Source organism: Propithecus coquereli, unplaced genomic scaffold (assembly GCF_000956105.1).
Source record: "Propithecus coquereli isolate 6110/MARCELLA unplaced genomic scaffold, Pcoq_1.0 Scaffold239, whole genome shotgun sequence".
Classification (NCBI taxonomy): Eukaryota; Metazoa; Chordata; class Mammalia; order Primates; family Indriidae; genus Propithecus; species Propithecus coquereli.
Window position 1 is genome coordinate 1,946,576 of NW_012147941.1, and position 66,583 is coordinate 2,013,158.

Consider the following 66,583-nt stretch of genomic DNA (forward strand, 5'->3'; position numbering starts at 1 on the left):
CATGGAGCAGGTTACTTGAAGAGAGAATGAAAGAGTGTCAAGGGGAGGGAAGGTGTTGATGTGCTCGAGGACTAGAGAGGAGGCTAGTGTGTCTGGTGCCACATCAGCAAAGGGGAAAGAGAGGGGTTGAGCTCAGCGAGGTGGGCAGGGGCAAGAGCAAGTGGTCGCAGAAAGCAGTGAGGCAGAAGCTACTGGTGGGTTTAAGGAGGGGAGTGATACGGTCTGACATGTTTTCGAAGGATTGCTCTGCTGAGTGGAGAACAGACTGGAGCAGGAGGCCACTGCAGGCATTCAGGCAGGAGAAGGTGAGGGCTCCGGTTTGGAAAAGCGGATGGATCAGATCTACCAGCTGGGACAAGTGCTATAGCAGCTCAGCCTGGTTCTGAGACAGTCACAGAGAGCTTCCTGCAGGAGGTGGCCTTTTAGTGGTGTCTTGAAGGGTTAGTTAGTTGGAGTCAGGGTGGACGAGGACCCTCTAGGAGACAGAGCAGCTAGGATAAAGGCAAGGAGGCATGAAGGGGGAGGGGGAGGTGCTGTTCTGTCTTCTTGGAGTGTGGGGAGGTGTTGGGGAGAGCCCAAGACAGGCTGGAGAGACTTCTAGAGCCAGGAATCAAAGGGCTGTGGAGGCCACGGCATTGTTGAAAAGTGAACTGGAAGAGACATGGTCAAATCCACGGTTTCAGGCGAGCCCTGCACTGTGAGTGCCAGTGTGGGGAGACGTCGGAAGGCTGAGAGGCCCCAGAAGGAGGGCGAGAGGGCAGAGAGGAGTGAAGATGAGACTTGGTTCCCAACCAAGCAGATGGGGGAAGGAAGACGGAGAAGAGGGGGAGGAGGTGCTCCCTAAGGAGCCTGAGAAGTGGCTGTGGAGAGAGGGGACAACCGAAAGAAGCTGCTGCCAGAGCAAGAGAGGTGGCCGTGGGGGAGGCTGCAGAAAGGCCCAGCTGACCTAGGAATGGCGTGACCCATGAGTGGGCCAGAGGGTGTGGCGGGTTGAGGCAGACACAGGGGGGCTGAAGGGCACAGGGAGGAGGGTGCAAGGGCTGAAGCGAGGTGGAGAGGGGACACCAAAGCTGGGCCTGGGCAGCCAGAGGCGACGGGTCAACTGAAGCCCGTCCGGCGGACATGGGGCCTGGTTGGAGGGTGCACCCGGCAAGGCCTGGCCTGTGCTGAGCCCTGAAGGAAGGAAAGTGACCTCACTTCAAATCCAGATTTTGCCACTAACTCTGTGAACTCGGACTAGTCACTCACCTTTTCTGAGCCTCAGTTTTCTCACTTGTGAAGCAGGGGAAAAAACAGTCGCTTCTTAACAAAGTTTACACGAAGCGGCCCTTGGGGGTACCCAGTAACCACGTTTGCAGCTAGTCATGGACCCCGCCCCCTTTGTCCAAGCCCCGCCCAGACTGTTGGACCCAGCCCACCTAACCGCGCCCACCAGCCACGCCCCTATCTGGCCCCGCCTTTCCCTGGCTCAGTCCCGGACCAGCGAGCCCAGTCCCACCGGGCCGCTCCCCCACTGGCCACGCCCCCACCTGGCCACGCCCCGGTCGTCCAGGTCTCGTTCCCCACAAGCTCAGCAGAGCCCCATCCAGAAGAGACACGCCACGCCAGCTGTCCGCCGACCCCCAGCCCCCGCCCCCGCGACCATGGCCGCGCCGGGACCCCGCGCCTTGTGGGCTGCGCTCTGTGGCGGCTGCTGCTGCCTCCTCCTGTGTGCCCAGTTTGCTGTGGCTGGTAACGCGTGCAGAGTCTGGTCAGGGGCCCAGACAGGGGCAGGTGGAGCATGGCCCTCACCCAGCGGCCATCCCAGGAGCAGTCTGGACTGGGGAGTGGGGAACTTTCCAGACGTGTGCAGAGCTCCGGGGGTGGGAGAACGGGGCTCTAGCTGTGTGTGGGGCCCTGTGTGATATACAGGCTCCAGATGTGGGGGATTAGGGACCTTTCAGGTGTGTCTGGGGGTGGTGGCTGCAAATATATCTGGGAAGCTAAGGTGTGTGCAAAGGGAGGGCCTCTGGGTGAATGAATGTGGGGGAGGTTCTAGGTGAGGGTAACCATGCTCTTGTGGAAGCTCCAGGTGTGTGCAGGGAGTGTGAGCCCCAGTCGCCGCAGGGTGGAGGTGGGCGGGCGATGCTGCTTGGCTTTGAGGAGCTGCTCCCTTCCCACCCCCATTGCACTCCCAGGTAAAGGAGCTCGAGGCTTTGGGCGGGGAGCCCTGATCCGCCTGAACATCTGGCCAGCTGTTCAAGGAGGCTGCAAACAACTGGAGTTCTGTGAGCGTTGTGTGGAGGGAGACAGAGCACACAACCTCTCAGGCTGCGTGTGGGAGCAGTGTCAGCCAGAGGAGCCAGGTAGGCAGTTGGGACCGTCCCAAATTGAGTGCCTCCAGCTCTGAACCCCAGGGCCTTGGCCCCTCTCCCCAAAACCTCTCCCCTGCACCTTCTCCCACCAGGACACTGTGTGGCTCCAGCTGAGGTGGCCAAGGAAGGTTGCTCTGTCTACAACCGTTCAGAGTCGTGTCCAGGTAAGGCAGCTCCCACTGGCCAAAGCCAAGTGGGAGGGAGGGGGCTGAAGTCTCCCCAGCCATGGCCTGCCCACCAGGAGGAACCAGCCTCTCTCGGGGAGGGGACTACACCCACCAATACTTGGGTCCAGTTTCAATTGTCTTTAGCGCACTAAGCCCCTTTCCCCCTCTGGCCTGTTTCCTCATCTGAAAATTGGTGCAGGTGTATAGAAGGGACGGGGCATTAGCTCTTCTAATTTAAGGCCTGGTAAGGGCTTGGGACATTCAGAAGGCTATGGAGGGGGCTTCCTGGAGGAAGTGACATCAGTGATGAGCCCTGAAGGTAGAGCTGGAGAGAGGGCACATCTGTCAGAGGGAGGGAACTGTGTGACTAAAGCTTGCACGTACGTATGTCAGGTGTCTGGAGCAGGGACAGGGGCTTGATCTGAATCGGAAGTCCAGCTGTGGGTGGGACTGGGGTTTGCGGGAGTGGGGGTGGGCAGGCTGTTTGGTCATGCATTCCCCTTCTCCCCAGCTGCCCACCACCACCCCACCGATGAACCGAAGACGATCACAACAGGTAGGCACTACCAGGGGGTGGGGCAGCGGGAGGATCACAGGTTCAGGGAAAGATCTGGGCTCAGGCACTGACTTGCCCTGTGACCTCAGCCTGTGACTTCTCCCTCTGAACCGGTTTCCACATCTGTGAAATGGGCTGGATTATACCTACCTCGTGTCATTGCTGTGTGGATTTTATGAGAGGTGGCATAGTGCCACCTGGGTATCTGACTCACTGAAAGCGAAGAGATGACAGCACCCATCCCTCCCCCTGTCACCAGTTCTGGGAACTCAGGGTGACCCCTGAAGACTTGTCCTTGGAGCTGAGGGTGTGTGGCTCAGCTTGCTGATAAGATGTCCTCTGTGACTACTGCAACCTCCAGGCCCAGAGAGGGTCACAAAGCAGGTTCCTGGCAGAACAGAGGCAAGAACCCTGCCCCACTAGGTTCCCACCGCCCCTCGGAGCCTGGAGGTCACCAGACTTGGCAGGCATGGCTGGAGAGGCTCTTGGTTAATTAAAGCCGGAAACCGATCTCAGCAGCTGCATTATTGATGGCTCGGCTCCCTCAGTGCGAGCCCCAGATCGGCCTCGTGCGGCTCATTTCTCCCCTCTCTGCTCCTCTTCCTCCCCGCTGTTGCCTCTGGGGCTTCCTGAGCGGCAGCTGGGACAAGCCTTTGCCCTTCTTATTCTCAGACCCCCTTACACCACCTACAGCCTCCGGGAGGTGGACCCAGCTCATGGCTAGGCCCCTGCCTGCTGTCCCAGAACAATCTTCCACCCACCAGCCTGCCCTGTCCTGGGCACCTGGCCCAGGACCTGAAATCGAATCTCTGGTAGAAGTTGATGGGTAACATGGCACAGTCAGGAGCCACCCAGGCATAGCCTGGCAACCATGGCCCTAAGGCTCTGGCCTCTAAGGGGCAGAGGAAAGGGTCAGGGGACCCTGTGAGTATGGCTCTAAGTGTGAGGTGACTGGCCAAGCCTGGCCCTCAGCTGGGCCCCTCCCTCTGACATGCACTCAGCAGGGTGCCGGCTCTGGGCCTCCACTTCCTCCTCTGCCCCTTTCCTCTCTAAGTAAGGGCTCTGACATTGGGTGACGCTGGGGTCCCACGCTTAGGAGTCCTGAGAAAGGACCACATCATATGTACGTGGGCTCTGAACCCTGAAACCCAAGGTTGAAAGGGACTCTGGGATGGGGGGTCTGGATGCCCAAGTTCTGGATCTATCCTCACCCTGACGGGCTAGCGAGGGACAGGGAGGCTGGAGGGGAGCTCAGCCACCATCTGGTCCATGTGAATAGGAGACCCAGAGAGGGTGTGCGTGGGGTAAAGCCACAGAGCAAAGCCACAGAGCAACTTGGGCAGGGCCAGGGCTGAAAAAGCCCCCACCTGCCCCCCGCTCCGCCCCAGCCTCTGTCCCTCCTACCAGGCAGTTCCCAACTGTCTGCAGGATCTGGGGGGAACTTCGGAGCCCAGTGTTCAAGGACCACGTAGTGGCGACTGGGGCCTCAAGGTGCACGAGTTATGGGGATCGAGCTATGACTTCTACCCTGCCTCACCCCTGCAGGGAGCCCCTCAGTCCCTGAGGCCCACAGCCCTGGCTTTGATGGGGCCAGCTTTATCGGGGGCGTTGTGCTAGTGCTGAGCCTGCAGGCAGTGGCCTTCTTCGTGCTGCGCTTCCTCAAAGCCAAGGACAGCACCTACCAGACACTGTGAGTACCTGGCCAGCGCAGAGTCCCAGCTTACTTCCCCCTCCTGCCCTGCAGTTCCCCTTCAGTGTCTTCATGGGGCAGCCCTAAGGACAATGACTCCCTCCCAACGTCCCCCATGTGAGCCTCACCCCTTTCCTCTCCTTCATTTGGGGGGCTTTCTCTGCCAGATGTTGGCTGGGACCAGGACTCAGCCTGGGCCAGGTGTCTGGGAGCCCAGCTGAGACCAGCTGTGTCTTTGTCCCCTCATGCTGCCAGCAGGGAGGAGAACCAGTAGGTGACAGCCCAGGCGAGTCCGTGGCCTGCAGTTCTGTGGCCGTGGGCAGGAGCTGGGGCCGTGTGTCTAGTTCGGTTTTCCTCTGAGAAGGGGAGCTGTGCCTGGGCCCCCGTGTGCCGTGTGTGCAGTGGGACAGGTCGCTGCAGCCTGCATTGAAGTGTTTGCTCTTCCAGCCGCTGCTTGCTCTCTGGGGGTGGGGTCCTCAGCCAGCTGAGTCAGGGTCACCTCCCTGAGTGTCCTCTCTAGCCTCTGCAGAATCTGACCCCCTTGTGCCTGGACTCCACACTGAGAGGAAGAGGGACGCACAGGCTGCCCTCTTGATCCCTGTGGCACTGTGGGTGGGAAAAATTTTAGCCACCAATTTTTGGCCCCTGTGGGCACGGAACAGGCCCAGAACCCGATGCCTCATGTGCCTTCCTGTTTCGGGCCTGGTACCTGCAGCTGAGAGTCTCCTTCAACCACCTCGTGTCTCGTCCATCGCCCCTGCTGGGCCCTCCAGCCTGTCACCTGAGTTTTGTGCCTGCCTCTTCCCACCAACCTGGCCTAGGCGCTGTCCCCAAATAAAGGAACTCCTTCCAGTACTGTGCTTCATGTCCTGTGTCTTGGGCTCTGTGTGGGTTGGATGGGGTGAGGGAATGGCCACTGTTCTCTTGTTTTTTTTTTTTTTTTAAATGGAATCTTGCCCTGTCACCTGGGCTAGAGTGCCATGGCATCAGCCTAGCTCACATCAGCCTCAAACTCCTGGGCTCAAGTGATCCTCCTGCCTCAGCCTCCTGAATAGCTGGGACTATAGGCACGAGCCACAATGACTGGCTAATTTTTCTATTTTTAGTAGAGATGGGGCAGGGGGGAGGGGGTCTCACTCTTGCTCAGGCTGGTCTCGAACCCCTGAGCTCAAGTGATCCTCTCACCTCAGCCCACTGTTCTCTGCTTAATGGGCATTCTGCCTAGGATTGTTGCTATCACCTTTTAAAATATTTTCACCTTTGACACCTGCCTAACCCTCTCTGCCTGCTCTTGTAGTACAGGTGAGGGTTCAAAGACTCAGAAAGGTAAATGCACCTGCCTGGGATCACATGACTGGATGGGGCAGGGCTGGGCTCTCAGTCCAGGCTTTTCTGACCCCAGAGTGAGCAGAACTTCATCCCCGAGGCACCTCCAGGGTCTCTCAGCCCCCTAAAGGTAGGTCTTTGCCCCAGTGCCAAGGTGAAGCACCCCAGGGCTCCTAGGCAGCTGTGTCTGGCGTTCCTCACTCAGGCTCTCCTGGAAAGCGCTGGCCCCCGTGCCCCATCCCTGGGCACAGAAGTGCCCCAACTAATACCATCTCCCACTGATCGCGCACTTTCTGGGACCAGGCTAGCTACGAGTTTGGCATCCTCATCTCATTTAACCCCACAACTGCGCTGGGAAGTTGAGAGGAACAGGGTGAGGGTTGAGAGCTCAGCCCATGGAACCCGATTGCTCTGTGTGAACCCAAGCAAGTTGTGTAACAGCTCTGGGCCTCAGTTTCCCCATCTGTAAAGTGGGGGTAGCACATTCCAGTGGGATGTGGAGAAGGTTCAGAGCAAGCGTGTGTGCTGTTTGCTTCATTCCGGGGCTCCCTGTTGGCCCTTCCAGCTGTACAGCCCGTGGTTGGGCCCTCTCACCTCTTCCTCCTGCAGGGCAGCCACCCTCTGGGGGCTTCGGCTGCAGAAGGAGTGGCTCTGCAGGTACTTCCGCCTCCTCGGCTCACAGAGGGCTCACCTGCCCACACGCCGCACCACCCACAATGCCAACCACGGTCCGCCCTTGCTCACTTGTGCTGAATCTCCAGCCTCTCGGGCATCAGCCCCGCTTTGAGCTCCCCTCCAGCCTCTTGGTCCCCATCCTGTTCCCAGCCCGCCTTGCCTCCTCTACCCTCCCAGCCTTTGCACGTGCCTGTTTCTCCTGCCCGGATCACTCTTCCCTGGCTTCTCCCTCAGCACAATTTCTCTTTGTCACCTTGTTTTATTTATTTATTTATTTTTAGAGACAAGGTCTCACTCTGTTGCCTAGGCTGGAGCACCGTGGTGCAGTCAGAGCTCACTGCAGCCTCGAACTCCTGGGCTCAAGAGATCCTGCAGCCTCTCGAGTAGCTGGCACTGCAGGCGTGTGCCACCACACCTGGTTAATTTGGGTTTTTTTTTCTTTTTTTTTTTTTTAGAGATGGGGTCTCTCTATGTTGCCCAGTCTGGTCCAAAACTCCTGGGCTGAAGCAATCCTCCTGCCTCAGGCTCCTGAGTGTGTTTCAGACCTTTTTCTGGGAATTTACAACATATATACACCCATGTAATGTTTTTAAAATACAAAGCAGGCTCATGCCGTACATATCGTTCTGTGCTTTAGCCCCTCTCGGCACAGATCAGATTCACCCTGATTTGTCCAGATGGTCACAGTTTATTTGCCTGAGTCCTATCAATGGCTGGCTGGGTCATTTCCACGTTGACTCTTGCAAGCAACACTGTGATGAACAGGCGTGTTCGGAGATCTTGGCACACCCATGGGAGAGTTTGGGGAGGACAGATTCCTAGAACTGAAATTGCAGTTTCAGGGCATCCCTCTCACGGACGCATCCTGCCAGGCAAAGTCAGCCTGCACTTCCCCGATACTACCCGTGCCTCAGCCCGCTGGCACTGGGCCCAGCACAGAGGAGGCCCTCAGGGAGGGCTGATGAATGAGTGAATGAATGAGGCCTCCCTCTCCTCCCCTACCACCTGAGGTCCCTCTCTGACTCAGGCCTCATCCTTCACATCTGGACCACGGCTGCTGGGTCCTCACTGGCCTCAGTCCCCAGGTACCCCCTGCACAGTCTGCCCTTTCAATTGGCCTCTATTAGCAGCTGTCTCCCAGGCCTCAAGGGACTCGAGGTTGGGCATGAAGTCATTTCCCTTAGGGGGCTTCTGCCTGGTGGGGGCATGGGACTTTGGCAAAAGCTCTGTAGCTCTGGGCAGATAAGTGCCAGAAAGAGCAGAACCGCGTCCCATCTCTGGGCCTCAGTTTCTCCCTCTTTCTTCATTCAACAAGCGTTTATTGAGCACCTGCCTCGTAGCAGGCCTGTAACCCAGGGCCGATGATAAGGGCTGAGAACGAGGCTGGGAGGGTGGGAGGTGATGTGCAAACCGCACTTAGCGTGACACTGGAGTGTAGAAGGTGCCTAGTAAATAGTAGCAGTGGTCACTGTTAATAGTGGGGACGAGGATCAGGAGAGGATTCCTAGTGGAGATGGCCTTCGAGCTGGGCCTTCCTGGACAGGTGGAGCTTCACAGGTAGAGATGAACGTGAGTGTAGAGGGCTGGAGAGGAGGCTGAGGGGCCTCGGCAGCCAGGGTCAGAAGTTGGACTCCATCCTGGTTGGACAGGGCAGAGGGAGGAAACGCCGCCACCCCCTGCTGGCTCCAGCCTAGGCGGGGTGTCCCTGGGGGACAATGAGAGGAAGTCTTCTTCCTTCACATCCTTCCACCAGCCTGGCCTCTTATAAGCTGGCATCCTCCCTCTGGCAACCCCAGAAAGATGAGCCTCCTGTGGACCCCTCTGTCCCTGCTGCTGCTCCTAACTGGGGGGCCTGCGTGCCTGAGGGCCAAGGACCACCCCAGCTGCCCAGGTAGGGGCCTAGGGTGCCCTCCCCACCAACCCACCTCTCATTCCCTCCCTGGGTATCCCCCTACTCAGGCTCACCAGTCCCAAGGAGCAGGGTGGGAGCTAGATCATCTGGGCTCTACATGTAAATACATGCAAATAGGATGCAAATCACACAAACCCTTGCCAGCTCAGGAGACGAGAATCCTGACAGCTAGAATCTGGGAGAGGGAAAGAGAACTGCAGAGGGGTCTGGGAGAGACAGGCCCACCCTGTGCCCATCCGCCTGTGTCTCGCTGCAGGACCCACAGAACTGGAAGCCAGCAAAGTTGTCCTCCTGCCCAGTTGTCCTGGAGCCCCAGGAAGTCCTGGGGAGAAGGGGGCTCCAGGTCCTCAAGGTGAGAGAGGTGGCAGATGCTGGGGAGCCGGCAGAGCCCTTGGGGGAAACCAGGGCGCTGGGGAGGCAGCAGTCACTCTATGCCTAGGGGCCGCGGCAAAGGGCGAGGAGCCTGCTCTGTGCCAGGCTCCAGGCTGGGTGCCCAGCATCCAACAATCCACTGTGCCAGGTGGGCAGTATCAGCTCCGCCTCCCGAGGAGGAAAGTGAGGCCAGGAGGGGGTGAGTTTTTGCCCACAGTCACAGAGCTAACGAAGGATGAAACTGGGATTTGAACCTTCTTGCTCCAAATCCCTTGGGGTTTTTTGTTTGCTTGTTTGTTTTGTCATGGGTATGGGGCAGGACTCAGGGCATCTCTGCCTCTGGGATTTCAGGGCCACCTGGACCACCAGGCAAGATGGGCCCCAAGGGCGAGCCAGGTGAGTGTGTGGGCTGGTGGCCTCCCCTCCTTTCTCTGCTTGTGTCCCTGAAATGGGTGGGGGGAGGGCGCTGCTCAGCGATGGGCTAGACTGCCCCCCACAGGGGGGACGGGAGGCTGGGAGGAGTTGGGGGGATTAGAAGGGCCTGAGCACCTGCTCCACGTTGGTTCATGGGCCTTCCCCTGGGGGTGCCCAGACCTCAAGCCAACACTCAGTCTTCTCCGGGCAGGAGATCCAGCCAACCCGCTCCGGTGCCGGGAGGGTGAGCAGCCTTCGCAGGTGCCAGGCGCCAGGCGCCAGGAACTCGGAATCAGGCGATACCGGGGTGTTGGGGGACCTCCAGGCGCGGCCAAGCCCCTCCCCTCAGCCCTCCTTAGGACTCTTCCTCAGGGGCCTAAATGAGCCAAGAGGGCTCCTGGGCTCCCACACTTGATCCAGTGCCCGGGTGTGGGGTTGGGGAGTAACTTGGGGCCCCCTCTCAGTTTCTCTCCCCTTTCCAGGCCCCAGGAGCTGCCGGGAACTGCTAAGCCAGGGCGCCACCTTGAGCGGCTGGTACCATCTGTGCCTACCTGAGGGCAGGGCCCTCCCGGTCTTTTGTGACATGGACGCCGCAGGGGGTGGCTGGCTGGTGCGTGTCTGAGAAACCGACTGGTAGGCCAGGCCCAGTGGTCACTTCTGCCCCTGGCCCCTAGGGGGAGCCAGAGCCCACCGGAGCAAGGCATTCCTTAGCGATTCACTATCGTGTCTACTGAGCTCCCAACCCGGCCTGAAGAACTATGAGAAGGCTTCACAGAGGAGGTGTCATTTGAAAGAAATATGAAGGCTCCGTAGAAGTTCTCTAGACAGATGTGGCGTGGGGGGCGTTCCAGGTAGAGGTAAGACAAACTCAGGGAGGCAGAGAGTCCAAGAGAGTTTTTGGGGACCATGTGGGTAGGCTGAGATCTGCTGAGGTGGGCCAGGCATGGACTCAGGACCTCTGCAGAGGCCAGGTCACGGAGGGCGCCAAATGACCGGCTGAGGAGTGTGCAGGGGACTGGGGAGCCACGGGAGAGTGTTAGCAGGGGAGGGACAAGGTCAGATTCTGTTATAGAAAGATGGCTCAGGCCACACGGTACACGATGCACTGCAGTGGGGGACAAGCAGGGAGACAGGGACACAGCTTAGGACGACTGCAGGGGGCTGGGCAGGAGAAGACAGTGGACAGTGGAGCAATGGAAATCAAGGCGCTTAGGTCGAAAGACATTTAGGAGGGAACTTCACAGGGCCTGGGCGCTGCTTGGCTTGGCTTGGAGGGACATCTGGGTAAGGCCAGGGTCCAGCTTGGGCCTGTGGGGGTAAACTCTCTCCTTTCAATATCCTGGTTAAATTAAAGCAGGTTATTTTGAGTCTGACTCCCAGCAGGACTGACCATCCCCTGAGGGCAGAGACACTGTTTCTGTCATTTCAGTCCTCCCCAGGGCTTGCAAGGCTGAGGTGTGAAGTTGAAGTGTCAGTGTCAGTAAAAGTTAATAAGGGAATGTGGGGTTCATCAATATATCAATATATTCACAGGCAAAGCTCACTTGAAGGAATCACTTTATTTTTTTTTAGAGACAGGGTCTCATTCTATCTCTTGGAGTGCAGTGGTGCAATCATAGCTCACTGCAGCTTTGAACTCCTGGGCTCAAGCGATCCTCCTGCCTCAGCTTCCCAAAGTGCTGGGATGACAGGAGCGAGCCACTGCACCCGGTCAGAAATTGCATTCTATCAACAATCCAAAGAGAGAGGAAGTGTCTACCCACCTCTAAGAGTTCGTGAATGCTCAGATGCCATTTCCCCGTGCTTCCCCGCAGCCTATGCCCAGCCGTGAGTAATAGCTGGTGTGCCACCCTCTCCTCCCTAGGTGTTCCAGAGGCGCCAGGATGGCTCTGTGGACTTCTTTCGCCCTTGGTCCTCCTACAAAGCAGGTTTTGGGAGCCAGGAGTCTGAATTCTGGCTGGGGAATGAGAATTTGCACCAGCTTACTCTCCAGGGTGAGTTCCCTGCAGGGTCCAGGGGCCCTGAGGGGTACTGTCTGCTGTCCTGAATGCCCCCCACCCTGGGATCTGAGGGTTCCTCCGTACCTGCCTCCCCTTCCTTCCAGGTACCTGGGAGCTGCGGGTAGAGCTGGAAGACTTTAAGGGCAACCTTACCTTTGCCCACTATGCGACCTTCCGCCTCCTGGGGGAGGCTGAGCACTACCAGCTGGTGCTGGGCAAGTTCTCAGAGGGCACTGCAGGTGGGTGACCTCAGGTGGGGCCCTGGGGAGGGAGGCTGGATCCTTTCCCAGCACTGGCACTGCCTCTGTGAATGACCAAGGGCAATTCTTTCCCCTGTGGGCCTCGGTTTCCTCATCTGAGAAAGGGCATTTGTGAGACACGATGGTGCAAGAGTGAAGAATTTGGGCTCTGGAGGCAAACAGACCTGAGTCTGAGTCCAGCTCTTCCACTTACTAACTAGGTGACCCTGGGCAAGTCCCTTCCTGGTCAGAGCCTGATTCTGTCTCTATAAACTGGGTGGCAGAGGGAGGGGTTGTGGGTGCCATGTGAGGCTGTGTCGAGTGTTAGCCTTCTCTGCTTCGGAAGGGGAACCAGGGAAGACTTCTTTCAGAGCAGCAGTGACTGTTGGGGAGAGATTTGAAAGACGGAAGTGGTTATGGGGAGGTGCCATGGGGGAAGCCCCTTTCCTGCGCAGGTGTCCCTGGCAGAGTTGCTCAGGCTGCTGCTGGGAGCCCAGAGGGGACAAGAGGAGACAAGGAGCTAGAGGAAGGGTGGAGATGGGGGCGGGGGGATGAGGCAAGGCAAGGAGAAGAGCTGTTGGCTTTGGAGCCAGAGAGTCCTGAGTTCAAGCCCCACTGCTGCTGTGATTAGCTGAGTGACACTGGGCAAACAACCTGGCCCCTTGGTGCTGCTGTTTTCTCACAGAGCCTGATAAAATTCACTGCCATGTTGCTTTGAGGTTCCTATGACATAATATCTCCAAAGGTGCCAGACATGGTGCTGGGAACCAAGGTGCCCCCCATCCCCTCCCTGCCAGGGGACTCTCTGAGCTTCCACAGCAAGAAGCCCTTTACCACCTATGACGCGGACCACGACTCGAGTGGGAGCAACTGCGCGGTGGTTGTCCACGGTGCCTGGTGGTACGGATCCTGCTATCAATCCAATCTCAACGGGCGCTACGCAATGTCCGAGGCCACCGCCCACAAGTACGGCATTGACTGGGCCTCAGGCCGCGGTGTGGGCCACCCCTACCGCAGGGTTCGGATGATGCTTCGCTAGGGCACCCTGGCAGCCAGCACCCTTATCTCTCCCATACAGCTTCCTACCAGGCCAACCGCCTCTGCTTCCCTGTCCGTATTTAAAAATAAAATCATTTTAACCCTTTCTTGGATTTCAGGACTCTTCCAGTCACTGGGAAAAACCCTAGAGGGCAGAGCAGGGACACAAGTTTCAGCTCCACTCAGGGAAGAACTTCCTTCCAGTCAGGAGGATGGAAGGGAAAGCCTCATAAGGTAGTGAGGCTTCTGTCTCTGGAAGCATGCAAGACAAGGCCAGAGGAGCATATAGTGGAAGGATTGGAGGGGATTCAGGCATCCACGGACAATCTCCCTGGGCCCTTCAGGTCCTACAAGTGGTTGGTTTTGTGGTGGGAATTGTGCAGCTTTTCCCAGCATCCTCTGCGTTGCTCAGGCCTGCCCCTTGTAAGTTGTCTGTTTCCCACTGTGGCCTCTGTCGTAGGCCAAGTCCTCACCCTCTACTACGTCTCGCCTTGTTCCATTCGGGGCCGATTTGAATCCAGGGTCAAACTAAGGAGGGTACATTTTTCTTCCATGAGGCAACAGGGCAACGAAACGGCAGCCACTGGACTAGCATTTATTGGGCAGTTTATTTGTCCAATGTCGCATTCTAGTAAGTGACAGAAATAAATTGTTAGGAGTCTGACAGGTAGTCCTGGGGTTGCACTCTGCTCTATCATGTAGTGATCTTGGACAAGTTACTCAGCCTAAGTCCCCAGTTCCTGGTTTCTGGGTCCACTGAGGTTTACACCAGGTTGTTGCTTCAGCCACTAATTCACAAAATGAAGTTAGGGATCCTTGGGGATTTGAAGCTGGGAAGCTGTTGCAGCCCAAAAAGCTAGAGTTTGTAGGGTTCTCCTTCAAAGGGTGGCTAGAGAGATGTTTACAGCAGGAAGGGCTTCGTAGGTCCCGCGGTCATGTTCTGGGTAGAAGGCAGCAGGGCTCCACAGCAGGTTGGGTTCTGGGGAAAGCAGCCCTCCGGCAAGAGGGTAAAGGCTGTGGCTCAGATGCCCAGTCCCACTCTGGGGCTGAAGACTTCTGGGCAGGCTGGCTTTCCACATTCCGGTCCCTGCCTGTGTTCGCTGCACCCTGAAGAGCTGTTCTGCATTGTGTTCTGCACACCGTGATATCTCTGGAGAGCCCTTCATTCAACAGATCACGCCTCTTCCTTAGCCCTGGTCTGGGCATACATCTCATGATCCCAGTCCACAGTGGTTGGCATGCACAGAGGCATGGGCTGTTCTGGAAGCGGCCAGTCTCAGAGGTTCTGGCGGGAGAGTGTAACCAGCTCCATGAGCCCCTATGTTTTTTATAATCTTCTCCCTTAACTACTTGACCCTTTGAGTTGTTTCCCGAAAATGATGGACTCCTGGCCTCAAGTGATCCTCCAGCCTGGGCCTCCCGAAGTGCTGGTATTATAGGTCTGAGCCACCACACCGGCCTGAAATGATGGATTTTGTACAAGACAAAGGAGTTGAGATTCTGAAAGCCCCAGGGCAGACTTCCCGACGGCAAGATTCACTATTCCCGCCCCCACAACCTGCCTCATACAGGTAGCCCCTCGTGAGATACATCTCAACATGCCCCCAGCTACCGTGGCCCCTCCTTTAAATGTCCATGACATCCCTTAGTCAAGAGACGATGGATTTGAGACAGCTTCTCCCGTCCTCCTGGCAGGACGTGTGTCCTATTAAAAATTCCTTTCTTCCTTGGTCTCAATAATTGGATTTTTGTGCCACCAGCAATTGGACCTACACGGAAACCCCTTGCGGTTTCGACAAGAGGAGGTAGGGGAGAGGCCGAGTCCCAAGCTGCTAGGGAGTGGCGCTGCCCTAGGGCCGAGGGTGGAGCTTTCCTCGTCGACCGGGAATGGGCTGGGCCCAGCCTACATGTGAAGGCAGGACTGAGCGTGGGCGGGCGGTCCCTTGAGGAGTCCGGGAGGCAGACACCGCCGGACCGAATCCCGGGAGCCCCCACGTGACTCTGAGCCGCCGATCACCGGATGCCCCAGATTCCTGGGACCCAATCCCCGGTTTCAGATCCTCAGCAACTTGCAAGTCCGAGCTCGGATTTCTTCTTAAACTTGATTCCTGGAACGGGACGTCCGGCCGGATGCCGAATCCCCAGATCCCGTGGGAGACTGTCTGATCCCGACCGGATTCCCGAGCCCGAGATTCCTGGATCCGCCGGCCCAGGCTCCCGCCCCGCCGCGGGTTCCCAGCGCCCCGCGCCCAAGCGCCTCGCATGGCGGGGCCGTGCGCCCGGTCCGGCGCGCAGCGCGCCGGGAGCTGCTGGCAGGACCCGCTGGCCGAGGCGCTGAGCAGGGGTCGGCCGCTAGCTGGGTCCCCGGGCCGGGGCTGCGCGCGGAGCCGGCCGCTCAGCGTGGTCTACGTGCTGACCCGGGAGCCGCGGCCCGGGGTGGAGCCCGGGGAGGGAACCGAGACCGAGCCGCTGCCCCTGCGCTGCCTGCGCGAGGCTTGCGCGCAGCTCCCCGGGCCGCGGCTGCCGCCGCAGCTGCGCAGCCTGCCCTTTGGGACGCTGGCGCTGGGCGACACCGCGGCGCTGGACTCCTTCTACAACGCGGGTGAGCGCGCGCCGGGGGCGCGGCCACTCGGGGCGGGGCCGTGGTGGGTACCGGGTCTGGGGGCCTTAAGGTGAGGCAAAGCTGCAGGACTTGAGGCGGAGACCTGACAAAAGTGGAATTTAGGGGATCTGGAGCGCTGCCGGGCTCGGGATGGAACTTTGGGATCCAGGCCCGGTTTCGGGGTTCCCAGTTGGGGCTTAAACACCCTCCAGTCGCGGCTGTGCCCCGCGAGCGCGGCAAGGACCGGGCGGAGCTTAGGAGCCCTGGGCGGGGCTGTGGCGTCCCACGGCTGGGGTTGGAGAAGTCAGCTTGGGACGGTCTCGCGGGGCCCTCCTGAGGACAGATCCCGGGAGGGAAGCCTGGAGTGGGGAAAGGAGCTGCACCTGGGGGGCCGGGGTTCAGGGGTCCTAGCATACTACTTCCGAGGATCGGGCTAGAGAGGCAGAAAGGGAAGCGAAGGGACGCAGCGGGACCCGATTCTGGGAAAGGGAGTTTAGGTGAAGAGGCCCAGGCAGCCCAGAGGGAGTGGGCGGGGTAGGGGCGGAGCTGGAGGAGGGCCGCGGCCGACCGGGGGCGGGGCCAGGGGCGGCTGTTCCAGCGCGGGTCACCGCTCCCTCCCGCCAACCCTGGAGCCCCGCCCCCGGTACTTGTTCATCCTAGAGTCCGGGATCTGTGCTTCCTGGATGTCCGTGAAATCGCAACCTAAAAATGAAGGCTGACCCGACCTCGAGGACACAAAGACACACATAGTCATCCACAGACTCACAAATCGCATACATGTTGACTTACCCAGGCTCTTGCAGACCCTGTCACACACAGAGATACAGTGGGACACAGTAAGCTATACACACACGGACAGACACAGCGTTGTCTACACACATTGGTGGTGTCGGCCCCTTTAAAGGGACTGGGTTGGAGATCCAGGGGAGGGGACTTCTGTGTGTACACAGCTGCCTCCCAAATGGCCTGGAACAGGGTCTGAGCTGGGGCACAGCCTTCCCTCCCCGTGGCCCCGTGCTCACAGGATCTGAACAGTGGGACCAACGTCCCAGCCCAGTAAGCCCAACTCTGCTCCTGCAACACCACAGATAACAGTTCTGTGAAAGAGCCAGAGGGACCCTAAAAGGGGGAAACTGAAGTCCAGAGCAGAACCGGACCCTGCTGATGTCCCACAGCAATGCAGGCTGAGCCAGGATGGATCCCCAGCCTCCTTCCCTGTTGAGCTGGGCCTCGGGCTCAGCGCCTGCACCTCTGTGCCCGCAGATGTGGTGGTTCTGGAGGTGAGCAGCTCTCTGGCACAACCCTCCCTGTTCTACCACCTCGGTGTGCGTGAGAGCTTCAGCATGACCAACAACGTGCTCCTCTGCTCCCAGGCAGACCTCCCCGACCTGCAGGCCCTGCGGGTAGGTGGCCAGGGGGCTGGCGGAGGCAGGCGTGGGGTTGGGGTGGCATCTACCCAGAACACCAGTTTCTGACTGTCTGCCTCCTGCAGGAGGATGTTTTCCAGAGGAACTCGGTGAGCAGAATCCACCCCTCACTCCAAGTGTCCTTTGACCTCCACTGTGACTTCTGACCTCTACTAATCTTCCTGGCCTCTTCAGTTACCTCTGACCCCCTAATGCCCCCTGACATCCATATGACCCTCTGTTTGGTTTCCTATTGCCACCTTTCATGAAGTGTGCCCTTTCCTGCTGTCCCAGTCCCCACTGGTGCTGACCTCTGACCCCATCACTGCCCCTCTCTAGCCCTGTGCTGACCTCTGATCTCCACTGATTCCTGCCTCCTTCCCACCAGGATAGTGTTGGCAGCTACACACTGATCCCCTATGTGGTGACAGCCACTGGTCGGGTGCTGTGTGGTGACGTAGGCCTTCTCAGAGGCCTGGCTGATGGCCTCGTACAGGCTGGAGTGGGCACTGAGGCCCTGCTCACCCCTCTGGTGGGCCGGCTTGCCCGCCTGCTGGAGGCCACACCCACGGACTCTTGGTAATGGGGCCCCCAGGGAGAGCACGCCGGGAGGAGGCTGGTGAGGGTTCCGTGGGCCGGGGCTGGAACACAGGCCCCACCATCCTCTCTCCCTGCCTCCCCTGTCCTGGGCGTCAGTGGCTATTTCCGGGAGACCATTCGGCAGGATATCCGGCGGGCACGGGAGCGGTTCAGTGGGCAGCAGCTACGACAGGAGCTGGCCCGCCTGCAGCGGAGACTGGACAGCGTGGAGCTGCTGAGCCCCGACATCATCATGAACTTGCTGCTGTCCTACCGCGACGTTCAGGTGAGTGGTGTTCAGAGAGGCAGTTAGTTAGGCATTGTGCATTTGAGGTCAGAAAAATCCAAGTTCAGCTCTCAGCTGTGCCACTTGCTCACTGGTGGCTTTAAGCAAATTATCAAACCTCTCTGAGCCTCGGTTTCCTTATTTGTAATAGGGGGTGATCATGTCACTGACTCCCAGGGCAGTTGTAAGGTTGGGAACAGCCAGCATGGGGCACACAGTAGGTGCTCCCTGTAAGGTGTGGTGTTGCTGTACCTCTGGGTCTGAGGGAAGGTGGGATGTCAGGGGTGGGACAGGACACTGGCTCAAGGTATTCCTCAGGGTCTGGGGCCAATCGTGGCAGAGCTTGCTGTCCCTCATGCAGGACTACTCGGCCATGATCGAGCTGGTGGAGACGCTGCAGGCCTTGCCCACTTGTGATGTGGCCGAGCAGCACAATGTCTGCTTCCACTACACGTTCGCCCTCAACCGGTGAGTGGCAGAGCAAGGCTTGAGTCATAGCCACGTGGAGGTCTCTGTGGCCTGGGTCTCTGCCGTGCGAAGTCATTGCTGTCTGGGATCACTGCTGTTCAGGGCGGCTGTGGTCAATGTGTCCCTGTTGTTTTGGGTTACTGTTGCCTGGGTGGAGGTAGGGGAGGTGGTGCTGCCCTTAGTGTGGTCACAGCTGTCCAAGGTCACTGCGCCTTAGAGTCATTGCATCTAGGAATCACTTCCATCTGAGGTCACTACCCTAGAGAGGTCAGTGCTGGCCAGGGTCACTGTCATTTTGGGGTCATTATTGTCAGGCTCCTGGAAAGGTCCCTGATGTTTGGGGTCTAGCGGTCCCTGGACAGAGTGGGTTCAAGGCCACCAGACAGGTCCTGAGCCCTTCTTCCCCCTTACCTAGGAGGAACAGGCCTGGGGACCGGGAGAAGGCACTGGCTGTCCTGCTGCCACTGGTACAGTTTGAGGGCTCTGTGGCACCCGATCTATACTGCATGTGTGGCCGTGTGTACAAGGACATGTTCTTCAGCTCTGGCTTCCAGGACGCTAGACACCGGGAGCAGGCCTATCACTGGTAAGGAGCACAGTGAGTGGCGGCGGGCTGAGCCAGTGGTCTGAGAGGTGGTGTGGTGGCATCAGTCCGGCCCTGTGCCCCACCCCAGGTACCGCAAGGCTTTTGATGTGGAGCCCAGCCTCCACTCGGGCATCAACGCGGCTGTGCTCCTCCTTGCTGCTGGGCAGCATTTTGAGGACTCCGAGGAGCTCCGGCTAATAGGTTAGCCCAGATCCTGGCTCCCTGTCCCCTCCTGCACAGGGTCTTGGAAGAGGTAGGGAGAGAACATTGCGCAGAAGCTAAGACTGCGTTCGTCTGTTTTGGACTATTCTGCCTATACTCACACCTGGGTCCTCACACCTCTCCTGGGCCCTCAGGAGCCCTCGAGCCCACAACTGTCCCCAACCTCACACCTGTGTTCAGTGCACCCTGAGGTCCATGTATACTTGTGCCCAAACCCTCACCTGTGTCTGAGCTCCTACTGCCACCTGAGATCTTGCCACCCAACGTTTTAACCGTATCTATGTTCATGCCCGCCTGAATGGTAGGCCTTACCCACAGCTGTACCCACACTCACTGGAGCCCATGCCCATCTTCCCCAGGCATGAAGCTGGGCTGCCTGCTGGCCCGAAAAGGCTGTGTGGAGAAGATGCAGTATTACTGGGATGTAGGTTTCTACCTGGGAGCCCAGATCCTCGCCAATGACCCCATCCAGGTGGTGCTGGCTGCAGAGCAGCTGTACAAGCTCAATGCCCCCATATGGTAGGTGGCCCCCTTGCATTCTTGGCCTGGCCTGGGCTGCCAGCTCCTTCCTACACCCACGTCCATTGGCGCACTAGCCTGAACCCTGAGCCAATGACCTGGCCACTTTTAGACCAGTGCCCATAGCACCCAGTGCCCACGTTCTGGCTACATCCAAGCCAGTTTACTCTCCCTGGCAGTGCCGGCTGGTGCCTGGGCTGAGCTGAGGACAAGGCTGTGCCTGCAGGTACCTGGTGTCTGTGATGGAAACCTTCCTCCTCTACCGGCACTTCAGACCCATGCCAGAGCCGTCTGGAGGACCTCCACGCCGTGCCCACTTCTGGCTACACTTCTTGCTACAGTCCTGCCAGCCATTCAAGACAACCTCTCCCCAGGGGGACCAGTGCCTGGTGAGGCCGTAGGTGAGGAGGACCTGAGAAAGGAGTGAGTCCTTTCTGACCTACCCCTCTCCTCCACTGCCCGCAGGTGCTGGTCCTGGAGATGAACAAGGTGCTGCTGCCAGCCAGGGTCGAGGTTCGGGGTAGGGACCCGGTGAGCGCAGTGATCCTGAGCCTGCTGGATGGGGAGACCCAGGTGAAGTCACCTCTGAGTCCCCCCACTCACTCTAACTTGGAGACTTTCTCCCAAGTTAGGGGTCAGACCCCTCTCCTGTCCCCAGGACTCCCCATCAAACCCCATTTCTTCTCGCAGGACGTTCCCGCCAGCTGGACCTTCCCAGTGGCCTCCATCTGCGGAGTCAGGTGAGAGGCAGGTCTTGGGACAGACTCGGGCTGGAGGAGAGGGGCGGCCACTGCGGCGGCCAGCGACTCACCCGATTTTTCGTCCTTTCCCAGCGCCTCCAAGCGGGATGAGCGCTGCTGCTTCCTCTATGCACTGCCCCCGGCCCAGGACGTCCAGCTGTGCTTCCCCAGCATAGGGCACTGCCAGTGGTGCGCGCAGCCTCTGGTGATCGGGGTACTCAGAGGGCTGGGACGCCCAGGGGAGTAAGGGAAAGGAAGGGACGACGTCCCCCAGGTGCTCCCGGCTTCGGAGGGGAGCCTGTCCAAGATGCCCCCCTGCCATCCGTCTGACCTCCCCTGCCCTCAGGTTCTGCGGCCTTATCCAGGCCTTGGTGACAAATCCAGATTCCTCGGCGCCCACGGAAGCGGCAGAGGGCGTGGGGGAGGTGCTGGAGGTGAGGACGCGGGACCGGCACCTGGAGGAGGGCGACCGGCTGCGGGCCCAGCTGAACCCCCATCTCGCTCCGCGCCCCGCAGTTTGATTATGAGTACACGGAGACCGGCGAGCGGCTGGTGCTGGGCAAGGGCACGTACGGGGTGGTATACGCGGGCCGCGAGCGGCACACGAGGGTACGCATCGCCATCAAGGAGATCCCAGAGCGGGACAGCAGGTGCGGTGCTCCTAGCCGCGGGCGGGGCAGAGCGCTCGCGGGGCCCGAGTGGGCGTGGCTGTGGCGGGGCCAGTGGGCTGAACAGCCCGGGCAGTGCGGGCCGGGCTGAGGTCTGGAGGGTCGGGTGGGCGGGGCGGATCCCCGGGGCGTGGCCTGGCTGGTACCAGATAGGGTACTGGAAAGGCTTCTCTGCCCTGATGTGTCCCATTCCTTTCTCCCCTACCTCCCTCAGGTTCTCTCAGCCCCTGCATGAGGAGATCGCTCTTCACAAACGCCTGCGCCACAAGAACATTGTGCGCTATCTGGGCTCAGCTAGCCAGGGCGGCTACCTTAAGATCTTCATGGAGGAAGTGCCTGGAGGTACCTGCCCCTTGTGGGATGGGAATGAAACCCGAGGTGTGGGGCATGCGATGGGGGCAGGAAGGGGTGGAGAGCCCTGAGGGGAATAAACCCTGGCGTGTGTGGGTGGTGTAGTCCAGAATTAGCTGATTCAGTGGCATTGGGTGATGGAGTCTGGGCTATGGCATGGGTGTGTCTGGGCCTTGAGCAGAGAAATGTGGGCTGGAATAGTGGGTGCCAACGATGAATTTGGACTGTACCTGCCCAGGTAGCCTATCCTCCTTGCTGCGGTCAGTGTGGGGACCCCTGAAGGACAACGAGAGCACCATCAGTTTCTACACCCGACAGATCCTGCAGGGACTCAGCTACCTGCACGACAACCATATTGTGCACAGGGACATCAAGGTAAGCCCTGGGGCAGGCCCACCCTGGCCTGCTAGGGGTTGCAGGGAGGGGAGGAGACATGGTCTCAGAGGCTGGCGGTTTAGATTAAGTGGGCAGACCTGGTGCAAAGGGCAAGAAGGTTCCTTAGAGAAGAAGTTCAGCCCTGAAGCCAGACCAGATGCCAGCTCCCAGAGGGCCATGTAAGTGGGATGGCAGGGGGAAGGCAGTGATAGAGGTGGGGCCAGGCTGGGATCCCCAGGAGATGGGGTCCCAGGAAAAGTCCAGTTCTGCTCTCAGGGGCCCAGCTCAGTGTCTACTAATCACCGTCAATCAGGGGGACAATGTGCTGATCAATACCTTCAGTGGGCTGCTCAAGATTTCTGACTTTGGCACCTCCAAGCGGCTGGCGGGCATCACACCCTGCACTGAGACCTTCACAGGTAACAGGTGTGGGGCTGGGGTGTGGGGATGCTGACGTGGAGCAGAACTCCCAAAGCCTTCTAGGGAATAGGGTGTCTCCTGGGAATGGAGTTAGAGTCCTAATGGGGGATGAAACCCAGGCAGGTGATTCAGCCAGGGATGAGGGGATGGAATCTTGAACTGGAGCTTGGATAATTGATGAAATTGAGGTTAGCACCTGAAATGGATCCCAGGAGTTTTGATGCAGGCCAACGTGGGTGTTGGAGGACAAAGGAAGTAATAGAGTTCAAGGAGGATGACACAATCCAAGATATGTGATGGAACCCTATTGTGGGTGATAGAGTCCATGAATATGATGGAGCCTAGGATGAGTGCTTTTTTTGTTTTTTTTTTTTTTTTTGAGACAGAGTCTCACTCTGTTGCCTGGGCTAGAGTGCCATGGCATCAGTCTAGCTCACAGCAACCTCAAACTCCTGGGCTCAAGCAATCCTTCTGCCTCAGCCTCCCAAGTAGCTGGGACTACAGGCATGTGCCACCATGCCTGGCTAATTTTTTCTATATATATTTTTTTAGTTGTCCAGATCATTTCTTTCTATTTTTTAGTAGAGATGGGGTCTCACTCTTGCTCAGGCTGGTCTCAAACTCCTGACCTCAAATGATCCGCCCGCCTCGGCCTCCCAGAGTGCTAGGATTACAGGCGTGAGCCACCGCGCCTGGCCTAGGATGAGTGTTGGAAGCCTTGGCAGGTGATGGAGCCTAGAGTGGGTGATGAAACTCAGGAAAGATGTTTGATGGCCAGGGTAGGTGATGGAATCCATTTTGGATGATAGATTCAGCATGGGTACAGGTGGCCAGAGGATGCTGAAGTTCCTCTCCCCCACATAACTCCCACCCCATGAAAAAGCCTAGGCAGATATTGTTGCTCTTGCTCCTGTCCTAGGGACCTTGCAGTATATGGCTCCAGAAATCATTGACCAGGGCCCATGTGGGTATGGGAAGGCAGCTGACATCTGGTCACTGGGCTGCACTGTAATTGAGATGGCCACAGGTCGCCCACCCTTCCACGAGCTGGGGAGCCCACAGGCTGCCATGTTTCAGGTGAGATCCCACAGGGTCTGGCCCATGGAGGTGGGGTGGGGCCAGACTGGGCCTTCAACACCTCTAAACTTGACCTTTGTTTTCCCTCCCCCCTCAGGTGGGCATGTACAAGGTGCATCCACCAATGCCCAGTTCTCTGTCTGCTGAAGCCCAAGCCTTCCTCCTTCGAACATTTGAACCAGACCCCCGCCTCCGAGCCAGCGCCCAAGCGCTGCTGAAGGACCCCTTCCTACAGCCTGGGAAGAGGAGCCGCAGCCCTGGCTCCCCCCAACATGCTCCGCGGCCCTCAGGTCTTTGGGGGTGGGGGAAGGGAGCACACTGGAGGGCTGAGGAACCGTGAAGGTGACAGGGCTGGGGGGGCCCAGCTGACAGCCTTGTCCCTTCCTCAGATGCCCCTTCCACCAGTTCCACTCCTTCAGCTGACTCGACCACCCAGTCCCAGACTTTCCCACGCCCTCAGGCATCCTCTCAACACCCGCCCAGCCCACCAAAGCGCTGCCTCAGTTATGGGGACGCCAGCCAGCTCCGGTGAGAGCCTGGGGTCCTAGGTGTGGGTTTCCTTTGCTTAGTTTTGCCTTTGTACTCCTTCCGGAAAAAGCCCTTCTTGGGAGCCTGGGCAGCTTGCCACGTGCCAAGGATGGCATTCCATGCCTGCTGTGCCCTCTCCCAGAAACTCTAACTTGTACTTGTTGTGCCCCCTCAGTGCGCTGGGTTTCTTTCTTTTTATCCCTGTGAGGTAGGCATCAGAATAAGAAGCCCAAGATTCAAACTGTGCGGCAGAGGTGGCTGGACGGTGTTGCTGCCGGCCCTCCATCAGCCGCTGCCCATTGTATTGTGCCCAGCGTGCCCGAGGAGCCTGGGGCCGAGGAGCCTGTATCCCCGGAGGAGAGTTCGGGGCTGAGCCTGTTGCACCAGGAGAGCAAGCGCCGGGCCATGCTGGCCGCGGTGCTGGAGCAGGAGCTGGCCACGCTGGCGGAGAATCTGCTCCTGGAGCAGGAGCAGGAGCAGGTGGGCGGCCCACCCCAGGGCCCCCTGGTGGTCGAGTTTGAACAGGACTCCTGCAGATGACCTCCCCACACCCGCAGCATTTCTCTCGGCTAGGGTGGGGACATAGGGTGGGGACACCGGCTGACAACCCCTCTCTTCGTTCTCAGGGTTCCCTTCTGGGCAGGGATCATGTGGAACAGCTGCTGCGCTGCCTCGGGGCGCACATCCACACTCCCAACCGCCGGCAGCTGGTTCAGGAGCTGCGGGCGCTGCAAGGGCAGCTTCGAGCCAAGGGCCTTGGGCCTACACTTCTGCACGGACCGCTCTTTGCCTTCCCGGATGCGGTGAGGAGGCTTTCTCACAGTTAGGGCTACCCAGTAACAGACTGTGAGCTTCCTGTGCCTGGAAACGTGCAAGGACTTTATGTTCCAAGGTTCTGTGTCTCTTCCCTGAAGATAGGGCCATCAGGAAAGGGACGTCTGTCCAGTCCTAGCTTCCCAGCCCTTCCCTTCACCCCAAGCCCGCCCACCACACTCGCCTCCGCAGAAGACTTTCTGGCCTTTCCAGCTCAAGCCCCACCTCTAGTTGGGGCTCAGCAGGCTCAGCAGCGCTCTCCTCTCTGTCTAGGTGAAGCAGATCCTCCGGAGGCGCCAGATCCGCCCACACTGGATGTTCGTGTTGGACTCGCTGCTCAGCCGCGCGGTGCGGGCTGCCCTGGCTGTGCTGGGCCCGGGTAGGCGCGGGAGGGGGCCGGCCGGCCGGCGACTAGGGTGTGGCCCTCCGTGGGCGTGGCGAACGCCAAATGGGGTGGGCAGGGGGCGTGGCCTGCGGGGCCGGGATTCACAGGAATCCCCTGGCCGCAGCCGGTGGGGGCGTGGCTAAATGGACCGGACCCAGACTGGGCCCCGCAAAGAGCCGGGTATCCGAGCCTACACGCCCTCGCCGGTGTCTGGGGGTCCCAAACGGGCGTTCTTGCCCTGCCTGAGCTCACCCCACTCGGACTGGCAGAGGTGGAGAAGGAGGCAGTCCCATCGAGGTCAGAGTTGAGTAAAAAGGGGGAGTCCCAGCAGAAGCAGCAGGAAACCCAGGTCCAGCAGAGCCCACTTCCCGAGGAACCTGCGCAGGGCCCCCCGCCTCTTATGGTGCAGCTGAGCCTCCTGCGAGCAGAAACTGATAGGTAAATCTCCTCGAAATCGCCCATAGACTCCGCGCCAGCGTCAACCCACTCTCTAACCACTCCATTCTACTTTCTGCCCTCCGGCAGGCTTCGCCAAGTCCTGGCCGAGAAGGAACTGGAGTGCCAGGCCCTCGTGCAGCGAGCGCTGCAGCGGGTGAATGCGGAGGCCAGGACCAACGCCCTGGCCTCAGAGCCCCCAGGTGAGCGGCCTGGCTGGAGAACACTAGTGGGTGTGGGGCAACTTCTAGCAGGAGGCACACCGGGCTCATCACCTGACTTCTTGACAGCTGCTCTCCCAACGGACCAGGGCCTGGTGCAGTGGCTACAGGGACTGAGCGTGGATTCAGCCACCATCCAAACGGTGAGGGGGGCTGCTGGCCATCCCTAACCCCAGCAACCACAGACTCCATCTCTGTCTGTCAGCTCTTCTCACTGTTCCCTCTGATGGAGAGAATCTCAAAAATGGAAGAGCACGTAGTATATTCCTCCCATGGTACAGATGAGAAAACTGAGCCCCAGAAAAAGGAGGGGATCTGCCTCAGCATTTTCGCAGTAGAAAGGAGCTAGTACCTGGGTCTTTGGACACATCTTTCTGGAATTTTATCTGTCCCTGTTTTGATGGGTCTTTGTCTGCAACCAGCTGCTGAACCACAGCTTCACCCTCCATGCCCTGCTCACCTGTGCCACTCGAGATGACCTCATCTACACCCGCATCAGGTACATCTTGGGCCCTCCAGGCATGAACCATTCATATGGCCTCATGCTGGCCAGCTGCAGGCCTGCCTAGGTTCTTCCCTGGAAACCATAAGGGCACCTGGGTCCCCTGAGGACAGAGGAGGCATCAGGCAGACAGCGGTCACCAGAGAGAGCCCACATTGAGCCCACTACCCCTAGGGGAGGGATGGTATGCCGCATCTGGAGAGCCATCTTGGCACAGCGAGCAGGACCCACGCCAGTTACTCCTGGACCCTGGGAGGCTGAGTGAGCACATCAGAGGCAGGACGGACGCGAGGATGGATGACTGGAGAAGATGCAAGCTGCTTCTGACGCGCCCGCCCCAAGACCCTTGGGCAACTACAGGAGGCCAGGCGGGTAGGGGCCAGGGTAGGGCCCAGGTCTAGCCCCAGTGGGAGGAACCAACCAGAAGCACCCAAGCACACTGGGCACTACCAGACAGAGATTATTAAACAGAACATTTTCGTACCCTTGTCCTGACAATTTCGGAGGGGGGTGTGTGTGGGTATCCTAGGAACAGCCCCAGGGTCTTTGTGTCAGAGTCTGAAGTTCCCTAATCTGGCCTCTCTCACCTCCCTGGCTCTTTCCTGCCGTGGCCTTCCTTCCTCTCTCTCCCAGCAGACACCAGCCCCTTATTTCCCTTGAGACAGACTTTATTGACTTTGGCTAAGGGCAGACCCTGAGATGGAGGTCCAGAGAGAGGGGTTGGTAGGGCTACGTCCTGGGGGCCAGGTTGGTTCTGAGGGGTAGAAGGCCAGCCACCCACTCGCACGGCTGCTCCAGGAGTGTCTGCCACAGACGCTTCTCCTCAGGTGTGGAATCCATCCAGGGCACCTCGAGCCCGTAGCTGCTGCCTGGATGTGGGCGGGCAGGGGTGAGGGCATGGTCATGCTGGGCACCTCAGGGCCCAAGAAACACCTGCCTGGTCCCAGATTATGCACTGTTCCCAGTCATTCCCAGTTCCCAGGGAATCCAAAGCTCAGGAAAGGGCAGAGAAGTGCCCAAGGCCGCCCAATATTGGCTCCCCTCAGGGCCCTGCTCTGCTTACCGGTGCCCAGGCTGAGGCGTGCGCCCCCCAGCTGGCGGCTGGCCAGGGCCCCGTGGTCCCAGAGGGAGAGCTCAGCACAGGCCTGGCGCAGGTCAGCAGGCCCAAAGCCATCGTAAACCATGGTGTGGTTGAACACGGGGCTGAGGCTGCGACGCACCACCCTGGTACGCTGGCGGCTGGCCCGGCTGTCATCAGGCAGCACAGAGCTGTAGGGGAGATGGGCTGGCATCAGGTGACCACCACCCCCTCGCACTTCCCTAGAGGCAACCAGTCATGAAGTCCTACCCATTCTCCCTCACGTATGTCCATGTCCCCTGGCTCCTGCCTGAAACCTGGCCTCAAGCCTTCACTGCCCTGGGGCCTTTGCACCAGCCCCCTCTTAGGGCTCCTGCTTTTTAAAGATTCAACTCCTATTCAAAGGACCCCAGAGTGATGTCTCTGAAACGCAATTCTGCTACTTCCTGGCTCAGTGACTTTCACTGGATCCCTGTTACACCCCCACTCCCTGTAGTTTCCAAAGTTTTCGAAGCCTCAGAACTCTTTCTGAAAAACAAAATATTGCTCAAAGGAACAATACAAACAGAATGCCTCTAGCTGAATCAGGGTTAGGAGCTCAGAACAGAATTGGTCTACCTCCATTTCTCTCTCTGAGGGTGGGGCAGCACCTGGAGGCACCCCTGAAAGCTTACTTTGAAAACCACTGAACTACAAGTTCAGGGCCAAGTCCCACAGCCTGGCTTTCCAGTTCTCCATGGAGGGGCTCCTGCTGCCTCTCAGCCTCAGCTCTCCAAGTCCTACAGGCCCCAGGCACCCTAAAATGCAGCTCCTCAAAGGGGTCGTCAATTTTCCTGACTCCAGGCCTTTGCTCAAGCTGGCCCCTTCACCCCTGCTCAGTTGTCAAAGCCCAGGCTGGGGGGGTCAGGGTTGATTCCTAGGGGTTCGGAGGTTGGGAGCTCCACTGAAAAAAGAAGGAGAGCAGGGAGCACCCTGTGCGCCTCACCATTGCACGAAAGTATCCAGGGATCCCGAGCGCAGTGGAATGAGGTCCTGAGCTTCCTTCACCCAGAAGTGCAGCTCTCCGCTCGGGGGCAGTCCCGCGCCTGCGGAGAGGCTCGCTCGGCTCAGGCCCGCCCCCCAGAGGCCACCCGCTCGCGGGACAGCAGGAGTCTTCCGCCTCCCAGGGCCCGTCCAGCTTGGCCTCCCGCGGGGCGGTCACTCACCCTCCGAGCCGGCGGGGACGTACTTGAGGGACAGGGAGAGCAGCCCGCGGCTGGGAAGCTCGTCGGGAGAGGGTGGGACCTGCGGGAGGTGGGCTCGTCGTGGGGTGGGTGCAGGGTCTAAGGGAAAGGGGCTCAAGGGGGCGGGGTCTCCATAAGCAATGGGGTGTGGTTAGCGGGGGCGGGGCCTCCAGAGAAGACCCCTGGGGATCCTAGCATCGGCAGGCAAGGGGCCTTAGGTTGTGAGTCCAGGGGAGGCTCTGGAAAGCACGGTAGGGTGGAGGCGGGAGATCCGTGCCGCAGGTCTCCCCACGCTCCCAGCTGCCTCACCCGCGGCTGTAGGGGGAGCCAGGTGGGCTCACAGTCCCAATTCCACGTATCCAGGGGCACTTCGACTTCGCCCAGAAAGATGTTGCGACCCAGGCTTTCGCGGTGCCACACCGACAGGCTCAGCACGCGGCCCGGGAGCTCGGCCTGCGGGACTGAGTACTGGGGACAGGAGGTGCGTTTTAGTGGAGCAGCGCTGGTGGCCCGAAGTGTTGACTGGGGCGGGTCCTACCACGCTCCTAGCAGGATGGAATCCTGGGGAGCTCCGGAGGGCATTAATGGGGGCCTGGACTATCACCACGCCTACCACAAGACTAACAAACTGTGCTGGTCCGAAGGTCCCCAGTTCTCTCAATTGATTGTTCAGTTACAAATGGAACTCCTTGTTCTACTCTTTCTCCCTTTCTCACTACTGCACTTGACGAGTCTTTTTTTTTTTTTTTAAACAGGGTCTCCCTCTGTCGCCCAGGTTGGAGTGCAGTGGTCATCTTAGCCCACTGTAACCTTAAACTCCTGGCCCCAAGAGATCCTCCTGCCTCAGCCTCCCAAGTAGCTGGGACTACAGGCGCACGCCACCACGTCCGGCTAATTTTTCTAATTTTTAGTAGAGATGGGGTCTCGCTATGGTGCTCAGGCTGGTCTCGAACTCCTGGCACCAAGAGATCCTCCCGCCTCAGCCTCCCAAATCTTTGGGATTACTGGAGTGAGCCACCAAGTCCGGCCTTAACTAGTTAAAAAAAAAAAAAAATTTTTTTAAAGACTGACATAATGGGGAACGCGTTAATGGGGGCCTCCCTGCCGACGCTCCAGCAGAATAAAGAATGTCCCCGCCACGCAGCCCCGCAGGAAGGTGTATCCTGCTCATTAAAGGGGGGCCGCACTGTCGTCGCGGCCTTACCCGCAGAGTCTCGTTGAAGACGGGGTTCAGATTCCGTTTCTTCACGGCCGTCTTGCGCTTGCTCTGCTTATCCGGGAGAAGGTAGCTTTTGACGTAGCTGGGGCGGGGGAAGTGAGGGCCCGCGGTCAGGAGGGGCCCTCCCAGCCTGCCCCTGGGCCTGGGCATCGTGCTGCAGGAGTCTTACGGGATCAGCTCACGCAGCCCAGGCCTCCCACACGGTGCCATTCCCATTTTGAAGACGGGGCACCCGAGGCCGAGAAAGTGAGTGGCATGTTGGGCTGTGAGAGCCGCCTCCTCGCGCCCCCGCACCGCCCGGAGGGGAGCCGGGCGGGGCACTCACGGGTCGGAGCGGCGGCGCCGCGCGGCGGCCAGGCCCTGGCACTGGATCACGTGCACGCGCAGCTCGGCGGCGCCCGGCTCGTAGTGCAGCGCGAAGTGCACGGAGCCGCGCACCGGCACCGCCTCCGCCTCCCCAGACAGGCTCATCTGGCTGCCGCTCAGCTGCGGGAGAGGGCGGCAGTCAGGGCGAGCGCGGGGCTCACGTCGGGGCTGGGGGAGCGCTGAGGGTTCAGACCCCGGCATGGGGGTGGGAGCGCTGGGTTCCGGGGTGAGGGAGGGGTCCGGCTGGGGCTATGCGTCGGGACGTGGAGGGAGGAAGCGCCCACCTCCAGTCTCCCCCAGGCCCTCTCCCTCACCCCCTCACCGTGGAGGAGTTCAGGCTGGACACGGAGGAACTGCTGCTGAGCATGCGGTCCGGTGCGGGACCAGACGCCGGGGCCTCCTCCCCGTTCTCCAGTATCTTGCGTGCAGCCTTGGTCCGGAGAGGGGAGAAGTGTCGGGGGCGCCCCCTTTTTCCCTTCCCCTCCCCCGACCGCACGGGGTCGCAGATGGCTCGTAGCCCTGGGGAGGAGCACTCCCCGCCGAGAGTCCGCTCCAGGTCTTGAGAGCAGCTGCAGGCCGCTCCCGCCTACCTGGGCTGGCGGGGGCAGTAGCTCCCTCTCTACCCGCGACGCGGGCTCCAGCTCCGGTTCCAACTCCTCCGCGCAGACCTGCACGCCCCCTTGGCCAGGGGCTGGAGTGGAGCAAAGGCTGCTGAGCGAGCCCCTCTCCTGCCCGCCCTCCAGCAAATCTGGAGGGACTGGTTTACAACCCTGGTGACCTGCAGATTCAGGCGCCGATCGATCGGTGCTGCCCAGTGGTTGCTCATGGAAGCCACACGGAACCCCCCCACACAACGCGGGAGGAGGAGGGTGAACACAGGTGTTTGGGGCCAGTTAGAGCTGCCTCTGATCCCTGAAACTTCTCTGTGTGCCCCAACACATGCTCCCACTCACCTTCCTGGGCCTGGGGCTCCTCCTCCTGATCTGAAGCCTTTAGGAGGACATATGGCGATGGGAAATCAGGTCCCTGAAAGAAGGGTGGGATAGAGGTCACAGTGGGGGCTAGTGAGGAAGGGTCAAAGGTCATGCTGGGGTGACCAGGTCAGAGGCTCCCACCATATACCCCAGTTTCAGATTTAGGGCAGCCCTCAGGGCAGAGCTGCAGGACCAGTCAGACCTGTACTTCATACCCCTCACACCTTGCCCGCCCTGCGTGACTCCCAGGCTCTCTCACTGGGGTGTGGGGAGTGGCACAGTACCCTCTGAGACCCTGACCTCTCAGCTCAGTCCCACCCCTCTCCTAATATTCACAAGTTCCCTTAGAGGCCAGGTCCACACCACCCTTTCACCAGGGAGGACACTGAGGCCCAGACAAGGGAAGGGGCGTCCCAGGTCTCCTGCTTCCCCTGGCTCAGGCTCTTTCCCAGGAACATTTGCCTCCACTCCAGGGGCACTGTGTACTCATTTAGTAACTCCTTCCTGCGTTACTCACCTCAGTCTCCTTGAGCGTCTCTTGGGGGGCCTCATCTATGGGGGGTCTAGGAGTAGGGAGACATAGTTTTCAGGGAGGGGACCCAGGTGGCCGGTAGGCAGCTTCTCTCCTCTCCCGAGTCGCATCCTCACCTGGGCTCTGGCTCCTCTTCGTTCTCTTTCCCAGAAGCCTCAGCCTCCCCATTGCTGCCCACGGCCTGATCTCCTGGGCCCAGGTGAGAAGCTCTGTGAGCCCCCTTCTCAGGAAGTGTGCCTGTGACTCACAGCAGAGGCCCTTGGAGATGCCTGCCCACCTCCCATAGCCCATGGAAGGGCATTGCCCACCCAAAGACACACGGTATTGGGACAGCCAGGATGGGAGCTCAGGGGTCCTCTCTCTGTCCACAGACAGCCAGTGCCCTGGACTACAAAGGCTTGCCCACCCTGGGATCTCCCCTCACCCCTGGAGCTCTTCTTCCTGCGGATAGAGGCTCGGACAAGGTCAGAGCCAAAGTGTGCATGGTGATGCCGTTGGGAGCGTGCTTCCTGGAACCAGTCCCCTGTCAGGATCTTCAGCTGCCCAGGGTCCACCAGAGAGGCCCGGAGCTTGCTGGAGGATGGAGGAGAGTGTGGCTGTCACTACTCACCCAACCAACATTCCTGCCACCTGCTCTGTACCAGGCTCTGTACAGGGACCAGGGACCCAGCAGCAAATCAGACTTGATCTGTGCTGTGGAGGAGCCCAGGTTGCTGGGGAGATGAGCCCAGAAGAGACAAGCACAATATAGTGAGGTAGGTGATGTGACAGATGTAAGAAGGGCCAACCCTGCCTGTGGGAATCCAGGAGGGCTTCCCAGAGGTGGTGACATTTGAATTGCTTCTTCTTTGTTTTTTTTTTTGAGACAGAGTCTCACTGTGTTGCCCAGGCTAGAGTGCCGTGGCGTCATCCTATCTCACAGCAACCTCAAACTCCTGGGCTCAAGCGATTCTTCTGCCTCAGTCTCCCGAGTAGCTGGGACTACAGGCATGTGCCACCATGCCCGGCTAATTTTTTCTATATATTTTTAGTTGTCCAATTAATTTCTTTCTATTTTTAGTAGAGATGGGGTCTCGCTCTTGCTCAGGCTGGTCTCGAACTCCTGAGCTCAAACAATCCGCCCGCCTTGGCCTCCCAGAGTGCTAGGATTACAGGCGTGAGCCACCGCGCCCGGCCTTGAATTGCTTCTTAAAGGACAAATCAGAATTCTCTAGGTAGAGAAGGATACAATTAGGTAATTACTGTGGACCATGCTTGCATAATCCCTCTTAATCTGTGAGGTAGGACTCCCTAGTCCCATTTTACAGATGAGGAGTGTGGTACTCAGGGAGGTCAGGTAAGTTGCCCAAGGTTACATAGCCAGGAAGTGTCTGTCCCCAAATGCTGCTTGGAATGCCCATGTTCCTCTGCCTTTGTGCTCTTCCAGAAAGAAGGAACAGCACAGGCTTGGAAGTGACAGGTGTGTTCAGAGACTGGGGAGCAGCTGGTGCTGTGTGGATACTTTGTGTGCGTGTGTTGGGTGGGGGTTATGGAGAAAGATGAGATGGTGGAGGCTGGCATGGACCAATGAGAGAGGCCTTGTGGACAGCCCGGCGGGGGTGGGGGTGGGTTTCAACAGAGATATTAAGGACAGATATGGGCAGCTCTGGCTGCAGCATGGCGGGTGGGCTGGAGGGAAGCTGGCAAGGGAGCTGGCACAGCCACCCTGGGAAAGGTGATGAGCTCTGAGCTGGCCAAGGCCAGAGGGGACCAAAGGGTGAAACCAAGAACCACTCAGACATCTGCCAGGCAGCATGTTGGGAGCCACTCAAGCCTCCCACTTCTCCTCTGGCCTGGGTCTCCCTGCCTCACCTGACCCGCCCCTCCTCCAGCTGGCGCAGGCGGGCATCTCGCTTGAGGACCTCAGTGATGGCCTCTTGCTCCTCCTCCGTCAGGAAGCTGAGGTCCAACAGTCCTTCAGCCTCAGGCTCTGGCCGATGCTCCATGGTGGGGGAGGGCAGGGCCCAAAGCCCCTCTTGAGATGGGTGCCCCCTCTGGGGCATCAGCTGGGGCCGTGCCCCAGCTGGGCACACGTGGCTTCCTGGGGTAAGACCAAGGACCAGGTTGAGCCCTGCACAAATACACAGCACATCCTGGAGCCAACTACCCTTTTCTCTCTAAACATATGCCCAGGTGGTGGGTAGCGTACAACCCCAAGAAGGCTGAGGTCAAGGTGGGGTGAGATGCACCCATTGACATATGCATACACTGGCCCATGAACACACTCAGGGACATACTCAAAGAAGTGTACAGAGACACACATGCACACACTGATCCGTGTAGGCACAAATACCCACAGTCACACATGCACACTGATACCTGTATAAAGACAGGCACACACACCTGTTCCCCCATGAAGGGACCTCTGCAGACACAGGCAGAAACCTATGCCCAAGAGAGAGACATGTGCACATATCCTTAAACCTGCACATGGCATGTGCACACAAAGGTGGACAGGGGGACAGGGGCCCACCCAAACAGATTCACCCATACAAAAATAAATCTGGAGACAAATATGTCCCTAGGTATATGCACACAGACTTTTGCACACATACACTGCCCATCTAACTGGGTTGTGAGCTCCTCGAAGGTAGGGGCAGTGAATCACCCTCAAAGCCAGTACTTTGCACACAACAGATGGTTGGTACAAGTCTGATTAATTAAATACAGAAATACACCTGCACAGTCAGGAATTCACACACACGACCACCGACCCACCCACCCACACACACATACACACACACACCTGCTCACCCCCTGCTCTGGCAACCTCTCCCCCTGGCTCCTCACCCTCCACCCTTCACCTCCACCCTGCCCTGGCCCATTTGGCCTTCCTGTCTGAGGCAACCACCTCCCTAGCCCACACCCCCACTTCCTCCCCCGAGGTAACTGCTGCACCCAAGCCTACTGAGGCCTCCAGTCCAGGGATGCCCCCACTGCCAGCCCTGCCCTCTTGCCCAGAGCCCCTGGGCCCCTCTGCTCTGGCCACATGGTCCCTCAGCTCTCGCCCTAGACCTGGCTGGGGGCCCGGCGGTGCAGGCCTAGGCCGGCAAAGCAGCTTGTGCCCAGGTACCACAGTGACTCCGGAAGGAAAACATTTGCCCAGTCCTGAGGGGCGTGTGGACGTGGCAAGGGGCCCATGACTCGGCCACAACTGTGGCCTGAGCCTACTGGGCGGTCTCTCCTTTCCTCCCCACCCCTTCCATGCCAGGGCTCCAGGTGGGGCTAGGATGGAAGAGGGTGGCTCCGCAGGCAGGTCCTGGCTTGTGCCTGCCACCTCCTGCGCTCTGTCCCCTCCCAGCTGAATCAGTGTCCAAGCCCAAGTGAGGCCTCTCCCCACAATGACCTGTCCCAGGAGCCTAGGGTTTCTGCGCGTCCATATGGTATATAACACTGTGTGAATGCCCGTGCGCTCAACATTAACAATTTTCCTGAACTTTTATGTCCGAAGCGCTGAGTGTTGCAAACGCACAGTTTGGCCCCCTCTGGGGAATGGCGCCTGAGCCCCAGTTTCTGTCTCCGCGGCGTTGTCTGGTGTGCGAGTCTGGGCATGGTGGGCGTGTCTGTGTACCGTGGAGTTTATGTGCAGTCTGCCTGTGTGAACATTGTCTCACTGTGTGTGTGCCTGTGTCTCGTCTCAGTGTGATGCTGCATGGGGACTACATTGTCTGCGTGTTGTGTTCAGCGACTTTCTGGGTGACAGCACTATGTGGGTGTGTGCACAGTGTGCATTTCCTCCTGTGCTGCATGTGTGACTGGGTGACTGGGCTGTGTATTGTGGTGTGTCCCCTGATATGTGGGTCTGAGGGTGGAAGTGGGGGGATGTTCGGCAGCCCTGAGCCTGGGCTGGGCCATGGGCATCTGAGCCCAGTGTCCCCAGAAGCACCCTCTCCCCACAGTCCTCTCTCCGTGCGGAGGCGGAATCCAGTATCTAGTCCTCCCTGCTGTTTCAACACTAAAGGACAGACCCTCGGGTCAACAGGAGGGTCTGTCCACCTGCCCGGCTGTTCCAGTCCCAGACATGCTCCCGCCTCCCCAACCCCAAGGTCCCAAGGTGCCCAAGGGTGCTCAGGATACCAGGTGGCAGTGCCTGCCCCTCTGGCCCCTGACAGGGGACCCTGGCACCTAGGTGTTACCTGTAGGAGTCCAGTATGGGAGGACACTTTCCTAGGAGGCTCCAGCTCCCCTGGGCCAAGTTTCAGGGACCTGGAGAAGAGCAGTGAGAGACTAAGGCTGACTCAACCCGCGGCCCACAGCAGCTGCCCCACCGCGAAGGAGGAGGAAACACCTCTGCAGGGCTTGATGCAAAACCGGGCCTGGACTCCCAGCTCCCCGGGGACACGCCCAGGCAGCCGACAGGAGAGTGCGGGACTTGGCCCCAGCTCCACTGCGGACTCAGGGGAATGGGAGCAGGCCCCAACCCCTCTGTAGAATGCACACCAGTCCCACCCTGCCCCCAGAGCTGATAGGAACTTGCTTTGAAAGCAAAGTTAGAAACCTTTCTTTGTAAGCATCTGGGTAATGGCAGGATTGCAGACTTTGCAGGTATACAACCCTGAGCAGACTCCCTGCTCTGCCACTGTGGGACCTGTGCAGGTCTCTTAACCTCTCTGAGCAGCAAAGTCTTCCCACAGCAGAGGCAAGAGGCCTATTATAAGGGAAATGAGGCGGGGCAGGGTGGCTCACGCCTGTAATCCTAGCACTCTGGGACGCCAAGGCAGGAGGATTGCTTGAGCTCAGGAGTTCAAGACCAGCCTGAGCAAGAGTGAGACCCCCGTCTCTATCAAAAAGAAAAAAAAAACAATAATAATAAAATAAGAGACTAGCCTGAGCAAAAGCAAGACCATGTCTCTACTAAAAATAGAAAAAATTAGCTGGGCGTGGTGGTGTGCACCTGTAGTCCCAGCTACACAGAAGGCTGAGGCAGGAGGATCACTTGAGCCCAGGAGTTTGAGGTTGCTGTGAGCTATGATGACACCACTGTACTCTACCCAGGGCGACAAAAAGAGTGAACCCCTTTTCCAAAAAAAAAAAAAAAAGAAAAAACTAAAAGTGCCTGGTACAAGCTGGCATATAGCTGATGCCAGGTATGCTGTCTTCAACACAGTCTAGTACCCAGTACCTGTGGTCATTTCAGCAACTACCACCTCTCCATGTCCACATACACCTCTGGGAAGTGCTGGCCACAGCAGAGCAGCTCTTTCCGTCCCCTCTGCCAATCTGGGCCCCGTCTGTTTGGGAATGGACTCTTCCAGTGCCAAGGTGAGGGTCCCACACCCTCTATGGGGAGTCTATGGGGAGTCCCTCTGAGCACCCTATTCTGCTCCCAGACTTTGGTCCCAGATTACGTTGGCTCCAGGACCATGAACTACTTGGGCTGTCTTCATTCTGGTCTTGGGCACAAGAGGCCAAGCCAAAGCTCCCCAACTGCCTCTAAGTCTACCTCTTTCCCCACTGCCTGCCCTGCCACCCCCTTCCCATGCCACCTGGGGCCATGGATTGAAGATGAGGGGGTGTCTCACAGAGGAGCTGGGGCAAGGGGTGGATTCTAAACCCTACTCCTCCTCTCCTCCTCGGAACTGGCTCCTGAATGTTTCCACCTCTGAGAGATTGGGGGGTCCCACCTCCACCCAAGCCCAATGTCCAGCCTTCCCTATTTATTTTTTGCAAGTTAATGTTATTTTCAGAGCCTCTTTTCCCTCATCCGTTAAATGGGGGCAATAATCCCACCTCGGAGGGTTTTCACTACCATGAGATCCCAGCAGACTCTTACTGCAGATATGCATTTACATGTGCAATACCCTCTGAGTGGCCACCGTGGGAACATTACTGGGACAGTAGACGTCTCCTCAGTCAAGGCCCCGACATGGAAGGAGAACAGCCAACGGCATCCTCACTACTTCCCACCCGCTGTCCTGGTCCCAGCTCCCCACAAGGATGAATCTCTAGGCCCCCCCGAAGCTCCCGGAGGCACGAAACTTCATTGGTCTTCAAGCTTCTAAATTACCCTTCTCTGCTCTCCTGTCCTCCCTCTAGCTGTGACTCTCCAGGACTCCAATATTTCCAGCCAACTCTCCTGCTGTCATCTCAACCCGACTTCATCTGGCCCCCTCCACCTGAAACCTCTTATTCCCAAGTTTCCACGTTGGTAGCCAGCCCTCCTGGTCCTGGCCCCAGGCTTCCTGCCCATCTCTTTCCCACCTTGCCGCCTCCGTCTGCCCTCCTGCTGCCCAGGTCTCAGTCCCTGCTCAGCCTCTTCCGAAAGCCTCCTCTTCTCCAGCCTCCTGGCCGCCACACCTGGCCCCTCCAGCCCTTCATTGCACAGCTGCTAGAGGGCCCTTTGGAACACACCACTTTTCTGTCATTCCTTGGGTCTGGAAGGTGCTGTCAGATAGTCAGGGTAACCCTTGGCACATTCACAAATCTCTGAGCCAGTCCAGCCCCCTTGGACATGTCACTGACAAACGCCTCACCACCTCCTAGGACAGCCCATCCCTCAGCCTGATCCGCAGGATTGCCATCGTAAATCTGCCTGTCTGTCCCTCATCCTACGCCCTTAAAGCCTTAGCTACAGGCTCTACGTCCTGTCCCTTCAACACCCAGGTCCTTTGGTCCTTTTGAGCTGCCTGCTAAACTGCAGGAATGCTTCCCCCAGCCAGCCGTCAGCCCCCCTCCAGGACTAGCTCAGCCTCCTCCGGAGTTCAGTGTCTCTGCACTGCGGCCAGTCTCCAGGCAGCGTCCTTTGGTTAAGTGGCAGGGTCCTGGAAGCCAGATCTGGGTTAAAATTCTGGCTCTGCCACCTGGTTCCTTTGTGGCCTTGGATCAATGACAACCTCTGTAAGCCTTACTCTCTCCCTTTATAAAGCGGGGACAATAGCAGCCATCTCATAGGACTGTTGGAAGGACTGCTTTCTTTTTTTCACCTCCAGCATCCATTCTCCCTTCTTTTTGGTCACAGCACCTACAACATCCTTTGCAGAAGCAGCCCCTCTCCACTTGCACCCTCGTGCTCCAGCGAGGCTGTCTCAAAGGGTGGTTCCGAGTGGAGGCTGGGAGCCAGGCTGCTGGGCCCGAGCCATGGTTCCACTCCTCCTCCTCTTGCCATCTTGAGCAGTTCACTTGACTGCTCTGTGCTTACTTCTACATCTGCAAATGGAATAACTGACCTTGAAGGGCTGTTATGGGGATAAATAAGCCAATACTTTATTACAAGGTAGTATGCACTGTCCTACTTAAGCACTCAGTAAATATTGGTGACTTTCATGGCAGCTGTGTATGTCCTGTTTCCCCAAGGCCAATTTTAAGTTCTGCTTCACTGAAGCAGCCTCAAAACTTTTCTATCTATTCTTCTGTGGTTGTCCTCAGTACTGAACTTATCTCCCCGACTCAACTCTCAGATAGAACCAATATGCAAAGCAGGTTTAAAAGTTTTCTTTTTTTTCAGAGACAGGGTCTTGCTCTGTCATCCAAGCTGGAGTGCAGTAGCATGATCCTTGCTCACTGCAGCCTTGAACTCCTGGGCTCAAGCGATCCTCCCACTTCTGCCTCCCAAGTTGCTGGGACTACAGGCATACATCACTGCACCCAGTCGAAAAAGGTTTTTTTTTTTTTTGAGACAGAGTCTCACTATGTTGCCCTGGCTAGAGTGCTGTGGCATCATCCTAGCTCACAGCAACCTCCAACTCCTGGGCTCAAGTGATCCTCCTGCCTCAGCCTCCCGAGTAGCTGGGACTACAGGCTGCCCTGGCTAGAGTGCTGTGGCATCATCCTAGCTCACAGCAACCTCCAACTCCTGGGCTCAAGTGATCCTCCTGCCTCAGCCTCCCGAGTAGCTGGGACTACAGGCATGCGCCATGCCCGGCTAATTTTTTCTATGTATTTTTAATTGTCCAATTAATTTCTTTCTATTTTTAGTAGAGACGGAGTCTCGCTCTTGCTCAGGCTGGTCTTGAACTCCTGAGCTCAAACAATCCGCCCGCCTCAGCCTCCCAGAGAGCTAGGATTACAGGCGTGAGCCACCGCGCCTGGCTCCGAAAAAGGTTTTTGAAAATGGAATTGCTGTGGTCAGGAGCGGGTACCTGTGCCTTGCCCTAAAGTCCCAAGCTTGGAAGCCATAGCACTGCAGGGCCTGGGGCCAGCTAGCAGACGCCTGATCCAGGGCCTAATGGCCAGCTGCTAGGGCCTGTCCTCAAGGCCATCCTCAGGATGATGAGCACCAAGGATTCAAATCCTTGGCTAGTTCAACTGAAGTAACAAGTGGGCAGGGTAGGGAAAGACTTCACCAAGGAGGCAGCTTTCGGGAAGGCAGGCCACAACTTCCACAGGTAGAAAGCAAAGGACTGGGCAAGTGCCAGAGAGCAGGGTGTGCAGAGCACAAGGAGCCCGGGGAACCTTGAAGGCCACTGCCATGGAACAGGGCCGTGACACAATCATGAGGGTCAGCATGAGTTCAGCAATGTGACCGATGGATATGGCGGGGCTGGGGGCTGGCAGTTCTCTTGGCTTATCCCAAACTGTGTACCCCTGGAGGAGGGGACAGGTCCAGGGCCCTAGTCTGCCCAGTGAAAGTCCCGCTCAGCCCCAACCCTAACCCCAGTTCTTCCCAACAGGGGAGATGGGACAGGTTTTGATATTTATTTGCCTCAAGGAGACACCTTTCAAATGGTGGGTGTGGAGTGACGGGGATTCCCACAGCCTGGGCACCAGGCAGCATATACCTCAGGGATGCTGGTGGCACTGCAGGCTCCGGGCACTGAACACAGACCCAACCTATGGGGCCAGCGACCAGACTCCTTGCCAAGGGGAGAGAACTGAGGGGCGAGGGGGCTGCAGAGAGGGAGGACACAATGCAGAGCACCACCCAGAGTCAAACTCTTTATTACCCTGCCCAGGGAGCCCCGCAGGAGGGAATCTGCAGAGCAGGAGGGCAGGGTGGGTGGCACAGGGCCCTTTGTGACAACTTGAAGGGGGAGTGACAGTCAGGTGTGAGAAACAACCCCCTGCTCCATGATGGCACTGGCTATGCTGGCATGCCACTGTATTTTGGACCCACAGGGAGCCATCACCAGCACGAGGCCCACACCTGGGGCTGGGGCCAAGTGCTGTTCACACTCCCCTGTCTATACGGTCACTCTGGTACATGTCAGTTCCATGCACCTCTCCAGCCAGGACCCCAAACTTCAGGGGCCCAGTGCTGGGAGGCCCTGGGAGGATGAAGAGGGCTGCACGGCCTGGAGGATGCCAGTGACAGGCACACACTTCCCCCAGTGCAACTGCTGGCAGATATCCAACAGAGCAGCCCAGCCAGCCCTTCTGGACTGTTCTAGAGGCCTAGGGCAGCTTAGCTTATAGGGACTTCTCAGTGTACCCCGACCCACCCCAGGACCAGAGCTAATGCAGAAGGGCAGGCTCCTAATCCAGCTCTGGTCCCAGTGCTGCCTTGTCCAGTGGGTCCAAATGTCCTCCCCTCCCCACACTGGGCACGGGCCCAGCAGGCACTGGCAAGAGAGGCTCTACAGAGGGTAGCTAAGGCTTGGAAAGGGTAGCTTGCTTTGGAAAAGCTAAGGCTTTTCCAAAACAAGAACAAAGAGGGGGCCTTAAGGGCGGGGGTCACAAGCCTGGGGAGAAGGGACAGGGGGCTTCTGAGTGGTCAGTGAGAAAACAAACACTCCCACCCCACAGCTCATCCTCAGCCCTTCCACCTAGCCCACACCCCAGGGTCCAAAAGAACAGGCCAACCCTGTCTTTTGGGGTAAAGATAAAGAATCTGGAACCAAAAGAGGGTGATAGCTGCCTCTTTGGGAGCCTGGTGGGTTCCGGGCCACAGGGCAGCCATCACCGGAGGTTGAAGACGAGGCTGACGGTCAGAATGATGCCGAGAAGGAGCACGAAGGGCAGCCAGGTCTTCACGAAGGCCCCGACGCTGACAGAGAGGAACAGGAACAGAGCACAGGGGGCAGGACCAGGTGAGCAGGCGTGTGGCCCAGAGCCCCATCCACAGACCCTGACAGGGCTGCCACCCCTAAAGAGGCCCCTGGAACCATTCCCTCACCCCTGAACTTGGTCAAGCCAGGGACTGGGCTGGGCCTGGCACTCACTATGGGGGACCACCAACTATAGTCAGGGGCAGCGGCTGTTCCAGGTTCCTGGTGGAGATCTACTGACACCTCGCTGGTTGGGTACAGCAGATGTGCCCACCCTCTCTGGGCCTCACTGGCTCCATCCATAACCACCCGTCTCTGAGAGAGGTCTCTAGCAAGAGGACCAGGAACTTTAGTTCTGGTGTAGAAGCCCTGAGTGCTCTCTGCCCACAGCCCTCAAAATGGGTCCCGCTGGGGGCGGGATGGGGGGTGGTTGGCAAGAGCTTGACAGTGCTGTGGCTGGAGCCAAGGGCCTGGGTTCGACCCTGGCTCTGCCTCAGTCTCCATGTGACCACAGTTATGTTCTTCTCAGGGGACTTCTAAAAGCCCTCCAGGACTAAAAAATACTTCTGAGAGTCTCCTTTCAGAAGCTCCTAATAAGGAGCACGGCTAAGAAGAACGCTCGGAGGGAGGCGGCAAGATCAGCCCAGGCATGTGCTGGCTCCAAGTCTGGGCTCTGCTGTGGCTGTGCTGTGGGACCATGGGTGACTCACTCAACCTGAGCTCTCCCTTTACCTCTGAAATGGGACGAATGCCTTTGACTTCACAAGAGGCTGGGGCTTCAAAGGTCCTCCCAGGCCACCACTGGGACTCACCTGCCCAGGACTCTGCCTCTGACAAGGGAGGCTTGGGAGGGACCCTGTGGGGGTGGTCCACACACCATCCTGTGAGGACCCAGCTGTTCACTTTACCTGAGTGCAGAGCTCTGTAGACGCACAGCCTCCCTGAGCAGCCAGAATCATTGCCCCATTTTGCCAAGGACAGCTGCAGCTCAGACAGGCAGTTACCCAAGGTCTCACAGTGAGCAAGTGCCAGAGCTGTGCGGCGACCCAGGTAGAACGGGACTTCAGAAAAGCCACCCGGAGCTTAGCTAGTCATTCTAGGACCTTCATGGCTCCAACTGTCCCTGCTGACTGAAGGACTCCAGAAATGGTCTTTCTGGGATCCTTGGGAGAGCAGCCCTGGGGGAATGTGTGGGTAGGTGGGCAGCTCACCTGACGTACTTCCCATAGAGCAGGCAGAAGAAGCAGAGTGTCACCATATTCCAGTTGGTGCTGTTGTTGTAGCGCATCAGGTTGAGGGCCAACGCCACGTGCGAGTGGCAGTTGTCACAGCAGAGATTGTGCTGGAGGCGCCGGAAAGGTTGCATCAGGATGGGTCACGGGGGAACCTCCCGCCCTGGTCCTGCCTCAGGAGCACCAGCCCCGCCCCCGCCAACCTACCATGCGGTGCTTGTACTCCTCAGAGGCGTCATGCACAGCTGTGTCCCAGGCATTGGGCCCGCTAGCGTATACCTGAGCAGGGTCCAACTTCCAGTACCTGATGGGAGAGAGGGGGCTCTGGACCCTGGCTCAGTTCCCTTGTGGCCCCTCAGCTCTGTGCCCTGAGCTGGGTGCTGAGGCTGTGAGGCTGAGGTCAGATCCTGGGCAAGAGTCACGCAGCAGACAACCTTAACACAGGGCAGGCACCCAGTACCGCGGTGGATCCTGGGAGGACATGGAACTAATTCAGTTTGGGGATGCTATGGTCTGAATGTTTGTGTCCCCCTCAAATTCATACACTGGAATCCTAACTCCCACTGTGATGGTACGAAGAGGTGGGGCTCGTGGAAGGTGATTAGGTCATAGGGGTGGAACCCTCATGAACGGGATTAGTGCCTTTATAAAAGAGGCCTGAGAGGACCCCTCGTTCCTTCCACTGTGTGAGGACACAGTGAGAAGGCGCTGTGGGTCCTCACCAGACACTGAGACGCATTGATCTTGGACTGTCTGGTCTTTGGAGCAGTGAGAAATCAGTTTCTGTTGTTTATAAGACATCCAGTGTCTGGTATTTTGTTACGGCAGCCCGAACAGACTAAGACGGGGGAGGGGTGCTTCCTTGAGGTGATGAGTACCTGAAAGCGGAGAGTTTGGCCAGGCACAGAAAGGGGAGGTGGGCGTTCTAGGCCAAAGGAACGGCTTAAACGAAGTGAGAGGCATAAAACTGTGCAGTATGTCCCAGAAATTAAGGGACTCAGAAGGACAAACAGGGTGAAGGAATGCTGGTAGGTGCGGCTGGAGATGAGGTGGGGCCACACCACGCCGGGAGTTTGCAAGCATTGTCCCCATCTTCCACACAGCTCACTGAAGCCCACAAACCTGAGGTTGGGTGAGAACTGCTGTTCCGAGTAATGGACTGCCCGCTGGTCACAGGCCAGGGAGAGCCGGGAGGTCAGGGTGACCCTGGCACTGTGAGGGGGATGGCTTGGTGGAGGAGCCTAGACACAGTGGCCTGGCCGGGGGTTGCTCTTGCCTGGAAAAGGGTGTCTGAAAACTGTCCTTGGAAAGCAGCCTGGCAGAAAACACCTGGCCCAGAGACCCTTGAATCCCACTGCCTTCTGCCTAAGGACATGAGCCCTGTGCCAAGCTGCCTCTGCTGTATGGCACACTCAGCCCCTACCCCTCCTGGTGTGGCCTTGGGCAACAGGTCACTTGATGTTCTGAGAACACTGATGACTGAGGCATTGTCACCAGGCCTGCAGCTGAGGTGGGCACCTGAGACTGAAAAAATGAATACCAAAAGTCCCAAACCAAACCAACGACAGCTACCTGAGGGCCTGAACTGCTCTTACTCTCTCCAACCAGAACTTTCCAGCAGAGTTCCAAACAATGCTTCTCTTACACCTTAAATGGCTTGTTTGCTCCCAACGGGCAGGAGAGTGAGTCTAGGTTGTAGGGGGACACAGATCTGAGTGTGAGTCCCAGCCCTGCCACTTCCTAACTGTGTGACCTTGGCCAAGTTCCCTCCCTTTCCTCACCCTTGCCATGGAGTTGAAAACAGGACCTTGCAGAGCTGAGGCCTGGATGGTATATAGGAAAGGCCCTGGCCAGGGACTGGCACAGTAGGTGCTTGGTACAGGGCTGCTGTGCTCCGGTGGACCCTGGCTGTTCCTCCCCTCCGCACTCTGTCCTCAGGTGCTGTGCCCTGCTGTGCCCCAGAAGGCCCAGCCTGCTGTTCTGGGCAGGAGGAACCTGGCCCTAGGGCCAGTCACATGGGTGTGCATCACTTACTTGGCAGGCTTTCCAAAGGCCATGTTGTCTTCCTGTTGAGGGACAAGAGCAGAGGTCAGTGGGGAACCTATATCCAGGCTGGATGACAAACCTGGATGAGCAACTTAGAAGGGGGTATGTCAGGGGTACGTAGAAGTGAGGCACGGGTCCTGCCCTGGGGTGGGCACGGAATCTGCAGCGCTAGTAGTGGCTTTTCCGTGGGAAGGCGGGGGTGCAGCAGAAGTGTGTAGAGCACTGCACACTGTGAGACCAAAGACTTGGCCTCCAGTTGCCACTGTGCCTGTATGTGCCACCCAGGGAATTCTCTTGCCCTCTCTGGGCCTCATTTTCTCCAAGTTCTCTAGTGAGTCTTTTCTGATCTTTGATCTTGGGCAGCTAGTTTCCTTCATGGTCTGGCCTTCCAACCCAACAATGGGGCCCCACACGGAGCCCATCTCTGTGCCCGGCTGTCTGACTGCATTCTGAGCAGGGCGGGCGGTGCTGGGCCCAGGGCGGCTTCCTGTGAGGCAGATACTGCAACAATGCCCTTCCTAGACTCACCACATAAGACCCGGGGTGTGGGAGTTATGCAGAGACATGTTCTGGGCTCAGAATCAGGAAGACTCTGCTGACAGAGCTGGTCAAGGATGCATCATCATAAAAATACACGACAGTGAAAGTAATGGATGTGAAAGTATTTTTAAGTGCACAGTGAAAGATCTTTATCATGTCAAGATGATTGGGACAGGCCGGGCGCGGTGGCTCACGCCTATAAACCTAGCTCTCTGGGAGGCCGAGGCAGGCGGATTGTTTGAGCTCAGGAGTTCGAAACGAGCCTGAGCTAGAGCGAGACCCCGTCTCTACTAAAAATAGAAAGAAATTAATTGGACAACTAAAAATATATAGAAAAAACTAGCCGGGCATGGTGGCGCATGCCTGTAGTCCTAGCTACTCGGGAGGCTGAGGCAGTAGGATTGCTTGAGCCCACGAGTTTGAGGTTGCTGTGAGCTAGGCTGATGCCACGGCACTCTAGCCCGGGCAACAGAGTGAGACTCTGTCTCAAAAAAAAAAAAAAAAAGATGATTGGGACAACTGTTAATGTAAATAGGTTGGTGCCACTGTATCCCTTCATTCCAGCCTCTGAAACCTGGAAATAGGCAGGCTGATGCACTTTCATTGGGAGCTAGCCCACTGGGCCTGTCCCCGTCACATCCCAGGGAACAGACCTGAGAACTCAGCTGTTTCATCTTAAAGTCCCACCCCTCTTCTCTGCGGCCACACCCAGAGAACCATGTCGGCCTCCCCTGTCCCCCGAGCTCGACTCCCACCTTCTGAATGTCCAGAGATGTAGTTCCTGGATGGTCTGACTCTCCAGTCTTGCCTCTACACCCTACCCATGTCTCGGTACCCCAGGGGGCAAATGGCTGGGTCAGTTACTTAAGAATCCTTCTGGCCACACTCCCTCCTGGCCTGTCCTAGAGGCAAGAGAAGGGGGGAAGGGGTCACACGCTGGTGAGGGACAGAGGCACAGGGCAGGACTTTGTGTTATCTGCATTCTCCTGTGCTTGCAGGCAAGACAGGGTGGCCTTCCACTTAAACCTTGGAACCCTCCAGAGGGTGGCAGGATGGGGACTCACCGAGACAAAGTAGGGGCCAGCGAAATCCCGAATGACTCCTGTGGAGGTGCAGATGCCCATGTGGCCAATGATGGGGAAAAACCACCTGCAAGGAAAAAAGACAGAGAAGAGACGGACCTTAGGGGGTTTTTCAACCAGTTAGACGAATGTTGGGGACACCTGATCCAATGTGGGGGCATATGAATATAATGTGGCGTGATGAAAGCATATTGGGGCTATCCAGAGGGGCTGGGGAAGCACAGAGAGGGGCAGCTGCAAATGAACAGCACAGGGGATACCACTACACCCCCCAGAATGGCTGCAACGAAAGGCAGTAACACCCAAGCTCTCACTCACTGCTGGCGGAGTATAAACCATTTCTACCATTTTGGAAAACATTTTGGCACTACACTCTATGCCTCAGCAGTTTCTCTTTGCCCCCACCCTTGGGAAACATTTGCCAAAACTCATTGACCTGTACTCTTAAAATGGGTGCATTTTATTGTATGTAAACTATATCTCAATAAAGTTGATTGAAAAAATAACTAGAAATGATTAAATGTCCAACAACTGTAAAAAAGGTATGGAAACCATGGTGTAGTCATACAATGAAATGGTACATTACAATGAAAGGGAACAAACTTCTGCTACATATAACACAGACTTTCACAGACATGGGGCTGAGTGAAAGAAACCTTTCACGGGAGTACATAACATAATATTCCATTTACATAAAGTTTAAGAAAAGGCAAAACTAATCTATGGCCAGAGTTCCAAAGTGGGGTTGTCTTTGTGGCATAACTGGCTAGGAGGGAGTACAAGGGGGTCCTTTGGATTGGGAAATGCTCTCTATCCTCTGTCTGGATAGTGTGACATGGGTGTGTATGTATACAAGCATTCACTGAGCTGTATACTTAAGATTTGTGTACTTTTTGGTATGTAAGTTATACCTCAATAACAAAGTTTTTTTTTTTAAAAAGGTGGGGGTGTGTGTAATTTAAAACAATCTGTGGGGGTGGGGAGGAGTTCAGGCAAGGCTTCCCTGAGGAAATGATGAAGAAACAGTATGTGCAAGGGTAGAGATCAGGACAAAAGTATGACGTATGCCAGGAACTAAAAGTTCAATTTTTTTAAAGCTATGGGCATCTTAAAAAAAAAACAAAAACAAATCTCAAGTTCAATTTTTTTAAGGCCATAGACATTAAAACAAAAACCTAAATCTCAGATGGACCCCAATACACAACACATAGAACCCCAGATCTGTCTGTAGTCTGAGAACCATGGCTTTATAGGGCCTGGGCACTGGAGAGAATGATCCAGTTTAAGGATCCCAAGGCCTGCAGCCAGGTCCTGGGCATGAGCACAAAGCACCCTGCAAGGGAAGTGCAGATAAAAGCCACAGAGATGCAGCTCAAAGAAGCAATTACATGGGGCTGGGGTGGAGTCGGCACTTCACAGAGGAGGTGACTTTTAAGGGACAGGACATCAACAGGTAGAAATCAAAACTGCGACAGGAAAGTGCTGCATGTGGCTGAAGAACGGGAGGCGGAAAGGCGTGGTGGGAAGGACGGAGACCAGCTCAGGGGCTACAGCTATAATACGGACAAGAGATGACAATGATCCTGAATAGAGAACCGGAGGTGGGGTGGTGAGAAGCAGATGCAGTCAGAAGATCTCTCAAAGGAAGACTGGGCAGAGTTTATGACAGACAGGATGGGGGTCTTCCAGGTCTGCAGCCTGAGCACTTGAGAGGATGGGGGGCCAGACTGGTCTTTGGAGAACAGAATTAAGATCCCATTGTTCTTCTGCTTAACACCCATGGATGCCTTCCTATCACACTTACAGTGCACTTCCAACTCCTTCTGACAGTTGGGCTCCATTATCCCTTGAACTTCATCTCACTGGCCTCTCTAGCCACACTGCCTGCTTGTGGCTCCTCAAACCACCAAATCCTCCCACCCATGCCTTCTTTGCATTTGGAATACTCTTCCCCTAGAACTCTGCACAGCTGGCTCCTCATCGATTAGGCCTCAGCTTCACTATCAACTTTGGAGGTCTTCCCTGAATCATTCCTTCTAGTGTAGCCACACACACCCCCAGACACGCCACATCTCATTACTCTGCTTTATTTTCTTTATAGTCTCTACTATTATCTGAAATTACCTTGGTTACTTCCATGCCATCTGTCTCTCCCTACTAGGACATAAGCTCCAGGAGAGCAAGGATGTCTTCTTGTTTATTGCAGCAGCCCCTGGGGCAGTGTCTGGCTAGTAGCTGCAACTCACTAAATACTTGTTGACTAAATAATGAATGAAGGCCCCGGCATTTAAGAGTAGAGTAAGGTTCTGATGTCAAATCTGGGTTGAATCTTGACTTTGTTTTGGGCAAGTTACTTATTCTCATCTCTCTGGGGATAGTAATAATTACCTCAATGGGGGGCTATTCTGAGAATTAAATAGTATATGCTTAGGACACTGCCTTGCACTTGGTAGTTGCTCAATGTTGTTCTCTTGAGGTATTCAGTAAATACTTGCTGTCTGACTGACTGGACTGACGTAGAATAAGTTGCAGAAGATCCATAGTGGCCACAGGATGGACACTCAAGATTATGGGAAAGTAGTTCATCTGGCTTCTCAGTTGCTGATCTCAGACCCTCTGCCAGCAATTCCTTTCACCTGGTTGGGAGGAGGTCTGGGTTTGACCAGTACAACACATACCACAGCTGTGCCACTGATGGACATCAGAGTTAAGGCAGAAGACAACAGTAAGAGCCCTGTGCCCAGTTTCCCCAGAGAGGAAACCCTCAAAGTAAGTTTGTCAGTCTGGAAGCTCCACGAAGGCAAGCTCCTGGGCTGCTTTGTGGACTTCTTACACAATAGGTCCTTGATAAATATTTATTGAATGAATAAACAATTTACTGACCCTGTAGCTCTGTCTGGGAAGGTAGAGTATCTCGGTGGAAAAAGCCCCACGCTGGCTTCTAAGCTTATTTCCTCTTTTATAAAATGGGGATGACAGTATGTATTTTCATAGGTTCATGTAAGGATTGAATGAGATAGTGAACAAGCAATGTTTAGAATAGAGCCCAAAACAGAGTAAATACCCAATCTTAGCTGTTTTTATTAGTAGCAGCAGCTATTATCTGGCTTTTCAGCAGAATTATCAACATCTCTGAGGGGGTGGACAGATCTTTGGATTCTGTTTCCTCCTCTGATTTCCTCTCCAAAGACAGATGACAGTGCCTTGTGCCACATCTATTCCTAGCTCTGCACTCTCTGTCAGCAATCATCACTATACACTATGATAGTCAATTTACCTGTCTTTCTCTCCCTCCTGATTGAAGTGAGTCCTTTGAAGGGAACGTGAGCCCTCTGACAGGGACATGGTGTCTTATTCATCTGGGTCTTATGAACACCTGCACAAAGATCTGAATAGAAATGGGACATAAGCCTCTTCTGGCCGAGATGACTGGGGATCATGGTGCCTCCACTGCATGTTGCTACCAGTTCTTGCGGAACAGAAGACCTCGCCACAAATAGTATTTTTTTTTTTTAATTTTTTTTCTTTCCAACTTAACCCTTGTAAAGTGAACAAATGGTATTTTTGAAAATGGGGAAAGGCCACAGAGATCTTAGGATCACAAGCCAGGTTTTAACAAAACCAATATATTCCCTGAGTATCCTCCCAATTACTTTCACACTAACATTTCTTTTCTTTGCAGCACTGATCACTATCAGACATTCTCTTATTAGTTTATTTGTTTACAATCTATCTCCTTCCACCATGACTTAAGCTCTCATAAGTTTAAGAACCATATCTGCTTTATTCGCCATTGTATATTCTTAACACCTAGACCTATCTGGGCACACAGTAGTCACTTAGCAAATGTGCTACAAGGACATTAAATGAAGTAATGAACACAGTTTCTTAAAAACTTCATTTTTGGCCAGGTGCAGTGGCTCACACCTGTAATCTCAACACTCTGGGAGGCTCAGGTGGGAGGATCACTTGAGGTCAGGAGTTCGAGATCAGCCTAGGTAAGAGTGAGACCCCATCTCTACTAAAAACAGAAAAATTAGCAGGTGCAGTGCTGCGCATCTGTAGTCGCAGCTACTCAGGAGGCTGAGGCAGGAGGATTGCTTGAGCCTGGGAGTTTGAGGTTGTAGTGAGCTATGATGATGCCACTGTACTCTAGCCTGGACGACAGAGTAAGATTGTCTCAAAAAAAAAAAAAAAAGGAAATTTATTTTAAAGGACAGATTTGGATGCTCTTAAAAATGCATAAGTATGTGAATGCACAAGATAATTCAAATATTTTAACACACAAAAATTAAGGTCATTTTAGGATCAACAACATAGAAGGCCCAAAACGATCCCTCCTCCACACCACCCTGTGGCTGTTTTTAATAGAGGGAACAAATCTAGTACATCAGGTAAGAGTGTTTATGATGTAGTTGAGAACAAGTTAGAGTCTGAAGACTAAGTTTTGAATCCCTTTGCTTATTAGGGTGTAAGTTTGATGAAGATACCTAACACTGTAAGAAGCTCAGCTTCACCATCTGAGAAGATAGTTCCTATCTTAGAATAGAAAATCAGAGGAAATGGCTGTGCAAGAGCCTGGCAAACTGTCTAGCACGGCGAGGAGGCGTTACTGTTATCAGCTGCCAAGGCTTAAGCAAGAGAGCAAACCACCTCCCTCCAGCCAGGAGTCCTGGCTAAAAGGTAGCAAGCAGGACCCAAGCACCGGCTTCTCTCCTGACAAAGGCTGAAGCTATACAAAGAACCCTGGTCTAGGACGCAGACATTTTAGAACTTAAACTCCCTTTGCAACTGAGATGGTTGTGAGACAAAGGGTTGGACTCCCAGATCTCTGGGGGCCCTTCCAATGTAGACATTCTCGGAGGCGGTGTGATCCCAACCAAACTCCCGTTCCTATTTCCAGACCCAGCAGGGTGTCTTCCGTATGGTAAATAATCAGTAAGCCTTCGCTCAATGAGTGAATAAACCAGTAAATGAATGAATGAATGAATGATGTCTCCTCAGATGCAATTAGGGGGCCCATTTCTGTACCCCTGAGGCTTCTGAGCTTCCCAGCCACACGCCCTTTCCTGCCGGTCTACAACTCTTTTTCTGGACGGTGTAATAGCGGGGAGCGTGTTCCAACCATTAGCAGAAATGGGCACTGCGCGGTTCGCGGGATTCTGGTGACTGCGCTAGGTATGCGGGCCTCACCCGTGGGAAGGGCTTGCTGCACGTAGGGGCCGGAGGCTGGCCCGGGTTCGCCCAAGGATGCCACGCGAGCTCCGGCTCTCCCCGGGCCCTCCTAGTCCCTGGGCTGATTCCGAAGAAGACTCACGTGAGCACCGGGATGGGCGTCCACACCACGCAGTAGGGGAAGCGGCTCCGCTCCACGTCCATGGTGACGCCGCCGGAGCCGTGGTAATGCTTCATGTCCGTCTCGGCCGCCGTCGGCGCCTCCACTTCCGCCATCCCGGGTGGGGGTGGTGGCGGCGGCAACAGGAGAGGAGAACTCCCTTCCGCTTCCGCCGCCATGCTGCGCGCGCCCCGCTCCGGCTGGTCCCTGCTTCGTCGCCGCTCGTCCCCATGGCGTCACTTCCGGGAGGTAGGGTCCGCCCCACTTGGCCTTCCCCCCGGGAATTGGAGTCGCGTCCCTCTGGCCCCAGCCGGCCAGCCCCGCGACTTTGCAGCCTACACTGTGCGGATGCCCTCAGGCAGCTCGCAGTCTAGTGCCGGAGACCAACAAAGAACTCTATAATTCAGTACACTGAGGGCTCCTAAGAGGTGTGGTACAGTCGCTATTTATTGAGCAATTTTTAGGTGCCAAGCACTTGACTTGCATTGTTTTAAATCTCCACAAACTGATGAGACATGCAAGTTTAGATATTTCCCTCCTGTTACAAGTGAGAAACTGAGGCTCAAAAGGGGCCACGATTCAAACACAGGTCTTTATATATCTCCCTTGCCGTTTTAATTCTGTGGCCTCTCACGGGGTAGTGCAGCATGAAGGACAGACTAAAACGTGTGTGGCGTGTGTGTGTAAGCAGGGAAGACTGGCTGGAAGATATTTGAGCTGAGTCTTGACGTTTGCCAGGTTGCACGGGGATGGGGGTGATCTGATCCCTTCATTGTACAAATGGGAAAACAGGCTCAGGGAAGTTAGTTGTTTGAGATCACACACAATCATACTTAATAGAGAGGCCAGGCTCAAATCTTGGAGTCTTTTGGCTTTTTCAAGGATGCCAGGATAGACAAAGGAAAGGAAATCTGCCGGAGTTGGGGAGAGCCAAAAGTAAGAAAAAAGGAGGCAGCCTCTAAAAATCAGGCTCAAAAACAAAACAAAACAGAATAAACAATAAAAATAAAACTCAGGCTAAAGGAAGGTATGGACAAATCCACTCAGGAAGGTGGGAGCTCCATCATTTTGGGCAGGTCTTCCATTGAATTACCGTCCCTCAAAGCTGATCTATGGAAAGTCTGCTGTCCAGCTTTTAGCACCTAATATTTTAATGCAATTTTTTGGGTGTATCTGTCTCTGCTATGGAACGCTAAGGTCCTTGACTGTAGCCAGTACAGTTCCTGGTGCACAGGAAATGCCCACTAGATGTTTATTGATTTAGTGAATGACTGAATGAATGGATGTTTTATAAAGACCTCACAGATATCACAGGTGAAAATAATTCTAACCCACTCAAAATTCTTTGGACACGTTTGTACCTTTCCTGTGACCTTTGTGTAGTGTGTGATCCTTGAAGGGCAGCAACCAGCATCCAGCACAGGTTTGGAATAGGTGTGCAGTACATAGTTGAGAATAAATTACTTCTTGATTCAGTCACTGTAGTTATCTAATCTCTTTTGGACAACTGGCTCCAAGGAAAGTCTGTGCCTGAGACATCCCTCTACCATGATAGTCTACCCGTAATTCTAGCACAGGGATGGTAGCTGTCCTTTAAACATTCATTGTATGTATGGATGAATAAACAACCAATGTAAATCTCTCAGGGCCTGCCACAAATTTGGTAGTACTAATACAAGTACCGCATTTAATCTGACAATCTTCAATGGCTTTCTGTTGTATTTAATATAAAGCACAAATGGCTTACAAGGCCCTGCATCATCTGGACCATGCCCCTTTCTTACTTGTTCACCCTACTACAGCCATCCTGGCCTTTTTTCAGTTCTTCTCATGTGCGATGTTTTTTCATATTCTAGGGACTTGGCATACACTGTTCCCTTCTGCGTGAAATAAGCCCCATATTAAACTGGCTGACTTCTAGTCATCCCTCAAGTCTCAGATTAAATGTCATTTTCTCAGAGAGCCTATCCCTGGCCTCCCAATCTAAATTAGAAAATCCCTGTTAATCTCCCTTGGAACATCAGGTTCTTTTTCTTCATAGCACATTTGTACCTTTGTACTGTTTCCACTAGACTGGAAACTCCTTGAAGGCAGACTATATTTGTCTTGTTCACTTATGTAAACCCAATGCCTAGTACAGTGCCCAGCACATGGCATTTGTTTAATCAATATTCATTAAATTGAATGAATGGTAAATACTTACAGGCTTGGCATCACATGCTGGCTAAAGACAGTCTGAGGGCAGGAAGCTAGCTTGTTACCTGCTACCTCTCAGTGTCTCAAACCTTTTTTAAGTGGCTCAGTGCTCAGGAGGCTGGTGGGCACAGTGCTCAGATGTAGGATATGACCAGAGAGCCCTAGCTCTTTTCCCTGTGGCAGCATCATCCTAACTTTGGCCTAGGCAGCTGCAGAAACAAGAACTTGAGAAGGGCCAGGTACATGGAGGGAGAAGACAGTTCCTTCTCTGACTTCTCTGGGGTCTCTCCCCTAGCTTCTACCACAACCCCTGCTGTCACATCACCTTGGTTCTCTTGGCCAATGTAAAAGCCTCCCTGGCCTGTACCCTTTCCTCCTCTGCTACTGCTTCCCTTAACACCCATAGACAGATGGGAAATCTCCATCAAAGACCAACTCTTCCTTCCCGGCTCAGAGGATCACAGCAGGGTCCTGGAAGAACTCCTCTTATGGCGAGCTTGGGACAGGATTGATAGGTTTCAGAGCTACCCCTCCCCCAACAAACACCCTGACCTAAAATAGAACTGACCATCTGGATCCACTTATGGGGCTGGCCTGGGGAGGGAAGGATGGCAGAGCTGGAACTGTCAAGCTGTGAAACCGTTGAGGGTAAGATCCTGCTTGTTTGAAGGGTGAGCTTGTGGCACTTCCTCTCTTAGTGGGAATCAGGGCACCCCCTCAACTGGCCCCAGGGCTCACAAACTTCCTCTTTCAGGCCATCTCACACGTGGCATTCAAGGCACCCCATGATCTGGTCCCAATTTTCCTTCCCAGCCTCATTTCTCCCGGTCTTCTTCAGGACTTGCTTGGAGTTAAACCCCACTGGCCCATTTGCCCTTCAGAGAATGAGCCCTGCACTTGCACTTCATACCTCATGTCTTTGCTCACACTGTTCCTTCATCAGGAATGCCCTTCCCCTCCTGTTCTACCCTTTCAAGGTTTTAGGCAAATGCTCCCTCTTTGCTCCCAGAGCACGAAGCCTGTGTTTCCACCTATTGAATATTCATGTGTACTTGCATTAGCATTAGGTGTTTACATGTGTTTCTTCCAAGAGACGGTGAACTCCTTGAGAAGGGGACTGACTGGATCTATTGGTCCCTGTATCCAAGGTACCTGGCAGATAGGACAGTGCTCAGGGAATGTCACTGGAGTTATTTCTTGACCATAGATGGTCTGCTTAAGGGATCTGGGGAAGAATCACCTCAATCAATAATCCAGGGAAACAGGCTGAACCAGGGGCTAGGCCGCAGGTTGGAGGAGCTGCTGGCCATGATGCAGTGTGTGTGGCATGTGGGAGGGCAGCATCCTGTCTTTGGCAGCCTTTCTACTTAGCTCAGTCATTACAAGCTAAGCTACGCCTCTCTCCATTATGACCCCAAACCTTTCCATGGTGGGAAGGGGACCAAGGGAGCCAAAAGAAACCATTTGAGAACAGACCCTCTGGCCCTTTAGACATCAGAGTTCACAAAACAACTTCCTTTTCCACTCCATTTTATAGATGGGCAAAGTTTCCCAAAGTTATAGAAACCACAGCTAGGACCAGAACCTAAGTCTCCTACTTTGGAGTAGGCAGTAAAGTATGATGACAAAACATGTGGGCTCAGGAGTCAGCCAGACAGTCCAGTGTTTGAACCTTAGCTCTGTCAGTGGCTGTCACACCTTAGGAAAGTAGCAGAATCTGTCAGGGCATCAGTTTCCTCATCTCTAAAATGGGAAACGATAATTCACATCTTGTAGGGGTTTTGAGGTGTTTGCTAGGCTACATCTGAACAGTGCCTGGCCTAAATAAACATTTAATGTCATCTATTATAGTAGTTAACACTACACATCACAATTGTAGGACCCTTAACCACTTAAAAAGCACTTTGATGTGCATAATTTAACACAACACAGCGAGCTAACCAGGTAGGCATGATCCCCATTTTACCCACGAGAATGAGCCCAGAGAGGTTCAGAAACTGCCTAGAGTCTAAGCGTATCTTACAGTTGAGGTTCTGAACCCTGACTCTGGGCTGTCTCTTCTGATGATCCCTTTTAGGGCCCATTAAAGAGTGATGAAGGGAGAACAGCCTCAGAGTCTATAAATCACTATAAAATAGGTATAAACTATGGCCTCATTAGGACCAGGACTAATTTTATATTAAAAAGAATTGGGTAGGAGCAGGAGGCAGAACCACCGAGTGGCACATGCCTCTCTCCTGCCTGCCAGATCTGTTGGTATCCGTAGGCCCAATAACAAGCCTGCCCAACGATGGCAGAATATGCTGGGGAGGACTCATGTTTCAGTGAAATCCAATGTTCAAGGACCAGGCACAATCCCCTATTTGCTATTCCCCAACTTCCAAATAACCTGGAGGCTCTAGGAGGGCAGGGACTATCTGTTATGTGCATTTTCATTAAGCCAGTGCCCAGCCCTGTGCCAGGTACACAGTAGGAATTCAAAAAGTATTATGACTCATAATAAGAAAGTGGGTTTTTAAGAACTGGACGAGGAATCCGGTATCCAGTCCTGACTTTGCTTCTAATTTACTGGGGGTCCTGGGATAAGCCCATCCCTTTTCCTGTCCCTCTTTGAAACTCTTTGTTCCTATTTGTACAATGTGGAGATATGGCTAGATCAGTGATTCTCAGCTCTGGCTGCATATCAGAATGAATCTGGGATGCTTTAAAATAATGGGTGGCTGGACTGCACCTCAGGTCAATTAAAACACAATCTCTGAGGTTTTAAAAGCATCCTGGGTGGTTCTGATATGCAGCTAGGGCTGAGAAGCTTTGAGCTGGTTGACTTCTCATCCCCTTTTAAGTTCTGCAACCACATTTGGGCATGCTCCTAAGCACAGAGACAGGAGCAGGCCTCTGGAGCCACAGCTGCCTACCACAAACACAACTTCACACATCTGCTTTACCATACGTTCACTGTGTGGGCCTATCTGAGCCCCAGGCTATCTGCAGGGCTGGTGAGAGCTTTAGTGAGTCACATACGTGGAAGCACTTTAAAAATGGAGCACCACTGATCTTTCACTGTCTCTATAGTTTTGTCTTTTCCAGAAAGTCTCATAGTTGGAATCATACAGTATGTAGCCCTTTTAGACTGGCTTCCTTCACTAAGCAATATACATTTAAGTTTCCTCCATATCTTTTTGTGGTGTGATAGCTCATTTATTTTTGTCATGAATAATATTTCATTGTACGGCTGTATCGCAGTTTATCCACTCACCTTTTGAAGGACATCTTGGTTGCTTTCAGTTTTTGGTAATCATGAATAAAGCTGCTATAAACATTCACAGTTTTTTGTGTGGACATACGTTCTCAACTCCTTTAAGTAAATACCAAGGAGTGCAATTAGTGCATCCAATGGTAAGAGTATGTTTAGCTTTGTAAGAAAGTACCAAACTGTCTTCCAAAGTGGCTGTACCATTTTGCATTCTCCCCAGCAATGAATGATAAGAGTTCCTTTTGCTCCACACCCTCATCAGCATTTGGTGTGGTCAGTTTCCTTATTTTAGCCATCCTAATAGGTGTGTAATGGTATCTCATTGTTTTAATTTGAAATTCTCTAATGGCATAATGTTGAACATCTTTTCATATACTTGTTAGTCCTGTAAAATCATCATTGGTGAGGTGCCTGTTCAGGTCTTTTGCCCATTTTTGGTTGTTTTCATATTGTTGAGTTTTAAGAGTTCTTGGTATATTTTAGATACAAGTCCTTTAAATGATATGTTTTGCGAATATTTTCTCCCAGTCTTTGGCTTGTCTATTTCATTCTCTTCATGGTATCTTTCACTGAGCAGAAGTTTTTAATTTTAAGGAAGTCCAACTTATTTTCTTTCTTGGATTGAGCTTTTGGTGTTGTATCTAAAAACTCATTTCCAAACCCAGTGTAACCTACATTTTCTCCGTTATCTTCTATAGCTTTGTAGTTTCATGTTTTACATTTATTTAGGTCTATTGGTCATTTTCTGTGAATGGTGTAAAGTCAGTGTTTAGATTCTTTTTTTTGCATGTGGAAGTCCAGTTGTTCCAGCACTGTTTGTTGAAAAGACTATTCTTTCTCCATTGAATTGACTTTCTTCTTTTGTCAAAGATCAGTTGAGTATATTTGTGTGGGTCTATTTCTGGGTTCTCTATTTGTTCCATTGGTCTCTTTTTCCATTCCTTTACCAATACCACAATGTCTGATTATTGTAGCTTTATAATAAGTATTGAAGTTGGTAGTGTTTATCCTCCAACTGTGTTCTTCAGTATTGTGTTGCTATTCTGGGTCTTTTACCTTTCCATATAAACTTTAGAATCAGTTTGCTGATACACACAAAATAACTTGCTGGGTTTATGACTAGGATTACGTTGAATCTATAGATCAAGTTGGAAAGAACTGACATCTTAATAATATTGAGTTTTCCTATCCATGAACGTGGACTATCTCACCATTTATTTGATCTTCCTTCGTTTCTTTTTATCAGTTTTATAGTTTTACTCAAATGACCTTGTACGTTATTTTGTTAGATTTATTCCTAAGTACTTTTTCTGGGGCAGTGCTGAGAATTGAATAGGTGGAGCATAGGATATTTTTAGAGCAATGAGACTGTTCAGTATGGCAGTGTAATGGTGGATACCTGACATTATGCATTTGTGAAAACCCATAGAACTGTGCAACACAGTGGGAACCCTAATGTAAACTACAGACTTTAATCATAATGTATCAATATTGGTTCATTAACTGAAATAAATATATCACACTAGTGCAAGATGTTAATAATAGGGAAAACTGAGCCAGAGAAAGAGGGGTATATGAGACTCACTGCACTGTCTGCTCAATTGTCTGTAAGCCTAAAACTGCTGTAAAAAATAAAGGCTATTTTTTTTTCAAAATGGAGTACCAACTCCAAATGAAAGCGAACTCCTGGTACAGTCTTCCAGTGGCTCCTCCTTGCCTACAGGATCAAGCCTATGGTCTCTCAGCATGCACAGGAAGGCCTCCACAATTTGATTGCCCCTCCACTTCACCCTCTACAATCTAGCCAAACTGAATCACTCAGGGTCCATGAGGGAATCTGGGACTTTGTACTATCTTCCTTGGCCTGGAACATTCTCTCTCCCTTGCCTGGTCTGGAAATGTCTTGATCAAGCTTTTTCAGACTTCAGTTTAGGAACACAGAGGAATGATATCAGCCCATAACACCTGCTTTATACCACCACCTAGTATGTTTCTGGCAGGACCTCTTTCAGTAGTGAAACTACTGTTCTCACAGCACTGAACCACAGTTACCAAACTGTGCATCAAGGCACCTTAGGACAGCACAGCAAATTCACAGGGGGCAAAGGAGGTAGGATACTTTAAATTTGAGATACTCAACATCCTTGGCTACCGAGAGAACTACAAGCTCAAGGTAGTTCACAGTTTCATTGTTACATTGTGCTGCATTCTTTTTGATTATGTCATCTTTAAGAAGCCGGATTTTTAGTGGTCGCTGTGATAAAAAGCAAATGAAAGGCAAAGTGGAAAAGGAAATGAGGGTAGCAGCACCTACTTTGATTAGAAAGTTTAACAAGTTGTATAGTGCCCAACAGATCCCATTCATAATTGCAGTTAAGAATAAAAATATTATTTCTTCCAATTTAGGCATATTATTTTTGAAATGGTGATTAACTTGTTAGAACATAAATACTTAAGTGATTGGGCTTAACTACTTAATAAATTAAACTGTTAGGTACATCTTTTGGCTTAGGGGCTCCATGAAAAAATTACTGAGACAGCAATGGTGCTGGGAGCTGAGAAAGCTCAGGAACTCTGATCTAAGAGATCATCCAATCCAGGGCACATCAAAAAACTGTAAGTTGTGAAATCAATTTCGTGGGTTAAAATCAGTACTTCTTTCTCTAATAAAAAGGTAAATAGCACACACTGCATGTAGCAAGGGTAAGTATTACTGTGTAAAATGTTTGTTCATTGTATACATACAAGTAAGCATGTGAATCTTGGGTCACAATGTAAAATGTATGTATCTTATTTGGGTTCTGGTTTAAAAATTTTGAAAAATTACTAAGACTCCAAGCCCCTTATTTTTAAAGAGGAGAAAACAGCCAGAGAGTAAAAGTTGATTATTGCAAATCACAGCCACCAGAGCTGGGCTCTGTACTCAGCCCTGCTGGGCTGGATGGCTGTCGCTCACAGTGACCCTATAAGGCAGGCCTCATTCTGCTCAGCAGAAGTGTGGTTACTCAAAATCACAGAGCTACAGAGGTGAGGGACCAGGTACCCTCACTTTGGTTCCAACACCCATCTGTACCCCACAAATGCCACCAGCCACACCTAGAACAAAATGGTTTTAATCAATTGCGTCACCCTCACTCTCCTGGGAGCGGAGCAACAAAAAGGCTCGGCTCCTGCCCCCAGAGGACAGTAAGGCTTATGTGTCTCTCCACACTGCAGGGCCCAGGCTGGGCAGGCAGAGGGTGGGAGGCAGGAGGCAGGGAGGGAGAGTAGGAGGCAGGGAGGAAATGGCAGGTGGCTGGAACACAGGAAAGCAAAGGGGCCCCAGTTGGTCCTTGGGCCCCAGGGCCCAGCCCCAGTACTCCGGCCCTCCCCTCCCTGGCTATAGAAAGGTCATGGAGAAGAGACAGGGGAGCAAGTCCCAGCAGCAGGAGAAGCAGCAGCATCTGTTTCCTTCACCAATAAATATACTTCATTACCAAGCTAGAATAAGAGAGGGGTGGGAAGAGGGACTGGGGTGGGGAGATGGGAGAGAAGCTGCCACCTGTGTTGCTGGGATTAAAGCACTGAGATGGTGCCAGACCCCCCACCATTATCCTCACCCCCCTTGTCTTCTTAAAACTGTGAAAAAGCTTTTAACATGGCCCTCCTGTCTCCAGGGCTGCTCTGAAGCCTGACTGAGAGGAGGCACCTGGCAGAGACAGGGACTGAGGGAGGCAGGGAGGGAGAGGAGAAGGGAGGTTGCTTTTCCCCAGAGGCTGCAGCTGGAGGGCTGGAGCCAAGTAAGCACTGAGAGGAAGGAGGGCAGAGAGGGGAGGAAGGATGAACCAACTACCTGGAGCAGATCCTGAGCTAAGAGCCCGGGGGGCAGAGGGGAGGGGAGGCTTGGTGAGTAGTGGGGTGACCGCTGCATCCAGTGTAAAGCTTGGAGCTGCTGAAGAGGGAGGGGGCTGAGTTTAAGGACTTTCCCATCTGAGTGGCTCAGGAGACCCACTCTCCTCCCCTCAGAGCAGCAGGAGACAGAGAAAAGCCATCACTTCTTTGGTCTTTGTGGCGGCTCAGCATGTGGGGTGGAAAGGAGGGCAGAAAGGGCAGAGAAGGGCCCTTAGCAGGAAGCGCCACCTCAGCAGAGTAGGCCTGGCTGGGAGCTCTGGCAGAAAGGTCACAGTGAGGCTGAGGAGCGCCCAGGAGGAGAATGGTCGTAGTGCGAAGTGCTGGCAAGGGCGGGTGGGCTATGGTGCAGTGCCCCACCCTCTGCCAGGGCCCTCGGGAAAGGTAGAGCCCCCAGAGGTGCCCAGGGAGAGCAGGCACAGGGACAGAGCCAGTGCCCAGGAGGGGGCGAGGGTGCTCCACTGTGGCCAGGGCAGGTAGCCTCGCCTTGCCCACCCCAGGGCTCCCATCCTTCCTTTTGCTTCCGTTCTAACCCTGGTGACTCTGGAGGGAGGGTGGGATCCCATCCTTTTTCAGAACCTTCTCTGAAGACCACAGGGGAGCTAACTTTGCAGGCTAGGGGGCAAGAGTGAAAATAGGCCAAGGCTAGCCCTTAGCGGAATCCCATGCCCCTTCCTGCTGCCTGCTGAAGGGCAGGACAGTCCATAAAGACAGCTTCAGCCCTTGCCTCCCCACCTGAGGCAGAAGGGATATTGAGGCAGGCCAGAGCTCTCCAGGGACATGGGAGCAGGAGGTGGGGGGCATATGGAGGGGTGTCTCCTCCTGCTCTTTTGCTCAGGGCTGGGAACAATCAAGGGACAATCAGCCCAAGAGTCTGAAAGCCAGCAAGTTGTAGCAACTTCCACCCCCAATGCCAAACTAACAAACAAAACAGGAGAAATGAAAAGATGGGGGGTGGGGAAGACAAACCAAAACAGAACCTCCTGACCTCCTGCCCAGGGCAGAGGGTCCAGCTAGTAGCAGGGGCTGCGGACCAGGGCTAGGAGGGCCTAGCTGGGCCGGCACTGCACCTGGCCCTCGGAGCTGTCCTCATCGTCGGAGGCCCCGGCACCCCCACTGCTCAGGCCTGTGATCCGGTAGCCCATGTTGAGCAGCATCACCTCCAGCGGGTCTGCATTCATGCGCCGCTGGTTGGCCTGCGAAGCGCCCTCCATGTCTTCCACGACTCGGCCTGTGAGGTCTTCACTCTGTGGTGGGGGAGGGGGAAATGTATGTAGGCTCGGGGAGGGATGGACACCAGGGTATATGCACTGGGGCAGGGGAGGGAAACAGACTGAACTATCCACATGGGGGAGATGTACACACCGGGAGATGTCTATGGGAGGAGGGGAACACACACGCTGGGATACGTATTGGGGGGAATACACATACCAGGGGGTACACTGGGAAGGCTTATACCAGAATATATATGGGGGGCATACACCACACTGGGATATACATGGGGGAGAGCACATATCAGGATATATTGGACACACTACCAGGATTGAGGGGGGCAGATAAAACTCCCCCACCTCACTCTGTTCTCTTGCCACTTCCACCAACCCTTCTTTCTTTATTTTTCCTCATCCCTCAACAGGGAATCCTGCAGAGCCCTCTCTTTAAGAGTTGCAGCACATTACCTTTGGAATCAGATACACCACTTGACTTATGTTTTGCCTGCTGGGAATAGGGAGGAGGTGGGGCAGAGGGACAGGGGAGGCATCAGGTAGGCTTGCCTGGCTACCCACACTGGGATTGGAGGGGACCACACTGTCCTAAGTGTCCCTGTGGGCTGGACACTTTACAAGCTTCACTTCTTCACTCTTCACAGCAACCTTTCAGGGTGGTGCTGTCATTCCCATTTCCCAAGTACAGATGATAAAACCTTGGGTCAGAGATGGTTAAGTCTCTTAGGCAGTGAGTGAAGGGACCAGATGCAAATTTAGGCTCACCAGATGCCAAAGCCTGTACAGTTCCCTTATGATTGAGGAACTGGCCTCTGCACAGCTTCTGGGGATATACAAGGGAAAGGGTACTTAGGGAGCCTCTGAGGCACCCTCCTCATCAGGTGGGCTGGAGTTGGTCTGGTTCCCTTTCTGCCCTCCTGCCCTTGGTGTATGCATGTCTCATCTTATATGTGCATCCCATCTTCATGGGCTAGCTCAAGGATATGTTCCTAGAAGGCATGAGCCAACTCTTATACCCAGAATTGCCACTGTATCTGGAGCTTCCAGAACCTGAGGGCTCACACCTTGACATAGCCTGGGGCCCTCAGGCAACAGCTTACTTATCCCAGCAGCTTCTAGCCTCTGTGTGGCTCATTTCTCTTCCCAGCCCTTGCAGGGTCAGCTGGAGGCCTGGCACAGGGTCCCTGCCTGGCTTTGGCCATCGTGCCTGCACCCTCACCTCTGGTCGGGGATTCCAGAGCCGCACAACAGGGTCGATGCCGCTGGTGGCCAGGAAGCAGTAGCTGGGATGTGGCTGCAGGCAGTTGACAATGGACTCATCCCCCTGGAGCACGCGGACCAGGTTGGTGGTCTCCTTTTCCCAGATGAAGAAGGAGCCATCGTCAGAGCCACTGACGATGTATTGAGCGTTGCTGGCGGGGGGGCAAAGGGCAAGGAGGTCAGGTGGGGTACTGCCCTACAGCCTCAAGTAGAGGCTGCATGGCCTAGGGCAAGGGTGCAGGAAGTCTGGAGCCACTCAGTCCCCCATGCTCTGGGTTCTGCACTTGACTCAGAACTCCATGCGCATGGCAATCCTCTCCAGACTGCAGGCCCTGGTCACTATTCTCCTAAACCCAGGGATAGCAACTGCCTGGGTCCCTCCAAGACAGTCTCCCACAAAGTACATTATTAACCTTCTTGGGGCCAGGATCAGACCTTACATCTTTTAGGTCTCTAAAACACCCTTGTCTAAGCCTTCCCTGAGCAGTCCTAGGCTTCTTGCATCCAGACCCCAAAATCCTACAGTACATCCACAGTACAGTAAAGCTCCTCTCACACCACTGACATTTAGAGGGGATCTTGATGGAGAAATTCTTGATTCATGTTGATGTGTCTTAGCTACCCAAAGAAAATACAAACACCCGCAAATGATATTTGAGACTCAAGCTTTGTCCTTCAGAACCCAGGGCACAGTTCTGAGCACATAATAGGTGAGAAGATTCTTAGCCTCTGAGGGCTCTTGCTTCATACTCCCAGCAGAGGGAGGCGCCAAGCACCCAGATAAAGAAACCAAGCCCTGGTATATGCAGAGAGGGGAAGAGGTGGGGGATAAAGGAATAGTCCAGGCACTGTGCTGGATGCTTTCCTTGGATTATCTCATTAGTGCTTGTTATGGCCTCATGAGTGAGTATGGCTCGTTTCATTTTACAGATGAAGAAACTGAGGCTGACAGAGGTGAAGCCATCTGCCCAAGGGCACAGAGGCAGAGCTGGGATTTGAGACTTTTCTAAAAGAATTATGCCCCCAACACCCCCCGCCCCAACCTCCTGTTGCCAACTGGGCTGCGCCCTCCTCCTCTTCAGGGCCTCGGACCTGCCAAAGAAATTGGCCTCCTTGATATCCGTGGTGGTGTTGCAGTGGCCGCAGTAGCGGAACTGGTAGTCATAGCTTCGCTCCCGCAGCACCATCTCATCCTCAGAGATGGAGTCCTTGCGGCTCGTGCTGCGGAGGCGGACTGGGCCACTGCCACCAGCTCCTTTCTTCTCCTCTGGGGGCAAAGATCAAGGAAAGGTTAAGTGTCCTGTCCCTTTCTTCCCCCACCCCCAATCTTTCCCCTACTGATGGCCTTGTTTCAACCCAAAGTTTTGGCAATGCAAGGCTACCTTCCTTCACCCCCACCCTGGAAAATTGGGAAATGGTTGTGAGAAAATGGTTGGATCCAGCCCCTGGAGATGTTCACGAGGAGACTGTTAATGCCAGGGGGGGCCTGGTTCAGGTCCCTGAACAAAGGTCTGGAAGCCTCAAGGATGCACAGACTCAAGGTCTATTTTTGTGGCGGTGAGAAGCAGGAAAGGATGGCGTGAGGCACTAGCAAAGGGAGCCTTGAATGGGTGACTTTTATAAATAGATTTATAGCTCTACAGACAGAAAGGACCAAGCCTTTACCCTCTGGAGACAAGTTATTATGGATCCCAGCTGAGGCACTGATCAGTTAAATGACAGGCAGAATCACACCAGTTTCCTCAGTTCCTTAAAAGTGCCTCATTCCTGCCTGCTTGAGGGCCTTTGAGTGTGCCAGTCCCCATGTCAGCATCTCTGCACCTCCCACAGCTACACTATGTATCTAGTTAACTCTTCCTCCGCATCCTTCAGATCTTAAACGTCTCTTTCTGAAGAACTTCAGGCTGCCACCAAGTCCCCCTACCCTATACACCTATACCATTCAGGTCCCCAAGGCGCTCATCATACTCTTTGTTTCTGCTTCACTGCTTGGTTCCTTCACTAGGCTGTAAACTCCATGAACACAGAAATCCTATCTGACTTGTTCAGAGTTTATTCCCAGGACCCAGCACAGTGCTTAGCACATGGCAGGTGCCTGATAATTATTCACTAAAATGAATTAATCACATGGTTAGTAAATTGCAAAGGAAAGAGGTGAGGATCCGTGTCTGCCTCCACTAAGCCCACCTTTCACGTTTATAGCCCTCACTGCAATGACCCAGTTCGTTCTCCAACACTACTGAGATGAGCTGGGCAGGGTCTTGTGTGTTCTTTGTGCAGGTAAAGCAGTAGGTTGAGGCTCTGCTTTGTCCAAGGCTACAGAGTTAGTACACAGTAGAGCTGAGAATGGAACCCCAGGCCCCACATTCCATGCCTGAAGCATTTCTACTGCCCTGTGCTGTTGTCTCTGCTGCACTGTACAAACAGAACAAAGGCAACAACCTGCTACTGCCTCTCTCTCAGGTGCCCAAGTGGAGCTGCTAAATCCCCGTCTGTGAGCAGGTGAGACTGTCCAGCAGGAGCCCACACGGCCTGACTGGGCTCAGCTTACTCCTATTCTGAGCACCAAGCATAACACCAGGTGCTTTAAACATGCTACTGCTAATTGTCAACAGAAACTCTCAATGGGAGGGGCTAGCATGCCCCCTTTTCAGATGACGAAACTGAGTCTCAGAGAGACCAGTGACTGCCCCAAGGTTGCACGGTTGCTGAATCATCTGAATCCAGGGCTCTCCAGTCCCAGAATCAGGACCTCTCCAGGACATCATGCAGCAGCTCAAATAGTAAGAGTGTCAGCAACCCCTCAGTGTCCACTCACCACCATCATTTTTGGAGAAGAGGGCAGCTGTGATGTCACGGCCCAATGCATCACAAGCGCTGCTGTGGGCCTGCTCCGGGAACTTCCCTTTGAAGTCGTCCAGGCACTCCAGGGCCTCAGCCACATACTTGAGCTCAAAGAGGCAGCGGGCCAAGCGAAAGTGTGCCTTCAGGTGGCATGGGTTTAGGGAGATGGCCTTGAGGCAGTCCCTCAGGGCATCGTAGTGGTCACCATCCCTGGGAAGGCAGGGGAGTGTGGCTTGGAGGTGGGGCCACATGGCAAGCAAGGGGTCCCCACTCAGTCTCCTCTGCTTCCTGTGGCCACCCCAGCCCACCTCTGACAGATCTCATGGTGAGGGGACTTGGGGATGAAGACAATTCTGGCTCAGTCCAGGCTTCCCTCCTCAGGAGACAGTATGTTAAGGAAC

The 66,583-nt window shown here is 54.9% G+C and overlaps 6 protein-coding genes across 7 annotated transcripts in view; 3 read left to right on the top strand and 3 right to left on the bottom strand.

Annotated features, from left to right (window-relative positions):
• Positions 1-1,643: 1,643 nt before the first annotated feature.
• Positions 1,644-4,771, top strand: CD164L2 (CD164 sialomucin-like 2). Its single transcript, XM_012645945.1, has 5 exons — positions 1,644-1,731; positions 2,178-2,345; positions 2,447-2,518; positions 3,033-3,077; positions 4,623-4,771. Exons 1-5 carry the CDS (start codon positions 1,644-1,646, stop codon positions 4,769-4,771), a joined length of 522 nt encoding a protein of 173 aa, XP_012501399.1.
• Positions 4,772-8,540: 3,769 nt separating this feature from the next.
• FCN3 (ficolin (collagen/fibrinogen domain containing) 3) lies at positions 8,541-12,851 on the top strand. The gene is made up of 8 exons (XM_012645965.1): positions 8,541-8,659; positions 8,937-9,032; positions 9,404-9,448; positions 9,678-9,710; positions 9,949-10,076; positions 11,331-11,460; positions 11,571-11,705; positions 12,503-12,851. Exons 1-8 carry the CDS (start codon positions 8,569-8,571, stop codon positions 12,742-12,744), a joined length of 900 nt encoding a protein of 299 aa, XP_012501419.1. The 5' UTR covers positions 8,541-8,568; the 3' UTR covers positions 12,745-12,851.
• Positions 12,852-14,730: 1,879 nt separating this feature from the next.
• On the top strand, positions 14,731-26,413 carry MAP3K6 (mitogen-activated protein kinase kinase kinase 6). The gene is made up of 29 exons (XM_012645966.1): positions 14,731-15,345; positions 16,609-16,748; positions 16,838-16,861; positions 17,140-17,330; positions 17,448-17,616; positions 17,978-18,084; positions 18,500-18,670; positions 18,759-18,871; positions 19,252-19,411; positions 19,638-19,800; positions 19,877-19,984; positions 20,102-20,151; positions 20,245-20,340; positions 20,498-20,585; positions 20,668-20,801; positions 21,034-21,161; positions 21,409-21,545; positions 21,859-21,964; positions 22,885-23,042; positions 23,140-23,332; positions 23,432-23,570; positions 23,885-24,050; positions 24,197-24,373; positions 24,657-24,762; positions 25,038-25,206; positions 25,294-25,406; positions 25,494-25,567; positions 25,847-25,923; positions 26,101-26,413. Exons 1-29 carry the CDS (start codon positions 15,006-15,008, stop codon positions 26,189-26,191), a joined length of 3,888 nt encoding a protein of 1,295 aa, XP_012501420.1. The 5' UTR covers positions 14,731-15,005; the 3' UTR covers positions 26,192-26,413.
• Positions 26,414-26,595: 182 nt separating this feature from the next.
• On the bottom strand, positions 26,596-33,360 carry SYTL1 (synaptotagmin-like 1). 2 transcript variants are annotated; one of them, XM_012645968.1, is made up of 14 exons: positions 33,170-33,360; positions 31,743-31,891; positions 31,435-31,507; positions 31,304-31,349; positions 30,766-30,802; positions 30,425-30,503; positions 30,135-30,279; positions 29,772-29,932; positions 29,432-29,528; positions 28,537-28,695; positions 28,210-28,288; positions 27,990-28,089; positions 26,990-27,195; positions 26,596-26,795 (listed from the first exon to the last, which is right to left on the bottom strand). In XM_012645968.1, the coding sequence occupies exons 1-14, from the start codon at positions 33,358-33,360 to the stop codon at positions 26,656-26,658; spliced, it is 1,662 nt and encodes a 553-aa protein (XP_012501422.1). In that variant the 3' UTR covers positions 26,596-26,655. The 2 variants fall into 2 exon arrangements, with proteins under 2 accessions (XP_012501422.1, XP_012501421.1); XM_012645967.1 differs by having other exon boundaries at positions 30,766-30,838.
• Positions 33,361-40,656: 7,296 nt separating this feature from the next.
• Positions 40,657-51,741, bottom strand: TMEM222 (transmembrane protein 222). Its single transcript, XM_012645970.1, has 6 exons — positions 51,498-51,741; positions 46,163-46,247; positions 44,547-44,578; positions 42,720-42,816; positions 42,492-42,622; positions 40,657-41,279 (listed from the first exon to the last, which is right to left on the bottom strand). The coding sequence occupies exons 1-6, from the start codon at positions 51,692-51,694 to the stop codon at positions 41,192-41,194; spliced, it is 630 nt and encodes a 209-aa protein (XP_012501424.1). The 5' UTR covers positions 51,695-51,741; the 3' UTR covers positions 40,657-41,191.
• Positions 51,742-60,059: 8,318 nt separating this feature from the next.
• WDTC1 (WD and tetratricopeptide repeats 1) overlaps positions 60,060-66,583 on the bottom strand; it is a 74,734-nt gene continuing 68,210 nt past the window's right edge. The window contains exons 13-16 of the mRNA XM_012645992.1: positions 66,157-66,392; positions 64,431-64,605; positions 63,298-63,490; positions 60,060-62,099 (exon numbers count right to left, since the gene is read on the bottom strand). Coding sequence (XP_012501446.1) covers positions 61,902-62,099; positions 63,298-63,490; positions 64,431-64,605; positions 66,157-66,392 — 802 coding nt within the window. The 3' untranslated portion in view covers positions 60,060-61,901. The remainder of the gene's footprint in view (positions 62,100-63,297; positions 63,491-64,430; positions 64,606-66,156; positions 66,393-66,583) is intronic.

Excerpts from the sequence above, each read along its gene's own strand:
- CD164L2 (XM_012645945.1), top strand. The coding sequence starts at position 1,644 with ATGGCCGCGCCGGGACCCCGCGCCTTGTGGGCTGCGCTCTGTGGCGGC. Across the intron at positions 2,519-3,032 it reads CCGTTCAGAGTCGTGTCCAG|CTGCCCACCACCACCCCACC; the intron begins GTAAGGCAGCTC and ends CCTTCTCCCCAG. Across the intron at positions 3,078-4,622 it reads ACCGAAGACGATCACAACAG|GGAGCCCCTCAGTCCCTGAG; the intron begins GTAGGCACTACC and ends TCACCCCTGCAG.
- FCN3 (XM_012645965.1), top strand. The coding sequence starts at position 8,569 with ATGAGCCTCCTGTGGACCCCTCTGTCCCTGCTGCTGCTCCTAACTGGG. Across the intron at positions 9,449-9,677 it reads GGGCCCCAAGGGCGAGCCAG|GAGATCCAGCCAACCCGCTC; the intron begins GTGAGTGTGTGG and ends TTCTCCGGGCAG. Across the intron at positions 9,711-9,948 it reads CCCGCTCCGGTGCCGGGAGG|GCCCCAGGAGCTGCCGGGAA; the intron begins GTGAGCAGCCTT and ends TCCCCTTTCCAG.
- MAP3K6 (XM_012645966.1), top strand. The coding sequence starts at position 15,006 with ATGGCGGGGCCGTGCGCCCGGTCCGGCGCGCAGCGCGCCGGGAGCTGC. Across the intron at positions 16,862-17,139 it reads ATGTTTTCCAGAGGAACTCG|GATAGTGTTGGCAGCTACAC; the intron begins GTGAGCAGAATC and ends CCTTCCCACCAG. Across the intron at positions 23,333-23,431 it reads ACATGCTCCGCGGCCCTCAG|ATGCCCCTTCCACCAGTTCC; the intron begins GTCTTTGGGGGT and ends TCCCTTCCTCAG.
- SYTL1 (XM_012645967.1), bottom strand. The coding sequence starts at position 33,360 with ATGCCCCAGAGGGGGCACCCATCTCAAGAGGGGCTTTGGGCCCTGCCC. Across the intron at positions 30,839-31,303 it reads AGACGCTCAAGGAGACTGAG|GGACCTGATTTCCCATCGCC; the intron begins GTGAGTAACGCA and ends CCCTTCTTTCAG. Across the intron at positions 28,289-28,536 it reads GGCTCCCCCTACAGCCGCGG|GTCCCACCCTCTCCCGACGA; the intron begins GTGAGGCAGCTG and ends CACCTCCCGCAG.
- TMEM222 (XM_012645970.1), bottom strand. The coding sequence starts at position 51,694 with ATGGCGGCGGAAGCGGAAGGGAGTTCTCCTCTCCTGTTGCCGCCGCCA. Across the intron at positions 44,579-46,162 it reads CTGGCCCCTACTTTGTCTCG|GAAGACAACATGGCCTTTGG; the intron begins GTGAGTCCCCAT and ends GTCCCTCAACAG. Across the intron at positions 41,280-42,491 it reads CTCTATGGGAAGTACGTCAG|CGTCGGGGCCTTCGTGAAGA; the intron begins GTGAGCTGCCCA and ends CCTCTCTGTCAG.